This window comes from Amblyomma maculatum, chromosome 1, assembly GCF_055883805.1.
Source record: "Amblyomma maculatum isolate TAMU_Amacu chromosome 1, ASM5588380v1, whole genome shotgun sequence".
In the NCBI taxonomy this organism is placed as follows: domain Eukaryota; kingdom Metazoa; phylum Arthropoda; class Arachnida; order Ixodida; family Ixodidae; genus Amblyomma; species Amblyomma maculatum.
The window spans coordinates 372130294-372182008 of record NC_139344.1 but is presented as its reverse complement, the minus strand read 5'-3'; the positions used below and the strand labels follow the sequence as shown (position 1 = coordinate 372182008).

The 51715-nt window shown below is 46.2% G+C and overlaps 1 protein-coding gene across 1 annotated transcript; it reads right to left on the bottom strand.

Moving 5' to 3' along the window:
* Positions 1-565: 565 nt before the first annotated feature.
* On the bottom strand, positions 566-47932 carry LOC146208199 (beta-alanine transporter-like). The gene is made up of 10 exons (XM_084587222.1): positions 47302-47932; positions 44035-44138; positions 22193-22347; positions 21262-21430; positions 21034-21160; positions 20390-20502; positions 14458-14672; positions 5448-5626; positions 2754-2917; positions 566-1652 (listed from the first exon to the last, which is right to left on the bottom strand). Exons 1-10 carry the CDS (start codon positions 47704-47706, stop codon positions 1565-1567), a joined length of 1719 nt encoding a protein of 572 aa, XP_084443348.1. The 5' UTR covers positions 47707-47932; the 3' UTR covers positions 566-1564.
* Positions 47933-51715: the final 3783 nt, after the last annotated feature.

Sequence of the window (51715 nt, the reverse complement as noted above, 5' to 3'; positions counted from 1 at the left end):
TGCTTGATCGTGCGATAGCAGCTTCGCTTAAAGCCTACCTTTTGCGTGCATGCTTGAGTTTTGTGCTCTCAATGAAGGAAACACGCTAGACAATAGAGGTGGGGAATAAACGTTTTTATTTAGATATCACTTTATTTATAGTTTACCCTCTGCAACCTTTAATTTCTTATTGAAAGTGAGGGTAGCGAATGAGCCGGAAGTTTTACGGCTCTTATCGCCCACCCTGCGAAAGTGCACCTCTGTCGAATTGCTTTTGAAAACTATACAAATGATACGATTCTACCTTTTCGAATGCCTGCCCCTTTCAAGAAAGGCTTTTGAGTATAGACCCTGTTTTGGGTGCTAACCCATATCATCCGTCGGCATTGTAGTTTTTCCTGCTGCTGCCACTTTTTATTTCCTTTTTCAGGCTATGTGATCACCGGTTCCAGGCTCAGAGATACATGCGGGAGGAAGAGTTTTTCACTCCTTGCCCTACTTTATTCAACCCCCCCCCCCCCCCCCTTTCCTTTCTTACTTGGCTTTTCTTTCTCGGAAGCAAAATCGTATTTAAACCGTCCACTTGTCGAAACGTTGGCTCGGTTTGCGAATTGAGGCTCCTCCTCTACCCTTGCCCAGTGCTATTTCATACTGTGTAGCTATCTTCTTTCTCTCGTTTTACAATGGGGACAAGGTGTTTAGGGAGCCAGTAGTCTATTCAAGAAGACACATTTTTGGGTTGTATGCTTCGCAGGATGATAATGAAACTTACCAGGGATTATGATTGCGAACTGTATCGTTAATGAGCAAAGGCGATAGTTTTATAATGCTAGTGTTCATGACTTCAAGTTTGCGCGTCAGTGAAAAAAGTGATTCTTGGCGATTAATTTCTTAAAATGAAGTGGGCTTGACTTCTGCAATACAGCCTGCAAATGCAATACGCGTTACAGTAGTTGCTCATTTGCACTGTTGTAGTCACAATTTGCCCCACCTTCCGCGGAGGATAAGGCCGGTACTTTCCCTTGTAGGGAAAGGGCCCAAAATAACCTTTCATCATTTCGCACTAATGTCACTGGCACACGAGTTCATCAGACCGAATGGGCGTTGCATTACTTGAATTAACTTGATCGACTGTCTTTAGTGGCCCTAGTAAGTCGTCTAGCGAAGGCAAATGCAATTTGCTTAGTCAGAATCATGGTGTGTTTAATGAACTTGATGATGAAAAAATCGAAAGAGCATTAATTTTTGGCACAGTTTTTTTCCCGTTTGTATCCTGAGTTGAGGCCTCATACTTCGCCTCTCTTTGAAGCGCCTTCTAGTCGCATGATTAGCGATTCCAAGGGATGGCGACTTGACGTAGGTCATGGTTCAGGCTACTGGATTGCAGTGAATGTAACTCCTGCGTTAAGTCCGTAGAACGGGACCATGAACCTCTTATATTTACACGTAAGGCCCGGTGGATACAGGCCAACCATGTTATTTTCCTCTTCATCTCGATGGGGTGGCATGTCCTGTATCCTGCATCATCCAAGCTTGTGTCGTGCTTGTAGAAGATGCCGCAGTACATGAAGCGCCTCCTGGACAGTCATGTTTCAGTGTGAAGGGGCTCCATTTCGACAGGTGTCTTCTCGCCGTTTTCTTTTTGGTGTACACGCCTCGAGGACTCTTCTATCCTGTAAGCCAAACAGATAAGCAGATGTCTTGTTACCTTACGCATACGTGACTTCAAGCCTCCCAGCAAAGATAGACAATACTATAGAATATCTTGACATCCCTGCTACTTCTGAGTGATCCGTTCTTTGGTACACCACCTTTAATTACACGTTTTGACCCAGACATTTCTTTTGTTTAAACTCAGTCACTTCCATGCACACTGAACCGTGAGAGCCGGTTTCAATACCATCCGCGGCTATTGTTTTTTGACGGAGGGAAAACAAAAGGCGGCAGTGTTTGTGTGTACGTGTGTGGCCGATAACTAACTGGAGTTAATAACGTTCTAGTGGAAATCAAGAACAAAGGATGGACATAGGGAGGACATGTAGTGCGAAGAGAGTATGACGGATGGTCGCTAGGGGTAACAAATTGGATTCCAAGTGAAGGAAAGCGTAGCAGGAGGCGGGGAAAGCTTGGTAGGCGGATGATATTGCAACGTCCGCAGGGGGTGAAGTGGATGCATCTTACACATGACCGGGTTAAAAGAAGAAGTATGGAACAGGCCCTCTCTCTGCAGCGGGTAGTGTCTGACTGATGATGCTGATGCTAATGATGATTAACCAAACTTTTTATCTAAGCCCCTTCCCTGCAAATGCAACTGCACCATTAATTCTTGGTGAGGCTTGAGCCTTGACGACGCCTTGCAAGCACTAATTTCAAGAAATAATGCAGCATAAAAAGAAAAAGCTTTTCCTTTGTAAATGACTTCTGCATTTTGAAGTTGTGTCTGAGGACTAATAAAATCACACAGGCGATATTAAGAAATGAATCTGTAATAAGAGAGCAAAGAAATTAAATCGTATTGGCCCACTTTCCTACCTTCACTCTTCTTAGCTACGGAAGTAATGTAGCCAGTATTTATGCATATAAAGTAGCTATCTTAATATCTGTTATAAAGAGAAATGGCTCAAGAAAAAGTTATAAAGCTAGAAACTATGGGTATAAAGAATAGGTAGATGGCGATCGAATTAAGGAAAGATATACTGATAGAAAGATCACTAGTAGATATATTGTAATATTTGCTGCTATTTGTTAGTATACATGTGGGGCTACTCTCTTACCTGTTTAATGAGAAGAACTTCTGTTCGCGGCCGAATCTGTCAGCCTCCTCGACTGTCTGGATAAGCGGGTAGCCCTTGGTTTCGGGTAGCCATGCAGCAGCAATCCCCGCAGACGTGGTCAGCACCGCCATAAAGAGGAACGGTATCCAGGCACCGTGCTTTCTCTGGTTCGTGAAAAGAACGGTTATCCATATTTACCCGTAGGGTGCTTCCCGGTCATTTCACGTTCTTCGATGCTTTGAAATGTTCCAACAAGTTAGTACAATACTCTTTGCCTATTCGCTGTGCATGTGATTATCCTGTTTCTCATATTGAACACAGGGATCGGGAAGTTGTCTGCTGGTGTGAATAATAATATCTATTCATGGTATCAGGCCAACAGCGCTCATTTGCCCGAATAGAATTTCAGATGTGCCAGTTAAGAAGTGTGATCGTGAAAGGTTGTGGGTGCTTCCAGTCACTAATGTAACAGTAGTAGTAGTAGTAGTAGTAGTAGTAGTAGTAGTAGTAGTAGTAGTAGTAGTAGTAGTAGTAGTAGTAGTAGTAGTAGTAGTAGAAGTAGTAGTAGTAGTAGTAGAAGTAGTAGTAGTAGTAGTAGTAGTAGTAGTAGTAGTAGTAGTAGTAGTAGTAGTAGTAGTAGTAGTAGTAGTAGCAGTAGTAGTAGTAGTAGTAGTAGTAGTAGTAGTAGTACAAGACTTTATTGAGGCGCAACACTTAGGCGCCTAATACATAGATAGCCTGCTGGACGAGCAGGCGCTGTTCTTCTTCACCCTCAGTACCAAGCCAGTCCACCCAGGTCCAGATAGTATGGGAGGAGGTGGGAAAGAATCCCGATTGCAATGCAACCGGACATGAAAATAGGCAGTGTGAAAGGTTGGCATTGAGAGAAGGGCAGTTGGGGCATGATGGATCGCGACGGAAAGTGTAGAGATATAGCCGGGCAGGGGTTATGAGTGTGTTCAACTGTATTTGCCGAAGGATATGAGCCTCCCGAACGGAAAGATTAGGATGAGGGTCGGGGTAGAGCTTGCGGTCTAAGCGAGCAGTATTGTAGTATTCTCTGATGGTGGCGCGAAGAGACACTCTCGACCCGCACTCCAAGGATCTTGGCCAGGGGATGAACGGTGCCCGGTTACGAGTTTCACGGGCGAGCTGGTTCGCCAGCTCATTGCTGTCAATCCCCGAGTGTGCAGGGATCCATCGGAGGAAGACGGGGCACGGCTGCAGCGCAACGAGTGCAACCTCGAGCTCCGTGGACAGATGACGTGTTAGAGTTATAGATTGAATGGCACGGATTGCAGCCTGGGAGTCAGTGTATATAATATACTGAGGCACAGGTGGGAGATAATGGAAACTTTGAATGGCATGAACGATGGAGAGGACCTGAAGCGAGATAATATTCAGAGGGTGAAGAAATGGGCCGCTAGTGTGTGTGACAGGGGTAGATAGACGAGGATGAAAGAGGACCTGGCTTCTGGACCCACGAGGAGCCACATGTGAGGCATCCGTGTAAGCGACCCCATGGTTATTGAAGGGCGGACTATGATGAGAGGCAGCAGCATGTCAGCGGCCAGCATGCAGGACTGGTGACATATTGGCTGGAAGAAGAAGTATACGGAGATTTGTGGCCTCTGGAGAGGAAGGAGTTGGCAGCGGGACTGACTGGATGGCGGAAATGTTAGCCTGGTTTAGAAGCCAGTGTCCATGAACTGTGCCGGAGAGGCGAGCTATCTGTCGGTCACGGTGAAGAAAAAGGAGACTGCGAAGAGGATGAAAGAGCCCGGTGGCATAAAGCTTATCGGTGGAAGTGGTTATAGGAAAACGAAGAGCAGCTTTTAAGGCCGTGAAGAGCTGTTGCAAGTGTGTCTAGCCACAAGAAACGATCCTTGGAGAACAGATTGTAACGAGAGGTACAAAAGATAAATTCCTAAAGGTTTCACAGGAAGTTTTAAAGAAACTCAGGTCCAATGGTGCTGCTTTAATTAATACTACTTAAAGTAGGCCGTTTCTGAACTCCACACGTTTACATCACCTAATAAGAACTGCGCCCGTCTATAAGCAAGAATGAGTCCAAACTATAAGAACTATAATCTCACATACTACAGTGAAGGCTTCTGAGGGAAAAAACAGAAAATATTCAAAAAAGTTTTTTCTAAGGAAAAATCTTTCTCACTGGCTACTGTCCATGGTGTGCATGCGAGCACCCCAGTGAAGCAAATACCGAAGAGCAAAGGACATGTGAATGATACGCCATTGTGAAGTCAGATATCAACGTTAAATTTAGTCAGCGCACAAATTAACATGTTAATTACGTTAAATTTAAAGTTAATACATTATGACTTGCTGAATTCTTGCATTTTAGAGCGAAGCTCTGAAGCACCCGTTTCTGAATTGCGCGTCGTAGTCATCGGCTTAGTTAAGCCTTAGTCGTCGGCTTCGATTTAATATATATTTGCATCATCAGCATTTGTCAACTCCATCCAACACCATTGCAGTGCCTCTTTATATGCTGCAGCTGCGAATGTTAAATGGCGAATGCAGTCTTGGAATGAATAATTTGCGAACAAAGGCCGCAAGTCCTTTTTGCGGGAATCGATTCCTCGCATCACCGCCCAATATATCCAGACAAAGAATGACACGCATCACCGCTGCTTCTCGTTCGAAGGATTCTTATCAGTTAAGCTGTAGACTTACCAGGTAGACGACATGAGGTACGAATGCCGTGAAGACCGCAGCCAGCGCGGTGAGAACGCCCACCGAGAAAGAACGCAGTGGCGTCGGAAACAGTTCGTCCGACTGTTGGTACATCATCATGTACGCCGCCGTGGTGGAGAACTTGGCCACGATTGAGGAGATCAAGAGCACCACCCCGGCTGCGTCACAAAATTACGAGGGACTTTAACGAATAAAGTAGCAAAAGGCCAACGCTAGAGTGCCACATTCTGCTACGCAACTGGCACTAATTAGTATGAAAATAATTGATTAATTAGTGCAATAACCGAATAGTAATTAGGTAGGCAATTAATTGAATAAGTAAAAATGACTGCTACTTAGTTAATTATTTAATTACTTAATTAGGCACAAATTGGAAATTAATTATCAAATAACTATTCAGTACTTGATCATTGACTGACATATGGCCATATAAGGGACGCGTTCGGGCATACTGTGGTGGTGATCTGTGATTAGTGGAGAACTTTATGACGTCCTCCCGCCTCGGCCAATCAGAACGCCGCAAAAGCGGGACACGTTCTATCCACGACAGCATGAGCCATTAAAAGCTTTCGCCTTAAAAGTGGAGAGAGAAGCGGCGTTCAACATTGTTCGAGGTAAGCGCATAAGGAAGAAAACGTTATAATAGAAACCGCGTCATGTTGAGGTGCAAAGTATCCAATGCGCACACATTCGCTCAAATTTTCATGTTGTGTAGGAGTAAAAAGTATTCCTCTCGGCAGTGATCATGTCTGTCTGGTGCGGCGTCATTTTAAACAACAGAGTGCACATCATTGGCGTCTGTTATCGTCCACCTAATGCAGACATCACATTCGTGAATGAATTGCATGACGCGGTTAACACCGTCGTCCTTCGTTATCCAGCATCCCCGGTATTTCTTCTAGGCGATTTCAATTATCCATCAATAAACTGGACATCGACACCGCCTACCTGCACACCATATTCTTCGAATTGTCAAGCTTTTCTCGATATGTGCTCCCTTTTCAATTTTGATCAGGTTGTTGATGGCCCAACGCGTGTTATCGGCAGTTCTGCTAACATTCTTGACCTGATCCTCACCACTAACCTTGATATGATAGGCCCAATAATTTTTATGCCGGGACTCAGTGATCATTCTTTACTTCATTTCGACCTAAACTTTACCGCGTCTTCAGCTACGAAAAAACGCAAGATTATATTTGATTACAAAAAGGCAAACTTTGAAGAGATAAATAGAGAACTTTCGCTCTTCCTTGACAACTATCTTAGTGGTTTTGAACATCGTTCTGTCCAAGAGAACTGGGACCTGTTCGTCAATAAAATTTCATATCTAACTGAGGCTTACATTCCCAAGAAAATACTAACAGTACATAGACATTCGCCATGGTATAATCCGTACTTAAATCGACTTTCGAACAGAAAAAAACGCTTATTTCGGGCAGCAAAACTGCAGCAGACTGCGTCACGCTGGCAAGCATACACTAATGCATCTCACACCTACTCTCAAGCTGTCGCTTCTGCAAAATCTACTTTTTTGAAATACACTCTACCATCCTTGCTCACTAATAACCTTAGCAAATTTTGGAACATCGTACTAACTCCCAGAGCAACTCAGAGATTTCTTTACTTGACCAGAACGACTTACCTGTGCCTAGCAAGGAGTGCGCATCGATTTTAAACAATATGTTCACACTAAACTTTTCATCTGCAACTAATCTTCAATTGCCTACACATTCGTTTTCGGGCTATACGATTATGCATCCAATATCAATAGATGCCGACGGGATTGCAAAGCTAATTGAAACACTAAAACCTTCATGTTCCTCTGGTGTTGACAATATAAATGCAAGATTCCTTAAAGAAACAAACATGTACTCCTCTGTCCTTTTGGCAAAAATATTTCAACAATCTTTAGATACTGGCGCTATTCCTGTACATTGGAAGCAGGCGAAGGTGATTCCACTTCATAAATCCGGTAACAAGCAATCTCCCCTTAATTATCGCCCCATATCTCTTACTAGCATACCATGTAAAATTCTTGAACATGTCATTTGCTCACACCTAGCTAGTTTTCTTGACTCGAACCTTTTTTTCAATCCAGCGCAACATGGCTTCAGGAAATCATACTCATGCGAGACACAGCTACTTTGTTTCACAAACTCCATGCTAACCCTTATTGACAACCGTTCCTTGGCTGATTGTATCTTCTTGGATTTTTCTAAGGCCTTTGACAAAATCAACCATCATCTTTTACTACTTAAACTCAAGTGTCTTAATATTGACAGACATCTTCTTACCTGGGTCGAAGTTTTCCTCATCGGTCGATCACAGCATGTCTTTGCTAACAACAATAATTCACCGTCAACACCTGTTACGTCAGGTGTACCACAAGGGTCCGTTTAGTGCCCTCTTCTTTTTTTAGTTTATATTAATGACCTTCCTAACTGTGTGACTTCCCCTATTCACTTATTTGCCGATGACTGTGTTATTTATCGCGAGATTGCTGAACCCACCGATGTTTCTGCTTTACAATCTGACCTCAATAATATAACTAAATGGTGCAGCACATGGTGTATGGACCTAAATGTTAAAAAATGTAAAGCTATGCGAGTGTCGCGCAGTAATTCCCCCCCTGCTTGCTATGCATTGAATAACACTCCTTTAGATACTGTAACTTCGTGCAAATATTTGGGTGTGCATATTACTAATGACCTCAGCTGGAAGCATCATATTGATTACATTATTAACAACAGTAACCGCATGCTTGGGTATTTGCGCCGTAACTTTTCGAAAGCACCTGTTTCGACTAAAATGACTATGTACAAAGCATTGGTACGTTCAAAGATTGAATATGCTTCTGCAATCTGGGATCCCGGTTTCACGAACTTGAAATCCTCCCTTGAGATGGTTCAAAATAATTCAGCGCGTTTCATTCTTTCCAATTACAGTCGCACTAGCAGCATAACTTCAATGAAACTAACGTTATCTTTGCCATCTCTCGAGCTTAGAAGGAAAATTTCACGTCTTAGCCTTTTTCACAAAATTTATCATCATAACGAATTGAGGCATACTTTCATTTCGCAGCCATCGTATCGCTCCTCCCGCGTTGATCATGCTTACAAAGTAAATGTCATAACTTGCAATACTAATGCCCTTTTTCATTCCTTTCTACCTCGTACGTCAGTAGAGTGGAATCGCCTTCCACCCGATATCGCATTAATCCAAGATCACGATTCATTTCACTCATCACTGATGCAATATCTTGAAGCTGATCCGTGACACTTTTTCCCCCCTGACTATTATCTTATTTCCGTTTTTGGTTTTTCATGCTTGTTTGCTCCCAGTGCTGTTGTTCTTTTCGCTGTATAATGCTGTTCTCTCACCGCTTATGATTGTTTTCAATTTATTCCGCTTGTATAACTTTCTTTATTGTAAGATTGTTTTCGTTGTTCTGTATTCCCTTGTTCGTTTAGCCTTTGTTATGTTTTGTTCATTTAGTGTTCTATGCTTTCTATCATATATGATGTACCACTCCCCTCTGTAATGCGTATGCGCTTGAGGGTAATAAAATGAAATGAAATGTATAGGGCGTACTCATAGCACAGCGGAACGATCTAGAAGGATAGTGAAAAAGGGTAATGTGTTTGATAAAGCAGCTGCCTTGTTCTTGAAAGGTTTTCAATTTCGATGTATTTGAAGTCTGTGGTAACCAATCCTACACTTATCGAGGTGATTTCTTTTGTTCTTGTTGTGGAAGAATGAACAGGGAAATTTATTAGCTAGCAAAGAGCAGCAAAAAGGCAGCTCTGCGGGGCCTCAAACCACGTACGAAAACTTTCTATTGTGGTTGTGCCATTAACTTACGTTCGGGTGTTTCACAGCTGCGTTCCATTTATAGTAAAAACATATACCTACTTTTCCCAGAGGATGTTGAACTTACTGTCGCCCCACGGGGCGGTCTGTCTGTATTAAGTCCGCTGTTCGCTTTGGCACACTTGGCGAGAATTTTTGGTCGTACGGAACACGCTGTTTCATCTGGAGCGTGAATTGATGCATCAGATATAACTATAAATGATCACCAAATAAGGGCAAAGAAGAGCATGCATAGGTAAGGAGAGGTGGTATGCGTGATGTGCATTGTTACTTTTTTTATTCAGCGAGAGGAAGGGTAAAAATGGGGATTCTTTGAAACTTCTCAAGAATAAATTCTACGTTTACATGTAGGTGGTGTTATAAGAGCTGTTCATGATTGAAAACTGGTGAGAAAACGTGCATTGCTAAGCTTATTTTTACCGAAAAGTTTCTGACCAGAGCCGGTTTTCCGCGAGATATGCTGAAACGTATTGCTTACACACAGTAGAAAAAAAGGAAGATGCACTATGCTCCGGTAAGTATAGGCGACCTTTCGGAAAATGCTTACTCTCAGTACTCAAATTTTGCAGCGCTCCCGTACGGCCAAGTGGTCGTGAAACTGCATACTAATGAGCTCGATATCTTGTTCAACACTTCGAGTACGAAAAACACGTCTCTATCTTTGTCGTTAGTTTGGTCGTATTCGAAAAGAGCTTCCTGTCGAAGTGGCGCATGACTTCGAAGAAGCTTTTATTCATGTGCCACTGTTCTGTTAACGTTGCCCACAAGCACTAGCTGACGGGCTGATAACTACCACTCGCAAGTTTCGCTATTAAAGATACTAAGGAAGTGCTCTACGATAGTTGAAGTTTGAAGTTTATTTTCAGTTTCCCCCTAAAAAAAGACTCAGTGATCTTGAACAAAATGTGCTTTCGTGCACCTAACGAAATTCAGGTTGCCATACCATCTGTATTCTAAGGACACAGCTGCACACATATGAAACAAGAAAATATTGCTTTCCCTGCTGAGAAAGATACACATAAATAAATATAGAGAAACAACGTAGCAAACACCTGAAACATTAAACAAAACCCTTGACATCAGTCATCTGGAAGCGCTTACACATAAAAAAAATGCACACGTAACGGAAAACAACAGACAACTTAGTGCATGGTTTAAAACAATTTGCATGTCCCCATTGCACTCATTTGCCCATTTTAACACCTTTCTTTGAAAAAAGAAAGAAAAAAAATTTTTTCACTCACAGCACGCAAAGTAAGTAGGAAAATCACAATATATATATATATATATATATATATATATATATATATATATATATATATATATATATATATATATATATATATATATATATATATATATATATATATATTCATTTCATTTCATACCATTTCAACATCTAAAACAGGTGGTATGTCCAGCCTGCCTGGCAGTGAATTTATTAAATATAACTACATTGTTCAAAGTACATCCAGAAGCAATACGAAAGAGAACACACGAGCTCTGGCGAAGCGAGATGATCGTCCGCCTGTGGATGTTCTACGCATCGGAGGCGCGCCCTGTCGCGCCTTCTAGCCATCTGTTTTTGAAACTGATGTGGCAGCTGTGCGCGTCAAATTACTCGCTCGCTGAGTATTACTCTTCCTAATGGGAATCATTGTTCTTAAAATTATCACTATCCTAAAAATTGCGCGCACGCATCGTTATGCCTGCGGTGGGGCGTTCCTCCAGTTTTTCGAACCGCGAAGCATTGAGTTCATGTCGGCATACCGTGTTAAGCGCGAAGCTGCTAGTGTGTTCAAAGTAGCCGTGACGTCAGTAAAAGAGGTAGTTGAAAACGTTTCTGCGAGGGGTGCTTCATCGATTTCAGCATCAACGTACAGTTCTCGTGCAGCAAAACATTTGTGGGCTGCATGTTGTGTACAGCTTCGTCTTCTTGGCCTACAAAACACATCGCTAATGTGCGAACATTTCAGCTGTAAAAAAAAAAAGAATAAATAAACAGACTAGAAATAGTCAACCGCCAAGGCAATTGCATAGTGAAGATGTTGGTTGTCTGATTTTGATGCGAAGGGTTGTGCGAATTGTTTTCTGATTTTGAATGCGAAGGGTTAGAGTTAGTGGAGTAAATAATAATTTATTCCTTACAGAATCCATAGTCGATAAATAACGGCTTGTTCGTAATGCGAACAGTTTATAGTAGGTAACAGCATGATGATTTTATATCATCAATCGAACCTCATGGGACCCCGTAACATATCGTCATGAAGTAGGCGGAAAATAACACATCAAAGTACTCGCGTGTCATCAGTCTTGGCATTGGTGCTTTTATACAAGGTCTTGTATGTTCCCGTCGAGTGTATAGGTCAGAATCCGACTAAAATTCTTTGCTAATCAAAACCGCATCAGTTGGGTGAGTAGAGAGAGTGACCTTACATCTGGTGAGCAACTGGTATGCAGAGTTCATAATCATCGGGTGTGCCCATGGGAGAAAGTTCAAAGATGACCTTTCGCATAAAAGCAGTTGGGGCGGACTATGAGCTATGGGTTACAGAAGAGGTACAAACGGGACTATAAGCATGACACGGTACCATATAGGTCATTGCCGGCCATCTCAAGTGAACATTGTCCTGAAATTCTAGCAAACCGGAAAGAGATCATGACGAACCTTAAGAAGGCTCCGCTGCCAATTTTGGCGGCGAATAAGGGGCAGTTTACAACACCGCTGTAAATCATACAGCCAGCATGCAGCAATTTTTTTCCTTGCATGAGCTCCGCGCACACAAAACGTGGGCGATGCCTGACCACGTCCCCAAGCGTGCATCATCACGCACGCAAGAAGCTGCCTTTATAAACGTCGTGACAATGCATGTTCAGCCGAACGGTAACAAGCGTTGTTAGTTGAGTGGAGTGAAATCGCAAAAGAAAAAAAAAAAAAACTGCGCTCCTTGCAATCAATGACAGCGATTCCATCTCGTCGTCGCTGCTTTGCTGATAGCCCGCAACCGATAAGACGTGACAGCGTCCGTACAAAACAAATTTTAGGGTGGGAGACGAGCAGCTGCAAGAGCATAGCGCGCTGTGACGCCCAAGTGGCACCGTAGATGTGGCGGCGTTTTTGGCAGCAGGCCTGTGTGTTTCCGACGGTGCAAGATGTATGTTTTCTCAGTGATTGTGTTCGTCTCGTTGGGCTCACTCTGCGCTTTGACGAGGTCGCCTGCAGTAGTACTTCGCACTAAGGTTCTGCATGCCATGACCCTGGACGAAAGAGGTTTCAAGAATGCGCCAAGGACCTCCTATCACCCACCCTAGACAACGCAACGTCAGGTAACGCAAAGCATTCCATGCTTACGTCTATTCTCGACGTTGGTGTAAACATCTCGGTCTCAGTGGCAAGAAAAGCATTTCTTTTTTTTCTTTTTTTTTCTGGTTTCCTATGGGCTTGGTTGTGTTAGAGTTTGAGTGCGATTGTGTGTGTCAGGGGCTTGATACTGAATACCGAATGGCACAGGAGCTCATATGAGCTGATATATGTCACAAATTCATAGGCGCCTAGTGAACTTGAAGCTCCATAGTGCTACAAAGACGCGATATAACGCTTTTTTTACACAGTTACAAAACAGTGCTGGCCAGATGATACAGCTCGTTTAATGGCCTATTATGGCCACCACTTGGAGATCGTCCACACTTTTCCAGCCAGGCGCACACTGACTCTCTGTTGTCTTCACGTCTTCGCAATGCTCAGTCATTCCATAGGTTAAAACACTGACGCTAATTTAAAGGAATTAAGTTTTAATGTCCAAATAAAGCCTTCGCATCATCTTCCACCAAGCTGAATCTACCAAATAAAATGGGAGATGTTTTAAAGCTCAACTAAGGGGAGTACGTTTAGGTTGAGAGACGTGAACGTTTACCAGCGCCAATAATGTATTGCAGTTTCAGGTAACCTGCCACTAAAATTGTGAAAACAGATTATGAAGAGTGGGTAGATAAAGCTGTTATGCTCTTAAATATATGCTGCGTACTGAGTCAGAGTTCCGAGCCTCATGAGAACGTATTTCCGTGAGGATCAGCTACGTCCGATTTTAATGCTTGCGTGTGTATGTTGGCTTGAGTAACGAGGCAAATTATCTCGCTTATATGCCCGCTGGATTTCCTACAGCGCTTGCGGTACATCGCTGCTTTCACCGATGTAGTATGTTGTTCTACTATTCTCGCGATGGTTTACTTTTGTCACCTGAGTCATTTATGAGCAGACTAGTCGCTGACATACCCTGCAAGTCTGATCCGACTGTAGAGCGGGATTTCTATTATTACCGCCACCATCTAGTACCGGCTTTTCCTTTGGAGAGCTTACCTTTCCCCTACAAATAACTTACTGCCATCGGCTGTTTTGCTGAGAGCTGTTGGTAGCCTGATCTCATCTGAAGGTGTGGAAACCTTGAAAGAGATGAAATTTCGGATCGCAAAAGTTACAGTTTTTATTATGAGACTGACTCACTTCTCCAATAGCCACCGTACAGGACCTAACAACTGCAACATGGGCAGTAGTGTCATCCTGCGTGTATGTAGCACAGGGTGAAGGGGATCTCCTCTCTCAAGATATTTTAGGCGTAAGTATACCAGTGAAGTGGGAGACGTTGCAGCAACATTGTGGATTTTTGAGTGCTTAAGCGCTCGGCGGCTAAAGATAGGAAAGCTCTTGCTAACGGCGACGTGAGAATACGTGAATAGGCATATTTTACGGGGGACGAAAAAACGCAGTAACTCTCATCGGCAGCGAATACTTCAAGCAAGCCATTAGTGAAGAATGAAGAAAATAACGAAATGATGAGACAAGCGCCGTAGTCGAGAATTCTGGAAAACATTTGGTCATATGCTCTTCTTTAACGCGCACCACTAACATCGCACAACCCGCAGGCGTTTTGTGCATTCCTCCGTCTAAACGCGGTTCCCATGGCCGATTCCTCGGCATTGTACTCGGCAGTCAAACACCAAAACCACCATGCTAGAGTGGCTTATCGGCGCAGTGCGTCTCGCATTTTGGTGTCACTAGCACACAGCCTATAGCGGCGGAAGCACAAGAAGTCAAAGCCTGGCTGCAGTGGCGGTGACTCACATGAATGTGCGGCCACGGCTGCCCAGCATGATGTGGCAGTGAGAAGCACGAAGAAGACATTGGTCCAGCGGCGGCCGAAGCGGTCAATGCTCCACCAGCCTACCGCGTTGGCCGGGAACTCGACCAGCGCCAGGTACAGGAAGTTGAGGAACTCGTTGCCACTAAGATGCGTCACGTTGATGTGCAGGCCGCCGTAGGCGCTGCTGTTGGCGCACCTGCACGAGACACGCCACCGTTCTGAGACAAAAATTTGGGACGCAACTTTTACCGGAAATACTTGTAAAAAAAAGCATATAATAATTAGCTTACAATGTGGGCAGCTTCTAGCCCATGCTTATAGCTGGGGTCGTTTTGTTGGTCAGTCCAATAGTAAGTGAATGTTTCCTCTCCCCCTAATACCGGTGTGAGAAATAATAATTGGAATACTTAATGAATTTATATTACTCCTGCAAAGGAGGTCTTCAAGATGAATTCAGAAATTATTCACCTCCAAAAAACAATTTAAGGACAGTTGCGCTTGACCTTGAAGGGAAATTACATGCTGGTGTTAATAAATACGCCCATCTGCGTTTACCGCACCAGATCCCTTTTCAGTATGTGAACCTTGCTCGTTTATTCACTAAATTGATTATATTCGCTCAGTTTTTGCCTCTATTATCTCAAATGTGTTCATTAGTGTACACTCTTAAGCTACCAAAAATGCGTGAAGCAGCACTCGACATAGCACATGACCAGCTCATTAGCCCACATGTGCACGTGTTTGAATAATAAAGACTTTATTGCTGCTATTTTATAAATCCGCACTTTAACCAAGCCGTACGAATGGGCCTGTGGGTCATAAATAGTCTGTCTGTCTCGGGATTCAGGCGTCCCAGTCAGTCTGTCCGATTCCCATTCCATTCTCCCACTCTCAAAGCAGCTTCTTCAGTTACCAGCACTTCCAGCTCTGCGACGTCATATGCTCGAGATTTTTCGTTGCAATGCCAATGCCGACGCCATGTTTAGCGAAAAACAGAGCATTTAGCCCCATCTCCCTGCCGACTGTACAATCAAATTAATAAAATTTATTACTTATGGTAATAATACTTCACACCTAAACAAGGCTTGGTAAGATGATGTTCGTAACATCAGGGTGCCTGAGATTGGCTCAACAGAAACATGCATTTGCTGGTAATGTCTTAAGATACACAGATATTTGAAATCTGCAGTAGACATCTTGGCTTTGGCGGCATTTTATTTATTTATTCGTATGTAAAAAGAGTTCAACGCAAAAACGATGGTGAAAAACAATTTCAGTCCGCTAAAAAAAAGCTTGTCGAAGACGGAGAAATTCGGCATGCGCGAATTACACTAGACCACACACGAATTGCACTACACGACATACTACTCCACTGCGGTATACCCACACATGAATCACACTACAGGAGGTAGTGCTTCAGTACAGTACTGTACACGAATTACAGTAGACAACATACTACACCACTGCAGTATTTACACTCAGGACCGTAAGTCACGCAAATCCCAACGCCTTCTTCAGGCCCCTGTTTAACTCACTTGTGCGAAAAAAATACTTAGTAAACAGTCTACAACTCTCTGTATAGGCCTTACTTACAGAACCACTTGTATTATATATCATTCAGAAAAAGAATTTTTTTTTTTTGGCCTGTATGTAGTGCGCGCGTTTGGCACTCAGGGGGTCTAAGCTTCATTTCCAACATAGGAAACTGAATCGCTTTATTCTATAGAGTTATTTCCATTTTCTGAAATACCTTCGTTACAGGAACGGTCTTAGCAAGTTTGACATGGTTTATAACCTTGCCTAATTTGTAGACTTTATTTTCGAATTCCCAAAATATTATTTCCGACGAACGCTCCATCATCTATTCTGGGAGTCCAGTCTAAAGGGCTCTTTGATGCTGCCGCAATAATAATTAGAATCATTATATTAGCTAGTGGGTTGGTGAAGTGCTTTCGGATTGTGCGTTCAAGCAGGGTGTGGAACGGTTTTTGAAGATGCGTTTATTTTTAACGTTTGTATAACCCGATAAAAAATGACCGGGGACATTTGAGCTTCGCCTTTAAGGATAGGATGTGATAACGTAGGCGACTACCCAAAATATACAGCCAAGTTTAAACCAAGCCGAATGAATGTACCAGCGCGGCTTATACAGTAGCTTGCCCGAGTCGGCATCCAAGAGCGCTGGAAAGCTTGTTCAAGTTCCGCCTACCCACCTCAAATGATCAACCTGAATTGAGGGCTCCTCCCAACTTTCTGGCATGGCGTAGTCTCGTTAGGCCCGATCATGTCAGCTGCCTGGTACCGCCTTCCGGCTCCATGCCAGGGATTTTTCACCCACAGACTTTACGTCGACCCCGGATTTCTTGAGTACGACGACTTAAACGAGTTAAAATGTGAATAACAACGTAGTTCTTAACGTTCTACTCCCTCCTAAGATGTGATGTGCTTACTTAAGGTAAATACACAAAATCATCATCATCATCGTCAGCTTGGCTACACCCACTGCAGGACGAAGGCCTATCCCAGATTCCTCCAAATAAGCCGGTCCTGTGCTAGCTGCATCCACTTGACCTCTGCAACCTCCTTAACCTCATCCGCCAACCTAACTATCAGTCTTCCCCTGCTGCGCTTTCCTTCCGTTGGAATCCAGTTTCTTACGCTAAACTACCTTCGGTTATCCTCTCTTCGCAATATATGTCTTGCCCATGCCCATTTTTTTCCGGATTTCCACTAGAATGTCAGCAACTTGAGTTATTTCTCTTACCCACTTTGTATGCTTCCTATCTCTTAACGTTACCACTACCATTTTTCGTTCCATAGCCCTCTGCGTTGTCCTCAACTTAGGTAGAACCCTCTTCGTTAGCCTCCACGTTTCAGCCCCATAGGTGAGTACAGGTAAGATGCAACTATTGTATACTTTCCTCTTGAGCGATACTAGTAAGCTGCTAGTCATAATCTGCGAGTGCTTGCCAAATGCTCTCCATCTGTATCTTATTCTTCTTGTTATTTCCTTTTCATTGTCCGCATCTGCGGTTACTACCTCTCCTAAGTAGACATATTCGCCTACAACTTCCAGCGCATCGGTACCTATTTTAAGCCGCTGTTCCTTTCCCAGGCCGTTCAGCATTACCTTAGTCTTCTGCACGTTGATTTTCAAGCCTGCCTTTCTACTTTTCCGGTCTAGGTCATCAATTATTCTTTGCTGTTCATCCCCTGAGCTACTTAGCAAGGCAATGTCATCATTCTTTGCAGTTCTTCCCCTGGGTTACTTAGAAAGGAAATTTCATCAACAAATCGCAGATTACTGAGGTATTCTCATCTACCCTTATCCCTAACTGCTCCCATTTCAAGTCTCAGAATACTTCCTCTAAGCAAGCCGTGAATAGTACTGGGGAGATAGTGTCTCCTGTATCCTTGTCCAACACCTTTTGTTATAGGAATTTCGTTGCTTTCTTTATGCAGAACTGTGGTTTCTTGCATTCACTACATATATTTTCCAGAACTCTAACGCACGGCTCGTCTGCAGCTTGATTTCACAATACCTGCATGACCGCCAAGTTTTCAACTGAGCAAAACGCTTTTCGTAATCAATGAATGCTATGTAGAAGGGCTGATTATATTCTGATTACTTTTATATTACCTGGTTGATGGTATGGATACATTTGATAGTAGAGCACCCTTTCCGAAAACCTGCCTGATCCTTTGCATCGTTGCAGTCTAAGGTTGTGCTGATTGTATTAGCGATTATCTTTGTAAATAACTTATACTTAACAGACAGCAAGCTGATTGGTCTGTAATTTTTCAAGTCCTTAGCGTACCCTTTCTTATGAATTAAGATAATGCTTGCGTTCTTCCATGGTTCCGGTAGCGTCGATGATCCCAGGCACAGCGTATACAGTGTGGCGAGTTTTTCTAGCACAATATCCCCCCCCCCCCCCCCATTAACAAATCTATAATTACCTAATCCTCTCCAGCTGCTTTCCCCCTCTTCATATTTTCTAATGCTTTCTTTACCTCGTCCTTCGTCACTGGCAGAACGTGTAGACAGCTTTTCTCTACCGCCAATCTCATTATTGTCCTGACTACTTTGGCTACTGTAGAGACCAGTATTGAACTCCTCGGCTACTTTGACTATCTTGTGCATATTCTCGATGACATTGCCCGCCTTCTCCCTTAGCACGTACATCCAATGTTTGCCTATGTCCAATTTCTTCTTTGTCTTCCTAAGGCTTCCCCTATTCTTTACAGCGTGCTCAATGTTCTCCATGTTATACTTCCTTATATTGGTCATACTTCGGCGTTTCTTAATCAAATATTTCGTCTCATCAGACAACTTACTGTATTCTCTCTAACTATCTTACCGCCTACTTCTAGAGAGCAGTCAGCAATGATATCTCTGAAATTATTGTTCATTGCTTCTATGTTAATGTCGTCATACTAAGTTATGGCTGAATATCTATTTTGCAGCGAGATCCTGAACTCTTCTGCCCCCTTCCCCCCTCCCCCTGTCGCCGCTAATTCGTTGATGAGCTTCTTTCTTACTAATCTGTTTTCATTCCTCTTCAAGTTTAGAGTAATTCGAGATCTTACTATCCTTTGGTCACTGCATCTCATTTTTCATATTACCTCTACATCCTGCATATAATGGCAGGGTTAGAACACAGTACGAAGTCAATTTCATTTTTAGTCTCCCCGTAAAGACTTTTCCATGTCCACTTTCGGTTCTTCCGTTTGCTGAATGACATGTTCATGATTCCTATGTTATTGCACTCTGCAAACTTAAAAAGTAACTCACTCATAATATTCCTAGAGTCAATGCCATAGTCCCACATTGTCTGGTCTCCTGCCTGCTTTTACCCTACCTTGGCATTGAAGTCGCCGATTAGTACAGCATACTGAGTCTTTCCTTACTCCATTTCCAATTCTGCATCTTCGTAGAAGCTCTGAACTGCCTGGTCATCATGACTAAATGTAGGTAAGTAGGCCTGTAAACGTTCAGTTTGTATCGCTTAATAAGCTATAGTTATGATGCCTGCCACCCTTTCATTAATGATATATAATTCCTCTATATCACCAGCTATGTACTTATTCACAAGGAAACCTAGTCCTAGTTCTCGCCTCTCCGGTAAACCTCGATAACAGAGTACATACCCGTCCTTCAGTGCAGTAAATGCCTCATTCGGCCTCCTAATCTCACTAAGCTCTATAACATCCCATTTCATACCCCCTAGTTTTTTTAACAGCACTGCTAAACCAGTTTCACTAGCTATGGTTCTAGCATTAAACGTTTCCAGGGTCAGTTTCCAATTGCGGCCTGTCCTGAGGCAGAAAAATTTAGCACCTCCACTGCGTCACAGGTCTGACCGCCGCCGTGGTCAGTTGCTCCGCAGCCGCTGGTGACTGAGGGCCGGGGTTTTATGAGTCTATTCATGAGAGGGTGTGGTCAATTACTGCACCAGCGTAGCCAACACCTATTCTGGTGAGGGAGTACGTTGCCAAAGGTGTTCACCGGCATCAGGTTGCACCCCAAGCCTGTTCATGCAATTCCATCGACACGTGGATTTTTTTTTTTTTTACCGGTGGAGAATTTCGCGGCAACGGGGTTCGAACCACCATCCTCTTGAATGCGGGGCAGATGTTCACCTTTACGCCACCAATTAAATATGCACGTGTTTTACTACGAAATGTTTCTGCTGGAGACTTCATTTGTAGCATTATATTCTAGGACTAGCCGCACAAATGTTTCATCAGTATGAAATCTTCCATCAGGACGGACATGAGACAATGCTTTCGGGAGGTAAGAAAAGTTTTCTTGGGACCTATAATTAAGTGAGTTACACCACATCTTTGCGTAATTTGTGTCTATCATGTCTACGAAGAGTTATAAATGGTCTTAATAACACAGTGACTCACTGGACGAGGGTCAGAATCAGCAGGTTCTTTCTTATCTTGGGTTTAGTGATGAGGTCGAAAATAGAGCCTGATTTTTCCTCTTCCTCTTCAGCGCTGATTCCTTGCTGAACTTTCTGAAATAGATAATCATTAGCAGTTTCATTAAATACTAGTAACTATAGAAACCTCACAACTAAATAAGCAGCGATTATGTACTAAATGTACTGAAAATGCTATGGCCACTGGGGCTTCACTGTAACGTAAAAAGAAAGCCTGTGTATTTTTTGTAGTAATAATGACGCTGCTCCTTGGACGAAGCAATACGTGCTGCTGCTTCAGCATGCCCACCATCATATTTCATCGATCACCCACTGTTGACAGGCAATCATGCCTACAACTTATGGCCATCTACTGACCATCAAGAACCATGGCGATGCTGTAATTTTGTCATGTTTCAGTCGTTAATGGCGGGCGATGGACACCATGCGGAGGACATTGATTCTCCATGGTACGAGATGGAGATCAGAAACACCAAAGGTCACGACAGCCCAATGTAGCCTTGTGATTCAGCAGGTCAAGTGCGGCCGTGTGCAGAGCGTAAATATATGAAACATCTTTGAAGTAGGTGGAGGCAGCATCACAGAACAAGTAGCTGTAACACTAACCTTGAGCTTCAGGTCGAGGTCTGCCGGAGGTTCAACTTTGTTGCGTGCGGCGATGTTACGCAAAATGGCTGACGCCTCAGGTATCCGGCCCTGCGACAAGAGCCACCGCGGAGATTCGGGGACGATCCTACAACGAAGACGTAAGGCCCATCAGTGATGGAGAAGGGCTGCTAAGCTCACTGTCGATGCTGTACAAACATTGTAATATAATCAAGCCCAGAAGCTCACCTGAAGAAGAATAAGAGTGGCACAGTGGATGAGGCGCACACTATTGCCAGCACCATCCAACTCCGGCTAAGGTAGGCGACCAGCGGAAGCAGACACATGCCCAGTGTCCAACCCATGCAGGACACGCCAAGCATCAAAGTACGCTGCTCGGCACCCACTAGTTCCAGCACTGCACACCCGCGGGGAGTAGCAATGGTTCAATTGGTGAGCAGTGCGCTCGTTAAAGAAGGGCGGGCGCAAAATTACGTCCCATGAGAAGAAAAAAAAATATTTAAATGTGCTTGGTGAAATATTTCTATGCGTCTAAAAAGCGTGCCGGTAAGAACAAGTGCAAGAAAAGCTTTCTATATTTAATTTAGAAACTTGACAACGCGTGGAGACTTGGTTTGGTTTTATTAAAGGAGTTAACGTTCGAAAGCGACATTTGCTTTGAGGTAGCTAGGCTATAGTGCAAAGCTCCAGACATTTATAGTGCCTTGTGTTCAACACACACTGACATCGGACGTCGCGCAGGTAGCAGGTGCTGCACAGGCTGGTATTTAGCCACATAGGATTGCCACATCACTCAGCGAAAAAAGTTTACAATACATTCTTTCACATTATCATTCGCCAGAAAATCTGAAACATGCGTGGTACAAAAAGCAGAAAAAATTGCGTTAACTTTTCAAAAAGCAAACGTTCAACCCTTGCATTTTTCTCTAGAAGTCGCAAACTTTCGGAAGTACCATCTTATGTCAGCAGATAGCGAAGCTAAAAACAAACCGAAAAGAAGAAATAGGGGTGACAAACATTGCTAGGCACATCTACACATATCTGCTTTCGCCTTTTTTTTTTTCATTTCAAAACGGGTAGCCGCAGACCTCCCCCCCCCCCCCCCCCCTCCCCGTCTTTTTCTTGTCTCACTTGCAGTTTTGTGTATTGTGGGACTCACTAATGATGTAGGGCAAAGTCTCGATCTGGGTGTCCAACAGCGCGTTGATGAAGCACATGACGACGAAGACGGTGAAGCTGGTCGAGAGCGCGGTGCCGAAGCCCGCGAACACAGCCACAGCTACGACGGCGAAAAAGGCCGGTTTGCGACCGTACCTGCAACATAATGAGGCATCAAGATTCAATTTGTTTCCTTACACTTTGCAATACCGTCCAGTTTCTTTTGTATTTGTCATCTATTTTTTTTTGTAATATACAGAAACACCTGCTGTTTTTGAGGAGGGAGACTGTCCTATAAAATAGCAAGGTCTTCTTTACATGATCCAATAAACAGGCTTCGAAGTGCACTATGGGCGTTGATAATTCGAGTGGCGTCATAATAGTAACCCCGCTGCTCGTAATTTATACGGGAGATATTAACGGGCGCCGCCTATCTTGTGATGGAGCGTAGACCTGAAATTCGTTTCCATAAATATATATAGGTGCTGTAGACAAACATATAGCATAAATGGTATTGCTTTTTGCAACGTTCTTGGAAGCAATGGTCTTTACACGAGCGAGGGCAATACGGAACACACTGCATTTCGTGACGAAGTGTCTCGAAAAAGGTGTACCCCCCCCCCCCCCCCCCCTTTTCTGTCGCCCGGTATAAATACAGTTTTCAACAACGGCATGACAGTGCCTAATTGAACGTAGGATAAGGTGATTGTATGCCCGATCAAGAGAAGGTGACGTTTAAAAGACTAAGAGTTGAACACGCGCTAAGCGCCGCTGTTTAGCAATCTTCTCTACGCTGTCGCCCCGCCGGGGTGGTGTAGTGGTAAGACGCCCGACTACTGTGCCGGAGTACCCGGGTTCGAACCCAACCTGGGCGGCTGCGTTTCGATGGAGGCGAAACGAAGAGGCGCCCGTGTGTTGTGCGATGTCAGCGCACGTTAAAGATCCCCAGGTGGTCGAAATTACTCTGTAGCCCTTCACTACGGCTCCTCTTTCTCTCTCTCCACTTTCACTCCCAACTTCTTCCCTTCCGTTACGGCGCGGTTGGGGTGTCCACAGAAAACAAGTGAGGCAGTTACGGCGCCTTTCGCTTCCTATAAATAAATCAGTTATTTTTTTCTCTACGCTGTCATCGCAATCAAGTTCGGCAGCGGAATCTTTAAGCAACCTGTTCGGACAACCACTTCTCCTAATTGAATTAAACTACTAGCTTTAACCCGGAGCTATAATGACGAGGATGCCTGTGCCTGTCTTGTTACTTGCTTTTTGTCCCGCAGTATGCATTGATCTTAGTGAATTTGCAATTCCTTTTGGCGTCTATAAAGTAATGCCTGTTCTGGCTGCGTTATTACCGTATAAAGGAGGGGGGGGGGGGGGGTACTTAGACGCTTCAATAAAGAGAAATTCATTTGTAATTTACGGTACGCCTAGATTGCCCTACTACAGGAATGCATCAGTATCTCAACCTGACACACACAAAACCAACAAAAAGTTAACCGCGGTTTATCCGAGGCAGATCTATGCTACCCTGCGAAAGCACTTAATTGCCCGTGACCGAACGCGTGCACTATGAAGTCAGAATCTGGCGGTCCAATAAGGAGTCAGGCCCGAGTCTAGGTGGTTCTAGTGTCGCGAAAGTTTATACGCATGGTTACATGTAGTAAAACGTTTTGTCGTAGCTTGTTTATCTTGTTTGTCGCCCATGTAGCACAGACGTATACAGTGATTACCCCAGACACTGCTGCTGTACCTAAGACTGGAATGGTCACGCAGCGGGCATCTGTAACGCACATCGAATCTGTAGTTACTCCGCACGCGCAACGCGTGCAGCGAGGCTGTCGAGTCGGGGGCTGTAGTGCGGCACACTGCCCAGCGCTGCGAGCATGCGGAGTAGGCGGCGGCGCAATTCTGACGTCACGCGCAACGCACCTGTTGCTCGGCGCATTCGCGGTAGCCGCTCCGACTCCGCACGGCAACCTTGGCTTTACATGGCGTAGTTACGAGTTCACTGCGAAACTCATCGATCCTGTGTTAGTGGACACCTAAAACAGAGACACGAAGGCGAAGCTCGGAAAACGTTCTGAATACTGCAGAGGCGTAAAAACTGTGGGGTTTAAGCAATACTTAAACCTTGTGATAGAGTGAAAGCTTTGAGTGTTGCAGCGATAGCCGCTTTAACACCCGCGTTTCAATTCATGGTTTTTCATTTATTTTATTTAAATTAGCTCTTGAGGAAAAGAAGGAGCTTTATACTTTTGAGTGGACGCCTACACCTAACCAGGTGAAGATAATGTTTTCATATTGTTGCCTATATATTGTACATTAGTTTATGAGGAAGGAGCAGTATCTGCCAGACTTTAAAGTAAGAAGATGGTAGTGGAAGCGAAGAGAAAGAGGTCCCCTAGACTATACGGAGTAGTTTGGTCAACTAAGGGCCTTTAACGTGTGCAACATCGCACAACCCAGGTCTGCGTCTACGTTAATAATAATAATAATAATAATAATAATAATAATAATAATAATAATAATAATAATAATAATAATAATAATAATAATAATAATAATAATAATAATAACAATAATAATAATTGTTTCACAGAAAAGCAAAGACGCAGCATCTATCACGTTGTTCTGTGGACGCCTGAATCGCGCCGTAAGGGAAGGGAGGAAGGTGGCAGTGAAAGTGGAAAGAGAGAAAGAGGATCCGTAGTGGAGGGCTATGGACTAATTTCGACCACCTGGTGATCTTTAACATGCGCTAACATCGCACAGCACACAGACGCCTCCGGACAGAAGAGAAAATAGAGAACAAAGGAAAAGGAAAGAGGGAGAGAAAGACGCGTGCCGCAACAACAGCCGTCGTCCACCACAGAAGCAGTGGCGGCTGCAGTAACGGCCTACAACAGAAAATTTGGTGGCTGGCTAGCCCCCGCAGCAAGCGACGTCGACCTACCGTCGCAGCCCCGTAGGGCCTGGAACTGCCACCCTTCACCACCTCCAGGCAACGGAGGGAGGTGGCTCAGCTGCGGAGCCATTAGCAGGCCCGTGCATTTTCTTTTCCTTCTTCCTACAGTCACACCACCAACAACAACAATAGTGAAGCTTTCGTGGGAGGTGAGAAGGGTGTCAGTTCCTGGCCCTACGGGGCTGGGACGGTAGATCAAGGCCGCTTGAGGCGGGGGCTAGCCAGCCACCGAATTAGTGTCTGTGATTGATTTATAGGAAGAGAAAGGCGCAGTAACTGTCTCACTTGTTTTCTATGGACACCTCAACCACGTCGTAAGGGAAGGCAGGAAGGTGGGAGTGAATATAGAAAGAAAGAGGAGCCGTATTGGAGGGCTACGGAGTATTTTCGACCACCTGGGGATCTTTAACGTGCGTTGACATCGCACAGCACACGGACGCCTCTTCGTTTCGCCTTCTTTTCTTCGTTGTGTCGAGTGTATGCGGGCGAAAGAAGTGTGTTAACCGCTTCCTTAAAGCGTTTGGACAAGAGGCCTTAGTCGGAGGAGCTGCTGCTGGGCGCTTGGCAGTACAAGAGGAAGGGTGTCCAGGCAGTGCGTGCTCTTTGCCGTTCTTTCTGCGCCTGCGGGCTTTATACGCGCTTGTGAGGCTAACTACTGTATTGGTATATATATATATATATATATATATATATATATATATATATATATATATATATATATATATCATATGCCTTCTCCCACATCGTCTCCCATCATGATCTTCTTTCTTCTCCCCTTCCTCAGTGCAGAGTAGCAGGCCAGATTTGAATTATTCCGGCCAACCTCTCTGCTTTTCCTTTCAATAAATCCATCTATCTATCACCCCTGCACCACCCCGGTCGGGCGAACATACCGAAGTAGTTGTGGCTGTAGGAAGAAGGAAAGGAAAATTTGGAGGACGCTTAAGCTTCGCCTTCAAGAGTGGAACGCGATAGCGTTATTGCACCTCGTCGAGAAAACTTATTAAACTCAAGGTTATTGGGGCATCCTCTCACCGGTACCCGCGCGGCTCGAAGGGGAGAAGCGGGTGAGCGAAGATAGTGATCTAAAGAAAGGAAAGACGCTTGATTCTACAACCCGTGAGGGTGCACGGCGAAACGTCAGGAGCGAGTGGCGCGCCACGTGTCGGGGCAGCGCCGCACATTGCGAGGAGGGGTTCTTCTGTGTTTGCCGCAAGATGGCTCTGCATGTGCGCAGAGCGCAGGAGAAATGTAGCGTAAACGTACTTCGCTACTCGTGTAACTGCGACTTCTGTAAGTAACATGCTCATAATTACCGATATACACCGCAGTATAACGTTCTACGGCACGTTTCTAAGGCAATACCGCATTCACTAGAAGCGCTTTTGTACCGCTTTCAAGCATCGAACTCGTGGTTCAGTGGAAGACATAGGAAGCGTGCTGACCGGTGAAAATCGTCCGCAGTACACTCATTTCCAACGTGAAAGTCACGCGAGACTAGACAGAATATATGCATCACATGAGTTGGTGTCCTTATGTACTGCCTACGAAGTCAAGCCCGTCCAGTTTAGTGATCATTGCTTGGTGATGGCAACGTTTGGGGAAAGACAGAGGAATATTCGATTCAACTGGGACCTATGGAAATTAAATGTGAGGCTGTTGGAGGATGAGGTCTTCGTTAACGCAGTAACGGAAGAATTCGAAAAGTTACTTGAAATGCAGCCCCCCCTGTTTTGCAGTCGAATGGGAGGAATTTAAACAGCGAGTTAAAATGAAAGCCATCGAAAGAAGCAGCCTCATAGCATACCAGCAAAGAGAGAATGAAACAAAACTCCAGCAAGAACTGGAGTTCTTGATAAGCATGGAAAACATTCAGCCAGGTAATTACACGAAATAAATAAGGGAAGTTAAAAGCCAGCTGGAAGGTGTGGATGCGAAAAAATACAAAGCGGCGATTGAACGCGCTAGATCAGAGAAGCTCTGGGCAGGAGAAACGCCAACTAAGCGAGCGCTATCTGACGAAAAAAGATATGCATGTCAGAAAGAAATACGCCAGTTATCAACCGGGAACGCAATCACATCGGATAACACCGTTATCAAGAAAGTGGTTGCCGATCATTTTAAGGATCTGTTTAGTTGCTCACGCGAGGCAAAAGACGGATTCCAGAAATTCCTTTCGCTTATGCCACGTCTCGATGAAACGGTCAAGAAGCAACTGGAGCAGCCAATTACTGAGGGCGAAATAGAATGCGCAATCGACGCCCTCGCCCTAGGTAAAACACCGGGGCCTGACGGCCTAGGAGCGGCTTTTTACAAAGTTTTCAGCACGAAGGCAGCCCGCATGTTGCATAAGGTTCTGGATGAAGCTTACGAAATAAAGAGTGCCCTGTCTTTTACAACTTCGCACATTGTGCTCATACCAAAGAGTGATGATGCGGATAAACGTTTGTTGGTAGGGTCCTATCGTCCGATCACTCTTACCAACGTAGACTACAAGATTTTTATGAAAGCTCTGGCCAAACGCTTGCAGTCAGTGATAACAACTTTAGTTGGACCGCACCAGACTTATGGCATAAAAGGCAGAAGTATAGCAACTAATGTCCATGTTGCTCGGAGTATTCTTGAGTGTTGAGATGCATTTGGTGACCGCGTGGCTATGATGCAGCTCGACCTGGCGAAGGCGTTCGACCGTGTATCGCACGAGGTTCTGCTGTGCGTTTTGGAGCATTCGAACGTCGGTACTGTTATAACCGAGGGAGTGAGAATGGCCTACACGAACTGCTCAACGCGAGTCATAGTAAACAGGGAACTCACTGGCAGCCTGCCACTTTTGTCGTCCGTGAGGCAAGGATGTCCGCTGTCACCCTTGCTGTTCGCTGTTTACCTCGAGCCACTCTGTTTGGCCATTGCAAATAGCCAACTTATAACAGGTTATAGACTGCAGGCGGCCCATGTTAAAATCTTGGCTTACGTCGATGATATCGCCATTTTTTGCTCCGACAGAGACAGTATTCAGCATGCCACAATTGTTGTACAACAATTTTGTGAGTGCACCGGAGCCCAGATAAACTGGGAAAAGAGTCATGGCTTTTGGCATGGAGACTGGGAAGCCACGTCGGACAATTTTTGTAGGCTCAATTGGGCATCTGTTCCAAAACGTTATCTTGGTGTACCGCTTGATGCCTATCGCGACCCAGAGCCATATTGGGCTAACCAAGCGTTGTCTGCAAAAGAAAAGGCTGACGCGTGGCAAGGAAGGCAATTGTCGATGTTTTCCCGAGCCACAATCTGCAATCTCTTCCCTGTATCTAAGATCTGGTATGTAATTAATGTGTTGGGTGCCATGAGGATCAGTGTACAAGAAATTCATCGTGTTTTTGCTGTGTTCATTTGGGCTTCGACATGGGAGAGAACAAGTCGAACCAATCTTTTCCTTCTTGCCAAGAAGGGAGGACTAGGCCTTGTGCATTTATTTATGCGCCAGGTTGTATTGTGATTTATTTGTCTACGCGACCAAAACAATCCATTTCTCCGGACAGTGATTTAAGTCAGGCTCAGGAGACTCCTTCCAGGGTTCGTGGTGTCGTCATGTCAAAATATGTGCGGTGCCGTGACTGGATATCTGCGTGAAGTTATGCTTGCTTATAGGTTGTTAAATGTGCGTTTCTCTCATGAATATCTGTGCAATGTCACCAAGAAGAAACTCTATAGAGACCTCATTGACATCATTCCTCCCCAGCCATTGTACCGTTTGCCATACTGTGGAGGCCCCGGACAAGACGTCCTTAGAAGAGTTAAAAGAATGCCGGTAATATCTTCAGTCAAAACTTTTTTCTTTAAATTGCACACTAACATGCTACCCGTTAAGACATTGCTTCATAGCAAAGGCATCTTCGTACCCTGGACTACCAATTGTTTTTTATGCAAAAAACCTGAAACAATAGAGCATGTTTTTTTTTGCCTGCTGGGACCCAATATTTCACTGGGATGTTTTACAGCGCACGCTTAAGAAACCGTTACCACTCGATCCATATGGAATAAGGTTCTTGCCGATAGAAAGATCACAGGATATACCATATTATTTGATTATGCTTCTGGGCCTGCACTCAATAAGGAAAACGAGAATGCAATTTGAACATGCTGATCTTGTCGTGCGTCCTGCTCGCGAGCATTTTGTTGAAAGTGTCGTTTCACTAAGAGAGTGTTACCGAGCACTCCCTGATCCACCAGAATGGATTACCTTGCTTGATGTTTTGGTGTCGCTGAGAGAATTTTAATCCGTGTTTGCCGAAGCCTGGCTTACGCGTTTTATGCACTGTATTTCTGATTTCCCTTTCAAATGTCAAAGTCGGCAATAAGGAAAACAAAATCGTGGCTCAGTGGTAGCGTCTCCGTCTCACACTCCGGAGATTCTGGTTCGATTCCCACCCAGCCCATCTTGGAAGTTGCTTTTTATTTATGAAGTGCATGTTTATTTATGAAGTGCATGCCGGGATTTATCGCTCATGACCAACGCCGCTGACGACACCGGCTTTTCTGCGACACGAGCTCCTTAACGCTACCGCGTTAAAATGCACGGGCCTGCTACTGGCTCTGTAGCTGAGCCACTTCCGCTGCCTCGTGCGGACAGCAGAAAAAATAGAGAAGAAAGAAAAGGAAGAGGGAGAGAAAGACGCGCGCCGCAACAACAGCCGTCGTCCACCACCGAAGCGGTGGCGGGTGCAATGACTGATTGATTGATTTATGGGAAGGGAAAGGCGGGTTAACTCTTTCACTTGTTTTCTGCGGACACCTCAACCGCTCCGTAATGGAAGGGAGGAAGATGGGAGTGAAAGTGGAAAGAGAGAAAGAGGAGCCGTAGTGGAGGGCTACGTAGTAATTTCGACCACCTGGGGATCTTTAACGTGCGCTGACATCGCACAGCACACTGACGCCTCTTCGTTTCGCCTCCATCGAAACGCAGCCGCCGAGGTCGGGTTCGAACCCGGGTACTCCGGCACAGTGGTCGGGCGTCTTACCACTGCACCACCCCGGCGGGGCGCGGGTGCAATGACAACTTTTTCGCGTTAAAAAGAAGAGGGAGAGAAAGTCGCGCGTCACAACAGCCGTCGTCCACCACCGAAAAGGAAGCATGTGCAATGACGACCTACAACAGACAGAAATTCGGTGGCAGTATAGCCCCAGCCGCAAGCGGCGGTGACCCGCCTGTCCCAGCCCTGTAGGACCAGGGGCAACGAGTGAAACGGAGTATGGATCACTACCGCCTTGCCCAAATTTCTACCCTGGAGAGAAAGAAGAGCCTTACGAACAAATGTGACAGATACTGTGCCTTTCCTTTCCTATAAATCAACACACAATGTCAGCATGAGACAGCTGCTATGCGGTTAAGGTGTCCCCAGAAAGCAGCGGTTGCTAGGCAACGGCTCAAGGAGCGGTGCGACCAGGGACACGGAGTGGCCATCGCTACAGCGAAAATACGACATTGCAGCCATTGCATTTCTCGCTACATTGGATTGCAAAACTTTATTTCGTGGCTCAAGCAGGTCTCAGAGAGACTACTAGATGGCCGCTAGTTTATGGCTGGCGGCGACCTCATTAGCCTGCTCGATGGCCCATAGTTGGATCTTCGGGTCCGAGCTGAGTAGAACGGCTTCCCACCGCTAAGGAGAAGGGAGCTGTATTAATTCCACCGCAGGCGGATTATTTGAGCAATTCCAAAGAATGTGGTCGTATGTCGCTCCTTTCGCCGCATTTATTGCAGTTTTGGTTGTATCGGCCTGGGTACATGAGAGTAAGCAGCGCCGGATTTAGGAGGACGTGTGTTTGTAGACGGCGCCAGGTAACTTCGTTAAGGATTTGTGGGAAGGGAGATACGTGCGCCTTTCCAATCTGAAGTGGTGGGTGATATGAAAAGACTAACCCGACCCTCGTGAAATTCGGATCGGAGGGCGCGCTCACTGCCCGGTCGACGAACCCTCGGGCTTGCGCGTGAGCTGGCTCGTTACCCGGATTAGACTAGCGGGCCGGTACCCAGATTCAGTTTCTCTAATTGGAACAGGGGTGTTTTGCAGAATGCGGAGGGAGCTAGATGTGATGCGGCCCCTCGCGAAATTGCGAATGGCTGCTTTAGAATTACTGACTATAAGATATCAGCGGACGTGTTTGCTATTGCTAAGGCTATGGCTGCTTCCTCCGCCGTTTCGGAGGAGGTGGTTGCGATCGAGGCGGCCGCCATGGATGGAAAAACTTTATTTTCGTCAGAGAGCATGTATGGATGGTTCCGTGTTAGATGGCCATCAACCCATGGCTGACGGCGACCTGGGTGGCCCACTCCACGGCCCTGGTCTGGACGACCGGGTCTGAGCTGGCCAACACGGCCTCCCACTGCTCGAGGGAAGGATCACGCATAATATCCGCCGGTGGCGGTGCTATGCTACAGCTCCATAATATGTGGTCATAGGTTGCCAATTCCTGACACCATTTGCACTCCGGCTGAATGTCCGGGTAGATTTTGCTCAACACGTATGGGTTTAAGAAACATCTAGTCTGCAATCGTCGCCAGACGCATTCCTGCGCCTTCACCAATTGCTTGTCCGGGGGTGGGTAAATCCTCCGCTCAAGTTTGAAATGATTAGTAATGTCATGAAAGGATACCAGCCCATCTCTCGTGGACCTTCCCGGAACGTCCGGCTCACCTACTCGGCTGACGAAACCTCGAGCATTCATGTGAGCAGTCTCGTTCCCAGGATTCCCAGAGTGTGCTGGTACCCAGACAATTTCCGCCTCCGTAGTCCCTCGCCCCGTGGCCCGATTCAGCAATCGCGCCGCTGTGACAGATATTCTGCCCCTCGCCAAATTTCGGATGGCTGTTTTGGAATCGCTGAAGATCAAGTCAGCATTACTACTAGTAATAGCTAGTGCTATCGCCGCTTCCTCTGCAGTTTCTGGGGAGCGGGTTTTGACTGATCCGGAGGCGATCAAGCGTCCCCGCCCGTCCACCACCGCAATTGCAAATGCGTCCTTGTCCCTATACTCGGCGACATCTACATAGACTGCCCCGTCGTACTTCCCGTACTTAACATGTAAAGCTTTGGCTCTTGCCTTCCTGCGGTCCTCGTGATGTATTGGATGCATGTTCTTGGGCAAAGGTTTTATGTACAAGCCCTTGTGCATTTCCCGCCTAATCTGAATTTTAGTGTCACCAGCTGGAGCATCAACTCCAATGCCGATCCTTTCCAATATGTCCCTTCCTGCTTTTGTTTTTGAAAGCCTACCGAGCTGCATCACCAAGTGCGCCTCCCGTAGTTCTTCTAGGGTGTTGTGCACCCCTAATCCCAGCAGCCTTTCGGTAGACGCATTGTGAGGCAACCCAAGGGCCGCTTTATATGCCTGCCTAATCATAGCCTCCACCTTGCCTTTTTCCGTCGCGTCCAACTTCAAATAAGGCGTCGCATACACTATTCTACTGAGCACAAACGCCTGCACCAGCTTACACAAGTCCTTTTCCTTAACACCTCTCTTACGATTAGCGATTCTCCTGATTAACCTCACGGTAGCATTGACCGTATTTTTAAGCCTTTTCAAGGACTCGCTATTTTTCCTGTTAGTCTGCAGATACATACCCAGGATCCTGATCGTTTGAACCTCAGCGACCGGTACGCCCCCCACTTTGACCTCTAAAGGCGGTGGCGGCACATAGTGTCTCGCATGTATCCCTCTTGGCTTGTCCCTCAGCACAAAAAGCTCGGACTTGGGCTGAGAGCACGAGAGTCCTGCTTCCCCTGCTAGCTCCTCAACAATATCCACCGCGTGCTGTAGAGTTTCTTGCAAATGTGCGTCACTGCCTCTTGTTACCCAAAGAGTAATGTCATCCGCATAAAATGTATGTTTAAGTCCCGATATCCCTTGCAGCCTGGGTGGTATCTTGATCAATGCGAGATTAAATAGGAACGGCGATAATACCGACCCTTGCGGTGTCCCTCTGCCCCCCAATGGGAAGGGATCCGATTTCATTTCTCCGACTATAATCTCCGCAGTCCTACCCTCCAGAAACGATCTGATGTACCGGAAGGTTCTACCCCCCGGTCTTATGTCCGATAGGTTCCTCAATATTGCCTCATGGGTAACATTGTCAAAGGCCTTAGTTAGGTCGAGCCCCAAGATAGCCTTGGTGCCCGTGCCGTACCCAGGATCAACAACGTCTTTTTTTAGTTGTATCATGACGTCCTGCGTTGATAAATTAGCCCTGAAACCAATCATTGTTTCAGGTATCAACTCCTTGTCCTCTACATAACCCTGAAGCCTGTTCAGGACCACATGCTCCATCAATTTGGCTAAACACGACGTTAGCGAGATGGGACGCAGATTCTCAATGCAGAGCTTCTTCCCTGCTTTAGGAATAAATGTAATCCTAGCATGCTTCCACTCTGGCGGAATCTCCCCGGCCACCCAAAATTTATTCATCAAATTCGTGAGTGCCCCTACTGACTTGAAATCCAGGTTCCTCAGCATCTTATTAGTAACCCCGTCCGGACCCGCTGCGGACGTGGTACGAAGCTGACCCATTGCAAACTCCACCTCCGCCACCGTAAAGTCTGCATCTAATTCAAGGTTTTCCTCTCCCGAGTAATCCGGCAAGCAACCGCCCGCCTCTGTGTTTATGTAACGTCTTCGGAGTTCATGTATAAACTCCCCAGTCGTGCCTTGATACCGATGCACTAACCTAGCCATTTGCCCCTTCTGCGCAGATTTGGTTGCCGTCGGGTCTAAAAGGTGCCTCAACAACTGCCATGTTTTTTTGCATCCGAATTGCCCATTCATCCGGTCACAAATCTGCCCCCACTGTTTGCACTGCAACTCCAATGTGTACGTTTCGATTTCTCGTTCTAACTTGGCCATCTTTCTACGGAGCACACCATTATGCCTTTGTTTCTTCCACCTCCGAAGGAGACTCGCATGTGCTTCCCACATGTGTAGCAATCTGGAATCAGCCGTAGAGCCCTCCTCCTCCGCTGGAACCTCTTTTGTGGTACTCTTCACGGCCTGCTTGAGTGCCTCAACCCAGGCTCCTAAGTCCTCGATTTCCCCGGTCACTGTATCATTCCTGACTTCCCGAAATCGGTCCCAGTCCGTCACTCGAGTTCCTTTCACCTTGTCTTTGTGCTTAGCAGCACTAAATATCGTTGAAAGGATATAGTGATCACTTCCCAGTGGCTGTCCCGTGTTTACCCACTTTGCATCCCTGATACCATTCACAAATGTGAGGTCTGGAGAGGTGTCTATGCTCACGCTGTTGCCTATCCTTGTATGATCTAGCGGGTTGTTCAAGATCGTCCATCGCAGGTCCTGGGCAACCTGCCAAAGTTTATTTCCCTTCGGGCTGGCTCGGATGTAGCCCCACTCCGGATGAGGCGCATTGAAATCCCCCACCACGATGAGTTGAGACCTAGCCGCTAGCCGTTGCGTCTTTATCAGGAGGTCTGGCAAGCCCACCCCCTTATCTTTTGGAGAAGAGTATACATTAAGAGCAAAGAGACTCTTATCGCCTTTTCTTTTGGGTAAAATCTCCAGCAGGACGTAGTCCTCCCTGCTGCTATCTATGGTATGCTGAATCACTGTGGTGTTACGATGGACTAGCATGGCCGTAAAGACGCTCGATACGCCCCCTCGATCAATTTCTGGTGGTGTAAATGTCTTAAATCCCGGTAATTTAACCGAGCCGCTAGCCTCCTGCAAAGCTATAATGTCCGGCTTACTATCTAGATTTTGTATGTGCAACTGCAGGTTCCCCCGCTTGCGACGGAAGCCCCTGCAGTTCCACTGCCAAACCTCAATTTGCTGGCGAGGGGCCATGGTGAGGCACTAGGTTCACTAACATCGGCTCCTGGCCGACTACGGGAGGCAATCTAGCCTCTAGCATAGCATTTAGGTGTTTAAACATACCCATTACTTGGGTCTGGAAACCCCTTAAGTCATTGGTGAAGGCGTCAAGACGCTCCTCAATCTTGCCTAGTCTGGCTTCGATCTTGTCGACCCGACCTTCCAACCTATCCTGTCTTTCTTCCAGTTTTCCTACTCTCTCTGCAAGGGTAAGCATGTCCCTCCTAAGACTAGTGACTTTAACTACTGGCTGCGGCGTGTCCGCCGCCGAAGTTTCTGCTATTCTCTTCGCATGAGCTCCCTCATCTGCCGGCGGCGGCCTTTTGACCGTCCCCCGATTCTCCACTTCCATAGCTGTACAGTTATCGTCCACGCTAGAAGCGTTCGCCTGCGCCGCTTTCTGTGGGGCGTCCACGCTAGAAGCGTTCGCCTGCGCCGCTTTTTGTGGGGCCTGGGCCAGCGGCGTCTGTACCCTTTCTACTCTGCCGGTTTTAAGCGCGCGTTCCATCTCTGCCATCCTAGCTTCCATCTTTTTGATAGTTTCGGCTTGCTGCAACACCTGCCTTTGTAGCTCCTTCTCTCGAGCAGTCTCATTTTGGGAGCCCGCGTTTGGCCAGCTCACCTTTATCCTTGTGGCACTGGGACTTCTTCCATGACCGGAACCTTGCCCTCCTCCTTTGCCAGGCTCGGGTCCGGGCAGTGACGGGAAGGAAGCTGACCGGTCCCTTCTCTTGCTATCGCCTCTCGCACCGCTAGATGACCGCTTCCTGGGCCTCGAACGCCGCTCTTCCTTGCCAGTTTGGCTCTTGTCCTTGTTGCTGTGCTGCGAACGCCGCTCTTCCTTGCCAGTTTGGCTCTTGTCCTCGTTGCTGTGCTGCAGACCCGTCGGCTGCTGACGGGCTAGACGAAACTTGCAGTTGCGGCTTCCCGTGCTGTGCGCCCCATGGCACACGATGCAGTCCGGCGTGCAGGTCAGCGACTCTCCGTCCGGTGGTGCAGGATGTTCCTTCCCGCAACGGCGACACAAATTAGTCTTTGGACGATAGCAAACGTCCGCCCGATGTCCCACTCGTCTGCAGTTATAGCAGGTCTCGACTAACTCTCTATACGGGATCACAGCGTACAGACAGTTCCAATAAATAACTTGCCGGGGAACGCGCTTCCCGCCGAAAGTGATCTGAATCGCCTTTGACTTGCCCAAAGGTCTGGCATCCAAAATGTCCATGTCTTCGTTCTTCTTCAAGAATCCTGCGCGAACTTCTGCCAATGGGCATCCGTTGTACGCATTGTAAATTACTCCGCGCACAGAGTTCTCCGGCGCCGCCACGTACGCCGAAACCTCAAGGTCACGACCTCCCAGCTTGAGCGTCTTTACATTCGCATATGCCCCACTACGATTCATACACGGCGTGCTCACCGTCATCGTGTTGTTTGTCTCATTGACCCGCACCAGGTCTTCTTCCACCGCAGTCGCGTTCGTCAGCTCTGCTGCCGCTCTCAAGGCACATCCGAGCTCCCTCGGCGTCACTATACTCAAGTCCCAATTCTTGGGCCGGCACACAACCTTGAAATCCTTGGCTGGCATCTTCAGAAACGGTCCCCGTTTCTTCCACACCGGCGCTTTCCCCCGCTTGACTTGGGCTGCTCCGTGCGTCTGGCGCCCGTCGCTGCCCGCCTGTTTCTCGGTAGGCCTACTCTCGGAGTGATCCCCGTACACAGACTTCTTGAATCGATCTTGCGCCTTCAAAACCCAGGTCCATTCTCCCGCCTCGAACTCTTCGGGCGATATAGATTCTCCCTCAACGGAGTACTCCATTGTATTCAGCCTCGCAAAGGCCCACAACCACAAGTCACAGCCCCGGAGCCCGGTGCCGCTGGCGTCGGCTCGGCCTAATGATTAGGCCTGATTTGCCGCGCCGTGGTCGAGTACAAATCGTGAAAAAACCCCTAAAAGGGGGGAACACTTGCCAAAATATGGTGTCCACAGGTACAGGGCAACTGCCTGCAGACGAGTCCACAAAAAGCAAGTCCAAGGCACAGCGCGTTCCGCCGAAAATCGGTCTCAAGGCGGGAGCTCATGCGGAACACGTCCGCACAGCGTCCGCTCTACAACCCTTCTCCGAGGCGGCCGCCAATGGAGAGCCGTTCTCATTCACCGAGAAAGGTGCGAACGCTTGTCTCGAGGTTTGCCGATATTCCGCCGCGTCCACGTATGCTGCATTGGCTGGTTGGTTGGTTGGTTGGTTTGTGGGGTTTGACGTCCCAAAGCGACTCAGGCTATGAGAGACGCCGTAGTGGAGGGCAACGGAGTAATTTCGACCACCTGGGGATCTTTAACGTGCGCGGACATCGTGCACAGCACACGGACGCCTCTTCGTTTCGCCTCCATCGAAACGCAGCCGCCGTGGTCGGGTTCGAACCCGGGAACTCTGGCACAGTAGTGGGGCGTCTTATCACTGCACTACCCCGGCGGGGCGTTATGACCGTACTTGACATGTAGGGCGCGACCCTTCGCCATGCGTCTACCTTCATAGTGCGCGGGTGCATATTCTTGGGTAAGGGTTTAATGAACACAGCTGTCCTAATGTGTGTAGGTAGCTGTATTTTCGCATCCCTCTCAGGAAGTTGCTCGCATATGTGTGCTCTGTATAGGATGGCCCTTCCCACGTTCGTGCAAGTGAGTCGTCCCAGCTCGGAGACAAGGTGCGCCTCGCACAGCTCCGAGAGCGTGTTGTGAACCTCAAGGGCCAGCAACCTTTCCGTAGACGTGCTGTGCGGGAGCCCAAGGGCAGCTTGTAGGCCTGCCGGATTAGGATCCCGACCTGCATTTTCTCGGCGAATTGCAGTTGCAGGTACGGGAGGGAGTAGACAACCCAGCTGAGTACAAAGGTCTGAACTAACTGGCAATGTTTTAGAGCGCAGCTCTTTGGCGTCCGTTCCTGGGTTTCGCGTCGGCGTCGGCGTCGGCGTCGTCGTCGGCCTCGTAACCAGCTCCGCCCCCTTTTATCCCACCAGCGCTAGCAGCGACCGACTGATACCGCTGGATGCCGCTGACGCCGCTAGAGAGTCAAGATAACGTGACTGCATAGAACACCGTCGCCGCCATGCAGAAAGAGGAGAGATCAAAAAGACCCGCTAATTTCTTTTCCCTTTCCTTTCCTACAGACCAATTTACATTTTATGTTGAATGCTGCACTCATTCCAATCAATTACATGATTCCATCTACTGGCGACGGTGAGACTTTCAAACCGAATGACGAATTTGTGTGACATCTGATATTGAAGGCGTCCTTTGCAAGACAGTCTACACATAGCCAGTCAAGTGTAGTAAAGTACACATCCTACCCACGCAGTGTCACCAGGTGAACATTATCCGCATTGGTGTGACTGATCTTCGACCTTTTACCTTGGAGCTCACCTTTAACCAACCTGTATGCTTATGCACTCCATTGTTTTCTATGTCATCGCCCGACTACTGTGCCGGAATACCCGGGTTTGATCCGGCGGCTGCTTTTCGATGGAGGCGAGACGAAGCGGCGTCCGTGCGCTGTGCGATGTCGGCGTTGTTGTTGTTGTGGCTGTAGGAAGAAGGAAAAAAAAATGCACGGGCCTACTACTGGCTCTGTAGCTGAGCCATCTCCATTGACTCGTGCAGACAGAAGAGAAAATAGAGAAGAAAGGAAAAAGAAGAGGGAGAAAAAGACGCGTGCAGCAACAGCCGTCGTCACTATCGAAGCAGTGGCGGGTGCTATGACGGCCTACAACAGATAAAATTCGGTGGCTGGCTAGCCCCCACCGGCGTTGACCTCCGTCCCAGCCCAGCAGGGCCAGGAACTGCCACCCTTTACCACCTCCTCAACCGATGTCAGCGCGCATTAAAGATCCAAAGGTGGTATAAATTACTCCGTATCCCTCCACTACGGCTCCCATTTCTCTCTTTCCCCTGTCACTCCTACCTTCTTTCCCTACCGTTACAGCCCGGGTCAAGTGTCCACAGATACAAGTGTAACAGATACAGCGCCTTTCCCTTTCTGGGAACCAATTATTAATATTTTTATTATTTTCATTATTAGTATTATTATGTAAATTGGTTTATAGGAAAGAAAAAGCGCAGTATCTGTCATACATGGACATGGAGGTGGGAGCGAATGAATAAATAGAAAAAGCGGGGCCGTAGTGGAGAGCTGTGGAAAACTTGGAGGTCACTGCAAGAACCACATTGGGAGAATGTAAAAGTATTAGCGCTGCCTCATCATTTTGTATGTCTTTTTACTTTTAAGAGGCTATTTTTACTGTATTTAGTTTTTTAATTCACCACTATCATAATTGTTGTAATTATTAGCTAATATTATTATATTAACCACCATAATCACTATATAACATTTATGTTTTCATAGCCTCCACTTCGCATTAGTAATTGGCTTACAGGAGAGGAAATAAGGCGTGGTATCTGTCACATTCTCTGTGGCCACATGGACCGTCTTGGCTTCACGTTTTGCGCTCACATATTGGCCTTAGTAACATAGCCTATTATTTAATTCGCATTAATAGTTTGGATCACCAGGGGATATTTAGCGTGCGCTTACAGTGCATAGCACATGGACGTCTTTAGCATTTCACCTCCAGCGACACGCGGCCGCCGCTTTCGGGTTCGAGCCCATGCATTCTGGTCCTCATTTGGGAACGTTCGTGAGGCAGCAGCTATGGCGTGGGGTATAGGCCATCAACGTTTAAAATACCTCCTGTGGTCGTCGTCTGGGAGCAATCATTTATTTATTAATTTATTCATTATCAATACCTCAAATGCCTCAGGAATGGGGTATTACATGAGGGATGGGCTCATATTTCATTTGCAAATATATTCGATAGCTGCTTTGAATTGAAATGGATTGGAGTGGTGCACGAAGTCGAGTGGCAGATTGTTCCAGCCCCGAGAAGTTTTTATGAAGAACGAGCAAAGATGGGCTGTAGGCTGCGCTGGGGGAGGGTAGACACCTTTGGGATGGCTGGTGCGGCTTGAGAAATGATGAGCTGGTATTATCAGTGAAAGATCAAGTGGTGTGTGATAAAATTTATGAAAGAGGCAAAGCCTAAAAGATGCAGCGTTTCAATTCGAGACAAGTAAGGTGAGCCTGAGAGTTGAGAGCAGTTACGCTGGAGTGATAACAGTAGTCTAAAAAATAAATCTGGTTGCGCGATTTTGAACTGATTCGAGGATGTTACAAAGGTTACTTTGATGAGGGCTCGAGATTTTGCATGCGTTTTCTAGTTTAGATTGAACGAACGTTGGCGCTTTAATCGAGGCAGGGGCGAGGCGCAAGTTTCGACGGAGGTAACCAAAAGGGCGATTGGCTTCGTTAGCAATGTTCTTTACATGTGCAGACCAATAAGTGTTAGAAATTGTGATGCCAAGGCAATTATTTGATTGGGCAGATGAAATTTCAGAGCCACAGATGGTATACCTAGAGAGTAGGTTGTGCTGGCGTCGATGAAAAGGTAGTAATGATGTTTTGTTAGTGTTTAAGGACATTAATAATTTTTCGCACCAGGCTTCAGCGCGTTTAAGGCTAGCTTGAATTATGCAAGAATCAGAACGGTTATGGATGGGACAGTAGATGAAGCAGTCGTCTACAAATAGGCGAATGTTAGAAACTATGTTACTAGGCAGATCATTAGTGTAGATTAGGAAGAGCAAGGATCCAGGTACAGTGCCTTGGGGAACGCTGAAGAGGACTGGGGAGCAAGACGATGAGAGTTTGTTAGCGTACACAAATTGCTTCTGGTTAGTAAGGAAACTGCGTATACATTCCAATACAAGAGGGTTATTGCGTAATTGTGAAAGTGTAAGTTTTACAGCAAAACGTTGTTGACAAAGCTCACCCATGAGGGATTTTGTCCAGTTACAGACGAAGCTGGCACTTACACGAGATAACGTAAACTAGTCTTGCTTCGACCACTGGGTCAACACTGTTCCTGTATATGCTTAGGGAGGGATACACCCTGCGAGAGCATATGCAAGGACACTATATTGTCACGTAGTGGTGACGAGGTCGACGACACAAATGAAGGGGTCGATAATTGCACTAAAGAAACTCTTTATTTGGGCTGACTTGCGCCCGCAAAAGAACTAAGCAACTCGGCGGCGGCGATAGAAACAAACGTGCTCGTCGATCGTCGAACAAAGAATGCCCGTCACACTCGGCAACGCTCAATTTAAAGGCTGCACAGAAGAATCTAGATAACGTCGCAAACAGCTACCAGCACGGGCTGGAACATTGTGGAAAGACAAGCGAGTGGCCGGAACCTTCGAGACAGATCTCGGTGCGTCTTGCGCTACAACAAAACTGATAAAGGTGTGACTCGCGACATCGAGCAGTAACAAACAAAGATTACGGAACTGATACGCGGTCCAGAATCAGAGTGATAAGCCTGTATGCCGGCGGCTGTTAAAAAACAACAAATACTGTTTTGAAGGTTTCGCGGCATTACTCCCCCCTTAAAAAAAACATCGCCTCGATGTTCCAAAACAAAGCAACTTAAACATAAACACTGCAAAATTTTAAACACCACACTTTAACGCGCGTAATATGGCTTCAGTCGTACAACATGTACAATTTCTGGGCGTGCGCGTCGCCGTTGTGATGCTGACATTCCGTCGGGAATGACTTCATAGTCCAGTGGGCCGACGCGGCGAATGATTTTGTACGGCCCAAAGTATCGACGCAACAACTTTTCACTTAATCCGCGACGGCGAACAGGTGTCCAAACCCACACTTGGTCTCCTGGATTGTACTCTGCGTGGCGTCGTCGTAAGTTGTATCGTCGGCTGTCGGTGCGCTGTTGGTCTTTAATGCGCAGCCGTGCGAGTCGTCGGGCTTCCTCTGCACGCTGCAGGTAGGCGGCGACGTCGAGGTTGTCCTCGTTGGTTACGTGCGGTAGCATTGCGTCGAGCGTCGTCGTGGGCTCCCTACCGTACACAAGCTTGAACGGGGTCGCTCTGGTCGTCTCCTGGACTGCCGTGTTATACGCGAAGATCACGTACGGCAAGATGGCGTCCCAGGTCTTGTGTTCAGCGTCGACGTACATAGCGATCATGTCAGCGATCGTTTTGTTCAGGCGCTCCGTAAGGCCATTGGTCTGGGGATGGTACGCAGTTGTTCGTCGATGGCTTGTGTGACTGTATTCCAGGATGGCTTGCGTCAACTCTGCCGTAAACGCCGTTCCCCTGTCCGTGATGAGCACTTCTGGGGCGCCGTGTCGCAAGAGAATTTGTTCCACAAAAAATTTGGCGACTTCTGCTGCGGTACCGTTGGGTAGGGCTTTTGCTTCGGCGTAACGGGTAAGGTAGTCAGTGGCCACGATGATCCACTTGTTACCCATAGAAGAAGATGGAAAGGGGCCAAGGAGATCCATCCCAATTTGTTGAAAGGGCAGGATTGGTGGCGGAATCGGGTTTAGTAGTCCTGCTGGTCTGATCGGCGGCGTCTTGCGTCGTTGGCACTCACGACACGTCTTCACGTAGTGGGCAACTTCGGCAGGCAGTCGTGGCCAGTATTACTTCTCCTGGATTCGATGCAACGTGCGCGCAAGTCCGAGGTGGCCTGCTGTGGGCTCATCGTGCAACGCCTGCAGAATTTCTTGCCGGAGGGTTTTAGGTACTACGAGAAGCTGCGCGGTCTTGTTGGGTGCGAAGTTCTTCTTCACGAGGAGGCCATTTCTTAACGCGAACGATGATAAATGTCGCCTGAACACACCAGGAGGGGAAGCGGTCTTTCCTTCCAAGTAATCGGCTAGCGCTTTCAGCTCAGGGTCTGATCGCTGTTGTTCTGCGAAACTGCTGGCGCTTACCGGTCCCAAAAAGGCGTCGTCGTCATCGTCCTTCGGGGGAGCGTCGACGGGAGCGCGGGATAAGCAGTCTGCGTAAGGTAGTCAGTGATACTTGAAACGGATACTTGGTACCCTCTGCGACGCAGCGGGAACTAGCATATCAGCTGTTTCTAGGGGAAAAACACGGCGACAGTGTTAGCCGCTCTCCATATATGTAATTGACCTACAAGGGTAGCAGGGGCCTAATACGGCAACAGCACCTGTGGCATCAGCGAGGACGGCATGCCTTCGTGTCCGAGTTTCTCTGGAAGGTCGCCATGTATAATGATAGTGCCCTTAAGTTGCTCCGGATACCGATGTGCCCGTCATTCCACGCGTTTATTATAGATGAAAGCGAAGAAATAGTTAGTTGAAAATTGACGAAAATCGGAAGTTAGACAATTGGACATAAAAAATAGGTCTCTAACGGCGTAACAAAAAAAAAAAAAAAAAACGGCTGGGAGAAGCTGCTGCTTCGCGTTTCAGTCCTGATTGGGGACAAAATCAAGTCGAAATAACGGCCATTTAAAGTAACATAAGGCGGAATCCTAACTAGGCTATGTTGTGTCCGCAATACCTATCCGCACAATCTATCATCAGAATGTGTCGCCGGATGTGACTTCATCACCTTGTGCCATCATATCGAGTCATCGGTAATTAATAATTGGGATTAATGATGACAAAAATTGAAAGAAATGCGATTACTAGTGATAACAAAAAATAATAAAGATAATTATAATAACTTTGAAAGCGTATTTATTTATCAAAAATTAGTTAGGGCAATTAGTGATATGTTTTATAAATATGCCGCGGGAGCGCTAGTCCTTTCGCGTTCACCCAATGCTGTTCCTGCAATGACCTTTCAGTTTGTCCTTCAGTTGATTTTGTTAGTGTCGGGAGAGGGTGTGCCTGCTGGTCCAGCCAATTAGATATATTTGATGACATTACGTCGCGCTTGCTATACATCAAAGTCTTCCTGATATCTTGGTCGCTTATCTATCGCTACCAATAATTCCGCTGTCTAAGCATCTGAAAGAAAGCAAACTAATTAGAATGGATCAGGAAAATGCTACAAACCAACAGAGGAGAAGATAAAAATTTTGAGTGGAAGTGGTTGCATGAGCGGGAAAGCTTACCTGTCAGCCATCGCTCCAATGAAGACTGTACCGATGACGCTTCCCGCGGTTCCAACAGAGTACACCAAGCTCGGCAGATGACCGCGAGAACAGACCAGATCCCACTGTGTATTGTGCAGAACATCGGATCTTAGTGCTGTCTACGCTTCATAACAAAAAATTATACCAGCTAATTATATAAACCTCCACTGCTAAATCTAGGCATAAAACATTATAATTATGTAATTTTAAGAATATAAACGCCGTAGACATATTGCGTCTATGTTTGTTAGTCATATACATCGTCAGTGGTAATTAACATTGCAGAAATGTTGTAACAAAGGCTTGACAAAATCTATGTCCATCTACAAAATCTGAACATTTTTAATAAATTATATACCTGAATGTGAATCAGATAACTACAGATTTGCTGAAGGACGGGGGGGATATCGCGCTAGAAAAACGGGCCACCCTATATACGCAGTGCCTGGTGTCATCGACGGTACCGGAACCATGAAAGAATGCAAACATTATCCTCATTCACACGAAAGGGGACTCTAAGGACCTTAAAAATTACATACCAATCAGCTTACTGTCTGTTACGTATGAAGTATTTACTAAGGTAATCGCTAATAGAATCAGGACAACCTTAGACTGCAATCAAGCAAAGGATCAAGCCGCTTTTCGGAAATGGTACTCTACCATAGATCATATCCATACCATCAATCAGGTGATAGAAAAATGCTCGGAATATAACCAGCACTTATACATAGCATGCATTGATTACGACAAAGTATTTGACTCAGTTGAAACCTCGGCGGTGATGCAGGCATTGCGAAATCACGGGGTAGACGAGCCGTACGTGAAAGTGCTCGAAGATATATATAGTGGCTGCACAGCAACCATAGTTCTGTATAAAGAAAGTAACAAACCTCCCATAAAGAAAGGTGTTAGGCAAGGAGACACTATCTCTCCAGTACTATTCACAGCTTGCTTAGAGGAAGTATTCAGAGACTTGGAATGGGAGCAGTTAGGGATAAGGGTAGATGGAGAATACATCAGTAATCTGCGATTTGCTGATGACATTGCCTTGCTAAGCAACTCGGGGGATAAACTGCAAATAATGATTGATGACCTAGACAGGAAAAGTAGAAAAGTAGGTTTGAAAATCAATATGCAGAAGACTTAGGTAATGTTCAACAGCCTCGGGAAGGAACAGTAGTTTACATTAGGTAGCGAAGTACTGGAAGTAGTAGGCAAATATGTCTACTTAGGCCAGGTAGTAACCGCAGATCCGGACCATGAAAAGGAAATAAGAAGAATAAGATTGGGATGGAGCGCATTTGGCAAGCACTCGCAGATTATGACTAGCAGCTTACCGGTATCGCTCAAGAGTAAAGTAAACAACAGTTGCATCTTACCTGTACTCACCTATGGGGCTGAAACGTGGAGGCTAACCAAACGAGTTCTACTTAAGTTGAGAACAACCCAGAGGGCTATGGAACGAAAAATAGTAGGGGTAACATCAGGAGATAGGAAACATGCAGACTGGGTCAGAGAAATAACTCAAGTTACCGACATTCGAGTGAAAATTAAGAAGAAATGTGCATGGGCAGGACATGTAGTGCAAAAAAAGGATAACCGATGGTCGCTTTGGGTAACAAACTGGATTGCAAGGGAAGGAAAGAATAGCAGGGGGCGGCAGAAAGTTAGTTGGGCGGATGAGATTAAGAAGTTCGCAGGGGTCAAGTGGATGCAGCTAGCACAGAACCGGGTTAATTGGAGAAATATGGGAGAGGCCTTCACCCTGCAGTGGGTATAGTCAGGGTGATGATGATGATGAGACCTGAATGTTATATCGTTTCGACAATGTACAGTGTCAAACCTTGGAAATAACATATTGTTCCATGTATTGCAAAATGTTGAAGTACACCATGCCACTAGAGTTGACAGCGTGGAGTTCTTATTTTTTTATTTATTTTTTCAAAGGACTGCGTCTCTCTACACAGACATTAGCAGTTAAAGAGAGCACGTGATTGGTGTGTGTTTCGATCTGAACTGGGCTTCACGAGAACGCTCTTAGCTAAGCAAGCGCCTATGTTTGGCTGCTTACAGAGTGTATATTTAGCTTTTCTGTCCTTTGACGGATTGTGTGAAATATTTGAAGAACCGCTTATGTAAAGTGACCTCAACAGCTTCCTCATACGCCGTAAGAAACATAAACAGGCGTTGCGTAAGAAGGGCAGCTGTTCGACCTTGAAGGAACAGGCTCGTTGATATACGCTTTCCGAATGAGTTATCATCGGACTTGGCAAAGAACTCGCTTGACGACTACATTCGTCCTCGGCAGTGACAAGTACAAGCGTTGTACACACGAAGGGGCGTCGGTTGGTTTTAGGAAGACGTTATAGCGAAAAGCCGAGAAGCATTTTGTTTGGGATTGTGAATGAAGCTTACACTATGCGAAGCTGTGAACAAACAGGTCGGGCTTTATCTACAACTTTATTGTGCGCTCTTTTACTTCGTACAGTATCGCTTATGCGTGAATAAATCGTAGCATATACTTGATTGGGCAACAGAATCCGTTATGGATACCTGTTTGTATAGCGAGCGCGCCCAAAAACACAGAGATAGCTTATCCAATGCTTGTTTTTTGTGTTAGACATAAGTGAAAGAAAAAGAAGCTCCATTAGTACCCACAAATGCGGCGCAACGAACACAATCACGGGAATAGAAAACACAATATAGGCGCCTGTGTTGTGTTTTCTATTCCCGTGATTGTGTTCGTTGCGCTGCATTTCTGGGTACTATGCAGCGCCAACTAGCCCCTCAAGCTGTTATTCTAAAAAAAAAGCTGATCATCTAAAAGTACACTGCACGAAGGAAAAATACAGGAAGCACGAGAAAAGCGCATTCTTGAGCTTTCAAAGGTCTGTGTGGTTTGCTTACATAATTATCCAAACTTCCACAAGAAGTACTTACGTGAAAAGGCAGCGGAAACCGAGCCCGTTCTCTTTCTCGCAATATCCAGAAAAATAAATGCACTTCCTTACACTGTGATAGAGGCTGTAGAGGTATGTGGCATTATTTCATGGTAGAACCGAAATCAGCTTTTAACACTAAAACATACAAAAACTTACTAAATTACTGGTACTACATCAGTGGTTTCTATTTTTACAGCGCAGACAGAGATCGGACCTGTCACTTAGTTTCTTCCTTTGTTTGCCTGTCTGCTCTGTAAACAAATTTCAGTAATGCGCCAATTAGCCTTCAAATACCTTTTTTTACCTTTGTCAGCACCGTCTCGTCATAATGCCGGTGGTCGTAGTAGAAGTGTTCGCAAGGTTTCCCCTGTGCACTTTGGTTCACAAACCACGACGTGTTCCACGACGCGTTCAATTGATCAGCTTCGATGAGGCGGTCCATCGTCGCATTCGCAACCTGTACGGGTAGCATTGAGCACTCATCTTCGCTGACCACCAGCCTCCGAACCTGTTCGAAGCGGGAGGCGTTCAGTTCCAGGGCATCCAACTGCGGTACGACGCACCGGTGGTCGGGCTCCGAGAGGAGGAAGATCAGTTTCATAGAGAAGAACGGAAATAGGATCTGAGAAGGCAGCAGGAAGATCCACAAGAGAAGCTTCTGGAACCTGCCGAAACCTCCCAGCTCTTCGATCACGTCCTCAAACTCCATAGCTAGTGTATGTTTCTTTTCGCTGTCTTCACCAGTCTAGATAAGTAAACTCACTGACATCTACCAAAGTGCAGAAGTGTTCACCAGTCTTCTCGACGATTCTGGGATCAACGCTGTCCGAGAGATGCTACAACGCACAGCATTTGGAGCACTGCCTAGTGTATAGAGAAGAGGTAAACAACGAGCGCGGTTTCTGAGCACAGCATTATGGAGGCGTGGAAGCAAGACAGACAGTTGACCTTTAGGCAGCCCAGGCTTGTTGCGCTGTTCGCGCCCGCTCGAATCGCTGTCAGCAGCGGAGCTGAGATGATAAATCAAGGACTGTGTGCAGGAAAGGGATCCCGGCGGCGGAGTAGGAAAAACCTTGAGCTCGATAGTTGCCGGCAACGTTGTGGCGAAGGAGAGGGAGGCGCGATATTAGACACGCCCTTTCTGACGCTGCTCAGCACGCGTTTCTTCTTGTCCTCGAGAAGTACGTGCGACCCGTGTATGGCCAACAAGCAGTTTTATCGCGTACATTGGCTGTAGCTGTCGAGTTTAGGGGAGGACCTGTTTACCCAGTCGGTCGCTCGGACAGACACCCTACCGATTTAAGTGCCAACGTTTCTAAGGCGTTCGTCGTCAGCAGCAGCACCTTCGCGATAGCCAGAGCGATTTTTGAAAGAGCGGATGAGCTAAGCTTTCTGAAGAGGACATTTTGCTCCAACACCGCCGCATGGAGGGCAAGAAACGTTTAGGTCGCCGTATAAAAGTGTTGCTTCCAAGAGGACGTGTATTGCGCAAACATCGGACGGCTGCACTTTTCTGCTCTGCACGAGACCTTCATGCAAGAATGCATCTGACAATCACATTCTATTTTTCAGTTATGTGGGCTAAACAAAAGGTGCTGCCCTGAAAACGCTGCTTGATGGATCTGATGCAGTCAAATTTGAGTTTATCGAACCCAGATATTTTGATATCGAACACAAATTACGCCTTTGAAGTTCCTGTGCACAGGTACATGATAGTGGTGTAGTATATCCAATTCCAATCGCATGTAATAAACTGGGGTCGCGCCTCCGCAAGTAGTCCTTGTTCCAACAGCGCTATTTGATTGGTTTGCGCGCGCGGGGGAAAGTCGGCTAAGTGGTCTCAGGCGTTTGCTTCCAACGCTAGCAATGCCAAAGCGCGAGGCGAATTAAACATGAGCTTTGCTTCGGTTTTCTGTGCTCGTATTCCACTAGATAGAACTGCCATGCGTTGAAGCCAGCAGCCCTTCCTTGACACACTTCCTTGTACAACTGGGTGATAATTTTATTAGTGATAATTTTCTTTAGATCACAGTGGTATCAAAAGTAAGCCTATTATGGTGAAATACGGCTACTTAAAAGCAATAGTTACCGCGCTTTCGATACAAACAGATAAGGCCAGCAGCAACGACTAGTGAGCGCTGCGCTGCGGTCACACCGGCGGGTAGCATATCGCTGCAATTAGCGCACCACTTGATTTACAATTTTTAATTACACAATTATTACGTCTTTGCGATTCACATCCGGGTTGAACTGCACATCGTACTCGAAGAACTAAGAGAGCAGGTGTTTTCAGCGGAGATGTGAGTGAGTTCTTAAAGCAAGTGTTTATTCAGAGCCGTTTGTTCTCATTTTAAGCAAGAAATGATTTTATCTCCCTGTGGTGCACATCTGAACAAAGAACAACGAGACGAACTTGGGAAAAACTTTCAGTTCACCCCTGGGGTTATAAACACTTGCGCTGCCACCGGGTCAGCGCATTCCGCAACGAAGATGGTTCTAGAATTTGTGGTGCTCTACTTTACCCCGCTGTCACTTCGTGGTCAGGTCACAGAAGGCCGTGTAAAGGGGAACTTGCTCGCGTACGACCACTCCTTTAATAATCCTAATTGCCACGAAACCAGCGCCGAATATTGGTTCGGGGACAAATCGTCGCCGCGGCGGCGTTCGGTGATTTTTAACCCCAATCTCTTGTTTTGACACCTGCTTAAGTTACTTGATATCGTCATTGTTTTATGCGCTATTGAGGCCTACATCTGATATATACATCAAATATGCATAACACCAGTCCTCATCAAACCAATATGAAGAAGGCGTTGCCGGCCCAGTGGCAGCTGACTTTATACCCGTGATCACCTGGCTGTTGCCTGGAGATTTGTCGTGCTTACCGGACAATGAGAAGTAATGGAAATGTGTGGTGTGCTCATTAATTACAAAAAGCAGTCACCGAAGAGCATTACGCAGTGAGGCAAAGATCGCTTTAGTGGACGACACAAATTGGATTCGTACTGCGTTTGGGTTCCTCACCTAGCTTGCTCGGCCGGTCGTCCGACCTGAACACAGGTTTAATAGTAAATCGCTTTATTCTGTTAGACGCTGAGCTGTAGATGGCATGTTTTCTCACAGGGCTGAGTGTATATTTAAGCGTCTGAGACTAGCCGACCAACGTACCAAAATGTCGCTATTGTTGCTGTTGAGCTTGGCATGGAAGCGTTGAGCTTTCAAAAATGCACTGCATCCAATTTCTGTGGCGATACTTGCGCAGCAGAGAGGGTTTTCTATTGCTCATGGTTTTAGTTTATTTTTGCGCCTTTTGAAGGGCATAATTGTATTCTTATATAATATCGGCAGCGTGAAAATGTTTCACGTTGCACTAACTCCCCTGATACCAATCGAAACAACGTTCTGAATTTCTGCACACTTAGGAGTGTATTACATTTACTGAGGGGTGCACCATTAACGGGATTTATTTTTACATAACGTCGCTGTAGTTGGTAGCGTAGATGCGCAAAAAAGCGGGCGCCTTATACTGACTTATGCCACGCTATTGGGACAACCTTGCCGCACGCGTTAGGTTTCGTTTTCAGACAACCGCAAGCAAGTGACGCTGGGGATAGTGACGTGTCACAGCAAGTCGAAATGGCTGTAGAGACTTCAAAACGCCGCCTCGAAAACTGGTATAAACTATCAGATTGATAGTGGTATTGATGCAACGGTATGAAAGGCTCCGCTGCGGTCAGAACTTCGCTAGGAGTTTTCTTGTTCCTCTGTAATGAAAGGGAAAGCCTCAATACCAAACCAATCTAATCGAAACTGAAGGAAGAACGTATTAACATGATGCCACTTAATGGTGACGGCAGTCAGAAGTGAGGAAAATATCAATTGTTTTCGAGAACAATCAACCTATTGCCTTACTTGCACCCACAAAGAAGCGTACGCATAGCGGAGCCGATAGGAGCTAAATGTTTGTCCGGCGTGGAAGAAGAACAAAAATCTTGCCACTCTCAGTCACACTCAATCTAAACCTGATATAACACCTTCGAGAAAGGAGGACAAATGTACATGCAGCAATGTGAATTTTGCGGAATCAGTGATGCTTGGTATCGATCGTCTAAGATCAACCTGGTCGCATCTCGCATCGAAAAGTTATGTGTTCATGCCAGTAAACTTTTCCCGTGAACAAACTGTTCAAGGCTTTACGGAATTTAGCCGTAAAAGGCATAAAGACAAAGGCGAGCCACAACTTAGGAGCTGTTTAGGTTTTGGCTCCGCAGCCTGGGAAGTTAATATGCACAGTCAATATCAAGGCTTTTTTTTTTTTTCGAGTGAAATTATGTAGGTCAGATTTCAGAAAAAAAAAAGGCAAATATTTAACCCGCTAGACATACGTAAGCAAACCGAAAGCTGCGGCACGTTTCCCTCAGCCTGCCACTCTCCGTTGCAATAGCCTCTCGGAGAGCCGCGGCCACTGGATGATCAGATTCGGCCTGTCGTCTTCGCGACCTCTTAGACGCAGACAGTTCACGAGGCGTCTTGGCGGGGTCATCCACGAGGACTGCTGCCATTAATTAAATCGTCGAGAGCTCTTAGGATCCGTTAGTATCGGCTAAGAGCAATTATTCGGCGTTCAAACTGGCATTTAAAGGTCCTTGGTCCGTTCCGGGATTTCAGCACCAACTGATATTGCGGAACCAAAGAGGAACGTAATTAGCCGTCTGGCC

What these genes read in the sequence shown, in the direction of transcription:
- LOC146208199 (XM_084587222.1), bottom strand. Translation starts at nt 47,706, where the DNA reads ATGGAGTTTGAGGACGTGATCGAAGAGCTGGGAGGTTTCGGCAGGTTC. An exon ending in ATTGGAGCGATGGCTGACAG is followed by an intron (nt 22,348 to 44,034) that starts GTAAGCTTTCCC and finishes ATTATGTTGCAG; the next exon opens with GTACGGTCGCAAACCGGCCT. An exon ending in AAGTTCTTCTCATTAAACAG is followed by an intron (nt 1,653 to 2,753) that starts GTAAGAGAGTAG and finishes TTTGGCTTACAG; the next exon opens with GATAGAAGAGTCCTCGAGGC.